Source organism: Lolium perenne, chromosome 2 (assembly GCF_019359855.2).
Source record: "Lolium perenne isolate Kyuss_39 chromosome 2, Kyuss_2.0, whole genome shotgun sequence".
NCBI lineage: Eukaryota > Viridiplantae > Streptophyta > Magnoliopsida > Poales > Poaceae > Lolium > Lolium perenne.
In genome coordinates this window covers 326939352-327010798 of record NC_067245.2, presented here as the reverse complement: position 1 = coordinate 327010798, position 71447 = coordinate 326939352, and the positions used below count along the sequence as shown (strand labels likewise).

The following is a 71447-nucleotide window of genomic DNA, read 5'->3' as shown; positions in this document are numbered from 1 at the left end:
TCACCCTGTAGTGGCAGATCATTTACACATTTTTGGGATGGACCGCACATATGTTAGGCGGGTTTAGCATGGTGAACCATATAATGATCCTTTAGCAGGAGAAGCAGATCTTGCTCACACTGTATGTGTGCTGGCATATGTAGTTAATTATTTATATTGATGCTGCCGCTGTTTCAATCAATAGTTTGCATTCTTTGTGCAAGGTTACGTACTCAAATTTAACTTGTTGCGAGATGGATGGACGGGAAGGAGAGAAAAAGCGCTTGCTTCGGGGAAACGGGTTTCAGCTCTGGGACATGTCTTTGTGCCGGATGAGAAGGTAAATATGTAAAACGGCATTTGTTCAAAGTTGCATCCCTTAGATGTTTGTCTAATCGGTTGATGTACTAATTGCAGAAGCATAGAGTTGAAGAGGTCTCTCAGTTTGATGGGAGATTTGAAGATGAATCTCAGTTTGATGCACCTGTGGATGGTACTAATGACGAGCCTTTCATAGACGAAGGTCCTGCACCTGAGATTATCCAGCCTATAGAAGGAGGCCATGGACCGAGTACACAGCTTTGCGTTGAAGTGGATGCACGCCGGAGATCATCGAGGCGTCCGGTAGTCTCAAGACCACCCAGCCCTGATGCACACGTGGATGGTGCGATGACGAGCCTCTCATAGACGAAGGTCCTGAACCTGAGATTATCCAGCCTACGAAGGAGGCCGTGGACCAAGTACACAGCTTTGCGTTGAAGAGGATGCACACCGGAGATCATCGGGGCGTCCCGGTAGTCTCGTGGACCACCCAGCCACGATGCAAAATGTTGAGCTACTTTATGATTCGTACTCTTATGTGCTGGTGCGGTAGTATGTTATGATTTGTACGCCTTTGGCGCTCGATTAAGCATTCAGTGGCTGATCGCGGTGCAAAATTGGACACCCACACAATCAGTTCTTCGTATGAGCAGTAGCACAATGTCTTCTACGGCGATTCTGCCACGCATTAGTTGGTAGCATGAAACACTTTCAGTACTCCCCTCGATTCATATTAATTGACTCAATTCTGTCTAGATATGGATGTATCTAGATGCATTTGTTAACTAGACTAACAAACTTGAGTCGCTTAATATGAATCCGTGTAAACCGCCCGATCCTCGAGCAGCTAGTTTATTGACTCTGGACTCCAAGCCTCTCGCGGCAAGCCATCGACGAAGCTTTGACCAGATCTTGGCCCGCAATTTTTTGTGTGTGGCGAATAGCAAAGCTTTGACCAGTTCCTCTCGGGATGCAGCACGCCGGTGAGCTTGCACGGTTGCCATGAGCACTTTCTGGCGGAACTTCCTCTTCAGCGCCCTCAAGCCGCTGCTGCGAGACAGCACGCAGTGCCTCGAGGTGGACGGAATTCTGGATCTCAGGGCGGGGGGTCCGCATCGTCCGGGAACGATCTCCAGCGGGTTAACGAGGACATGCATGGCGGCCAGGGGATTTTTTTTTTTTGGTTTGAGCTTGGGATTTGGTGTTTTTCGGATAGGGGAGGAGGAACCGAGGAAGAGGAAGGAACAGCCGGGTGCTTGGCGCGTGGCGGTGTGCTTGAATTTCGAATTTTTGTGAAATGTTTCATTTCCCCGCTACAATTCGGGGGTTTCTTGACGCGCCAATGCGTCCCGCCGGGCAGCTTCAAGTGAATTTGGGGTGCCACGCTATGGGCCCTAGTTTCAGTGAGACATGTAATGACTAGTCACATCAGTAAGTTCATTGTGTAATAAAATATGATACCCCTCCCCTTTATGTAGCACCCCTTCTCTCTCGATCGAGTGCCGATTGCCGACGGATGCAAGCCGCTAGCTCGATCCCCTCCTTTCGCCTCCACCGTCCAGGCATCCAGCTTGGAGGGGCAAGCTGCATCTAGACCAAGCGGATTAGGTAGGACTAGTAATGTTCTTTCCTTTCTCGAGATCGGTTCTTTTTTCCTCTCCTCGATATCTTGCGCATCTCTTTCCTATTCTGGGTGAAGGGGTGTCTTTCTGGTCACCCTCGAGCTGGGAGTGATTGATGGGGGTGGGGGGCGGGGGCTACCTTTGCTTGGATTGGGGTGTTCTTCCTTTATTTGTCGACATTTGCAACCTTTGTAGTTTCTGCTGATCCTCACTGTATCTTTTGTCAGCTTGTACAGGAAAGGTAAGACCTCGGCGGTGGGGGCAATGGAGCGTAAGGCCACCACGCATGTGGGCAGTTGGCTGAGCTCGAGCCGTGTCCCCAGCCCCTTGAAGCGAGTACTCCGTTTGCTTATCCACTCTTTACCTTTTAAGTGTCTCTCTGCATCCTCAATCTGTTCCTGTTCGGAATATGCTTAAAGTAGCACATGTCTTCGTGTGTTTGTGCGTAAAGCCTCTGTGACACCATGCTCTATATTCTCTGTATCAGGTTGGTACCTCCGAGGTTCCGTCTTTGAGGCTATGGGGAACGAGAATAGCGCCCCCCACTGCTGCAGGAGCATGGCCCGATCTGCGCAGCACAAGAAGCGAAATGCCATCGCCGAGCTGGGCAGTGGACCGCCCGAGGGTAATTTTTTTTAACCAACTTACCATGATGTAGTCTGAATCTGATACTCCCTCGCATCCAAATTAATTGACTCAACTATCTGTAGATACGGATATATCTAGATGTGTTTTAGCTCTAGATACTATCTGCCTCCATCCCAAAGCTTTGGGCTTATATTATTTTTAGAAAGTCGAACTATACCATGTTTGACTAAGCTTTTACCAAAAATCATTAACATGCAAAATACAAAATTAATATCATTAAATAGATAATAAAATATATTTTCCTACGGTATCTACACAGTATTATATTTGTTGATAGAATGTTCTAAAATTTTGGTCAAACTTTGCTTGTTTTGATTTCTCAAAAATAAATAAGGCTTAAGCTTTTGGATGGTGGTAGTACATTCATATCTAGACAAAGCTGAGTTAACTAGTTTTTTGTCTGTCCATAGCTAGTGTTCACGCTGCAAAAGGCTAAGAGCATCCACTATATGCATCCGTCTATCTCATACGGTAATTCAATATCACCTTTGAGGTCTGCCTTTTGTTTTGCTATTCATATGCAGATCAAACTTTAGGGCCTTTACTCAAAAGGAAGATCAAAAGCTGCGGCTGATCAGGCTGCCGGTATGTTGATGCCGCCCCATCTTCTAAATGCCTCTACAAGCACAAGGCCACGCGCCAGTGGGTGGTGATCTTTTAATGAATATGGTATATTTTCTTAATCCACAAAACATGCCTTGATTTTTCTCTGTTTATTGTCGGTTTTTTATGCTTGCCAAAAGTTTACAACAACAACAACAACAACCAAGCCTTTCAGTCCCAAACAAGTTGGGGTAGGCTAGAGTTGAAACCCATAAGATCTCGAAGCCAAAAGTTTAGAAACACCAAATTCGTTTGCTTACAATCATCATACAAGAATGTTCATCTACTCCAGTTCCCCTAACCCAACAAAAAATGATGTTAATTACGATTTTTAGATTAAAAGAGCACCATTAGGCGCTGTTAATTACGACTTTGAGATTAAAATGTCATTTGCAATTGTTAATTACAATTTTGAGACAAATGGTTAGTTTAACCTCGATCTCTTCTGCTCTCCATTTATCCCAACCGAACAAAAATTTAACCATTCCATTCCTCAGAAATGGAACAATTCCATTCCATTCCACGCATTTCAGAACCGAACACACCCTTGCATTGTTGTGAACTGTTGTCCATACACGGCCATACCCTTCCACTTACATCCGGCACTATATGCATCGATGCATCTCGTAGTCATTCAATATCACTCTTGAGATCTGTTCCCATTCTTATGCGGCTGAAAGCTGCTGCGCCTTTACTCAAGTGGATGCAAAATGAGGCTAATGAGGCTGCTGTGAGGACGATGGTGCCGGCACCATCTTCCGAAAACCTCTACAAGCACGAGGCCATGGGCCATTTGGGTGGTGACCTTTTAAGAATCTGGTATATTTTCTTAATCCACATACATGATTTCATTATTATCTGTTTAATTCTTGTTGGCTTTGTCTAATGCTTACCAAAAGTTCAGAAACACTGCGTTTGCTTACAATCATCATACACTAATTTTTCACTTTTCAGTCTGTCTCATCCAGTATATAAACTGTTGATTTCCATTGGCTTCTTTTGTAATCATTTGCATTGTTGTCGACTGTTCTCTATGCACAACCCTATTCTTCCACTTACACCCGCACTATTTGCATCAGTCTATCTCATAGATTTATTAAATATCAATGATGAGTTTTGTTGCTATTCATATGCAGGATGAAACTTCTGTGCCTCTACTCAAATGGATAAAAAATGATCCTGATGAGGCTGCTGTGAAGACGATGGTGCCGCCACCATCTTCTGAAAACGTCCTCAAGCACAAGGCCACGGGCCATTTGGGTGGTACCCTTTTCGATGGCAGGTATATTTTCTTAATCCTCATACATGATTTGATTTTTGTCTGTTTATTGCCAGCTTTGTCTAATGCTTACCAATAGTTCAGAAACACACACACCTATTCTTACACTTACATCCAGCACTATATGCATCAGTGTCTCATAGATTCATTTTATATATCACTGCTGATGTTTGTTGCTCTTCAATTTTCATATGCAGACTGAAACTGCTAACCCTTCATTGGTCAAAAGGATTGCAACTGCTGCTGATGAGGCATCTGCAGAGGCTGCCACCAAGTTACTGTCAGCCCCACCTTCTGGATGCTTATATAAGCTCAAGTCCAAGGACCAGCCGGGCCGTAACCATCCAAGGGTTCGGGTATATTTTCTTAAGCCACATATACATGCCATGATTTATGTCTGATATTATCACCAGCTCTGTCTAATGCTTTTTGGAATTCGGAAACACCAAATTAGCATGCTTATATTCATCATACACTAATTTTTCACTGTTCAGTTTGTAACATAGTGTTATGCACTCGCTTGTCAACATTTGCATTGCTCTGAACTATGCACTTTACACAACCTAATTCTTCCACTTACATTCAGCGCTACGCACCAGTAGTACCTCCCATGTTTCCTTCACCATCCCGATGCCGAGCTTGCGGGAATATGGCGGGCCCATGTACATACCCCGCATATAACACCTCCTATGGCTCTATCTACCTTTCTAGTAGCTCCTTCACAGAGTTACAGGTATGTATTCTCAGTGGTTTAGCATGAATTGGCATATAGTAAAGTCTTGTTTTTAGTCTTCCCACTCTCCTGCATCAGCACCGGTTCCTGTACCAGCTCCGTTTACTGCATCTACCCAGCAGTCCCCTACATCAGCATTGGTTCCTGTAGAGGCCCCATATACTACACCTGCCCAGCAGCTCTGCATCGGCCTTTGGTTCCTCTAGCTGCACCGTTCTTCGCACCTGCCCAACAGTCTCTGCATCAGCACCGGTTCCTCTAGAGGCACCGTTTCTTGCACCTGCCCGGTAGTCTCCTGCATCGGCACCGGCTCGTGTACCAGCCCAGGCTCTGCACCTGCCCCAGCCGGATCACCGAGGTCTCGGCTCATTCTGTGGCCACCCGTGTGGTGACCAGGACGCATCTGAAGGCTATGTTCGTGAGTATATGACAGCATAACTGCTCTTATCTTGATGTCTTCTCTGCTCAAAGTCTCACATGGTTCAGTGCATTGGTGCCATTGACTAATTTTTGGTGGTATCTCTTGCTTTGAATCAGAAATTGCCTAAAAGTATCTCCAAGGATCTCAATGCTGGCCGAAGGGGCAAGATATCCCTCGTCATGGAGTGTGAAGGTCTCACCGTGGAGGGACGGTACTCCGTCAGTCCCACAGATGGTCGCTTGGCTGTTACTTCCAGGTGGAAAAAGTTCATTGACGGTGCCAAACTTCGCATTGGATCAAAGTTGAAGGTCAAGATCTTTCGATGCCGCTGTGACATGCTGGTCATAAAGTTCGCGGTTGTCTAGTTCTGTTGCCCCATGAGACCTTAGCAAATGCATTTGTAGTTATACTTATATAAGGTTATCTTATCTGAACTGCTAATTAATTGTACGGGTGGTAAAACTCTGGCAAGCTTTTGCTCTTAGCAAGTATGTATGTATGATCAGCTATTATGATAACTAATGTTTGTGTTCATCTTAATTTGCATTTCCGTTTTAGAAAAAAACTTAATTTCTATTTTGGCTGACCTGTTAGAGAACTATCAGATTGAACCCACAACATGATTCAAATAGATTCATTACACCGAGCCACATGTCTTGACCTTGCTATACACTACTTCCATTAATCGGTGCAAGAAGGCTTACACTGAGCTGCACTGAACCATGGCAGATTCGAATCCACCTTATCTATCTAGAAATACAACCTTTGCGAAAGAGGATTTGCGGTATGGGGAGGTGACATTGGGGACCCATGAGCCAGACGTCGTCCAACGTTTTAAAGGTGGCGGGAGATCGAAAGAAAAAATAAGCCAAAAATCAGTTGGTAAACAAATTCAAGAAAAGAAACATTTACCTTTACGAGAGGATGACATGCGGGACCCATGAGGCAGCAGCATCCTCAACTATTTCAAGGCGGCGAGGGGATCAAAAGAAAAAAGGAAATAGCCGTAAATTAATTAGGGTCAAAAATAAATCCATCAAAGGAAACTTTTATTGTTCATAGAGGATGACATGTGGGACCGACTTGCCAGCTGCGTCGTCATCGTTTCAAAGGGGGCGAGGATCAAAAGAAAAAGGCAAATAGCCAGAAATTAGGGAAAAAAATAAATCAAACAAATGAAACTTTTATTGTTCATAGAGGATGACATGCGGGACCCATGAGCCAGCAGCTTCCTCAACGTTTCAAAGTCGGCATGAGATTGAAAGAAAAAGGCAAGTGACATAAGATCGGAGCCAAAAATAATCCAAGAAAAGAAACTTTATTGTACATAGAGGATGACATGCGGGTCCCATTTTGTAGCAGCGGTCTCAACGCTTCCAAGGCGGCACGGGACCGAAAGAAAAATGAAGTAGCCAGAAATCAGGGTGTGAAAAAAATCCACGAAAAGAAAGATTTCAATTGGGCTGTATCTGGACATCTGGGCCTTCGAACTATCCTGCTGGGCCTTTTGACTCGTACAATTTCAGCCCACTCCAAAACATGAAAGGTCGGATTTTACTCAAAAAAAAAAACCAGAAAGTCCTATGCTTCGCAAAAACAAAAAACAAGGAGATTCAACATATAAGTTTGTTTATGTAGATATAAAGATTTAATTTATCCGTTTGCAATAGCTCAGGCGAAATACAACGTTTATTGTACGCAAAATAAAATATCACATGTTTCTTGTACGGGGAGGGCCGACATCGGGGACCCATGAGCCGGCAGCGTCGTCAACGTTTCAAAGGCGGCGGGGGACCGAAAATAAAAAAAGCCAAAAATCAGTTGGTAAAAAAATACAAGAAAAGAAAACATTTATCGTTACGAGAGGATGACATGCGGGACCCATGAGGCAGCGACATCCTCAACGTTTCAAAGTCGGCATGAGATCGAAAGAAAAAGCCAAGTGACATAATATCGAGCCAAAAATAATCCAAGAAAAGAAACTTTATTGTACATAGAGGATGACATGCGGGTCCCATTTTGTAGCAATGTCTCAACGTTTCCAAGGCGGCACAGGACCAAAAGAAAAATGAGGCAGCAGCATTCTCAACAATTCCAAGGCGGCAGGGGATCAAAAGAAAAAAAAAGGAAATAGCCAGAAATTAATTAGGGGTCAAAAATAAATCCACCAAAGGAAACTTTTATTGTTCATAGAGGATGACATGTGGGACCGACCTGCCAACATCGTCCTCATCGTTTCAAAGGGGCGAGGATCAAAAGAAAAAGGCAAATAGCCAGAAATTAGGGGTCAAAAATAACTCCAAGAAAGGAAACTTTTATTGTTCGTAGAGGATGACATGCGGGACCCATGAGCCAGCAGCTTACTCAACGTTTCAAAGGTGGCATGAGATCGAAAGAAAAAGGCAAGTGACCAAATATCAGGAGCCAAAAATAATCCAAGATTTATTGTACATAGAGGATGACATGTGGGTCCCATTTTGCAGCAGCGGTCTCAATGTTTGTAATGCGGCTTGAGATCAAAAGAAAAAGAAAGTAGCTAGTAATTAGGGGGTGAAACAAAATCCAAGAAAAGAAAGTTGATGGACATAGAGGATGACATGCGGGTCCCTTGAGCCAACAGCTTACTCAACGTTTCAAAGGGGGCAGGGGATCAAAATAAAAAGGCAAGCCAAAAATCAGAGGGTGAAAAAAAATCCAACAAAGGAAACTTTTATAGCACATAGAGGATGACATGCGGGTCCCATGAGCCAGCAGGTTCCTCAACGTTTCAAACGTGGCATGAGATCGAAAGAAAAAGGCAAGTGACCAAATATGAGGTGCCAAAAAAAACTCCAAGAAAAGAAAGTTGATTGCCCATAGAGGATGACATGCGGGTCCCATTTAGCTGCAGCGGTCTCACAGTTTGAGAGGCGGCAGGGGATCGAAAGAAAAAGGCAAGTGACCAAATATCGGGAGCCAAAAATAATTCAAGAAAAGAAAGTTTTATAGTCCATAGAGGATGACATGCGGGTCCCATTTAGCAGCAGCGGTATCACCGTTTGAGAGGCGGCGGGGATCGAAAGAAAAAGGCAAGTGACCAAATATGAGGTGCCAAAAAATCCAAGAAAATAAACTTTTATATCACATAGAGGATGACATGCGGGTCCCATTTAGCAGCAGCGGTATCACCGTTTGAGAGGCGGCAGGGGATCAAAAGAAAAAGGCAAGTGACCAAATATGAGGTGCCAAAAAAAATCCAAGAAAAGAAAGTTTTATAGTACATAGAGGATGACATGCGGGTCCCATTTAGCAGCAGCGGTATCACCGTTTGAGAGGCGGCAGGGGATCGAAAAAAAGGCAAGTGACCAAATATGAGGTGCCAAAAAAAACTCCAAGAAAAGAAAGTTGATTGCACATAGAGGATGACATGCGGGTCCCATTTAGCAGCAGCGGTCTCAACGTTTCCAAGGCGGCAAGAGATCGAAAGAAAAAGGAAGTAGCCAGAAATCAGGGGGTCAAAAAAAATCCAAGAATAGAAAGAATTTTGGTTCAAAGAGGATGACATGCGGGACCCATGATCCTGCATCGTAAACGGCTCGATCGGAGAACGTTGAACGAGATGGCGCGATCGAGAAAAAAAACAATGCCAGAGAGGCTGCCATCTGGGCCCTACATCCCTCGGCGGTGCGGATTTGCATTGACTCGGCCGGCGAACCCGAGATTTCGAGATGCACCACATCCCGGGCCACCATACGCGACGTTTTGGCCGCTTTCGTCGGGCTAGGTGGCCTCAAAAACGAGAAAAAAAAAGTTTTGACATGCACCACGGAGGGACCCAAAATCGTCGGCCATGGTACACCAGCAACCACGGCGCGACTTCAACTTCGTCGGCCATGGCAACTTTTCTTGTAGTGTAGCGAGACCAATCAAACAACCCTTGCGGCGTTTTTCGGAACCAAACCGCAAGGCCATGCTATCAGAAATCGATCGACTACGAGAAGCTGGTTTTATCAAGGAGTTGCACACAGAAGCCACATGGGTAGCAAATCCTGTGTTGGTGCCGAAGAAAAACTCTAAGGTCCTTCGCATGTGCGTCGACTTTACGTGTCTCAATAAACATTGTCCAAAGGATCACTTTCCCCTCCCGAGGATCGATCAAATTATCGACTCCACGGCTGGATGTGAACGTCTTTCCTTCCTGGACGCATATTCTGGTTACAACCAGATCAGATTGAAAGAAGAAGATGAAGTAAAGACAGCGTTCATCACACCTTATGGCGTGTTTTGCTACAGAACAATGCCCTTTGGTCTAAAAAACGCGGGAGCAACATATCAGAGGATGATGCAGAAGTGTTTGGCGACACAGATTGGGAAAAACGTGCAAGTATACATCGACGATGTCGTCATAATGTCTAAAAAGGGGGCAACGCTAATCGAGGATCTCAAGGAAACCTTTGACAACCTCGACAAATTCTGCCTCAAGCTGAACCCGACGAAGTGTTCTTTTGGCGTTCCAGCAGGAGAACTTCTGAGGTTTCTAGTTTCAGCAAGAGGGATTGAAGCAAATCCCAACAAAATACAAGCTATCGTAACAATGAGGAAGCCAACAAAGTTGAAAGAAATACAACAGCTAACTGGGCGAGTCGCAGCTTTGAGCAGATTCGTCGCCAGGCTGGGAGAAAAAGCGTTACCATTTTACGCTCTGATAAAGCAAGGAGAGAAATTCCAGTGGAACGAAGAGGCCGACAGAGCTTCCGAGGATTTGAAGCGCACAATCTCGACACCACCAATCTTGGTGGCGCCGAAGGAAAAGGAACCTCTCCTGCTGTATATTGCAGCCACACCCCAAGTGGTTAGCACGGTGCTAGTTGTTGAAACAGAAGAAGAAGGAAAACTCCATGGAGTGCAAAGGCCAGTATATTTCATCAGTGAAGTTTTATCGCCTTCCAAACAGCGGTACCCGCAGTACCAGAAACTAGCATATGGAGTAATTGCAACGGCAAGGAAGTTGCGCCACTATTTTTCGGCACACCCGATAATAGTAGTCAACGAAGCACCTCTTTCAAATATACTAAACAATCCAGAAGCTACAGGGCGTGTCTCCCTTTGGGGAATAGAACTTTCCCCTCGGGACATCACGTATGAAAAAAGAAAGGCAATCAAGTCGCAAGTTCTGCCAGATTTCATTGTAGAGTGGATGGAGCTACAAAACACGGGACCCCCAGATTTGTCGAGAACTTGGACCATGAACTTCGATGGGTCCAAGAGAGCGGAAGGAGCTGGCGCAGGAGTAGTACTTATATCACCCGAAGGCGACAAATTGAAATACGTCCTTCGGATGACGTTCCCTAACGCATCCAACAATGAAGCAGAATATGAAGCCCTCATACACGGGATGAAGATGGCGAAAGCTTGCGGTGCAAATCGACTAAAAATCTTTGGCGACGTGGCTCAGCAGGTTATGAACCAATGTGACGCAGTCAACGATAGCATGATGGCATACAAGGAGGTGTACAATGAGCTAGAGAAGTTGTTTGATGGATGCGAGGTAAATCACATCAGTAGATTGAGCAATGATGAAGCCGACGTTCTCGCAAACATCGGGTCGCAGTGCCTCCCAATCCCACCAGGAGTATTTTGGGAAGAAATAGCGGAGAGATCCACGAAGCCGAAAAAGGTGCAGAAAAAAGCAAAGGAAGGAAAAACTTCGGCGCCCCTCAAAGAAACCACGGAGGATGAAGAGGACCAAGAACTTGTGATGATGGTAGAAGTTCCTTGGATGCAAGCGTATATATCATATATCCTCAGGAAAGAAATACCCGACGATCCAGTTGAGGCCAGGTGAATTATTCGACGATCCAAAGCTTTCACAGTGATCAAAGAGGAGTTATACAAGCGAAGTATTTCAGGCGTTCTGCAAAGGTGTGTCACACCCGAGGAAGGAAGAATAATTCTGAAGGATGTACACGAAGGAATATGTGGCCACCACGCAAGTAGTCGAGCTATTGCAGCCAAAGTTTTTCGGGCAGGATTCTATTGGTTGACAGCAATCGAGGATGCCAAGGAAATAGTAAGAACTTGCGACGCGTGTCAAAGATTTGCCGCAAAACCTCACTCTCCAGCGGCGGAATTAACACCAATACCATTGTCGTGGCCCTTTGCCCAATGGGGACTTGATATGGTGGGCAAGTTGCACAAAGCTTCGCCAGGAGGATATGAGTACTTGCTGGTCATTGACAAATTCAACAAGTGGGTAGAAGCGAAGCCAATAAATTCACCAGATGCAGCGTCGGCAATAAAGTTTGTGAAAGGCCTCGTTTTTTGGTTTGGGGTGCCTCATAGCATTGTTACAGATAATGGTTTAAACTTCACATCCAAGGAATTCAAGGAATACTGCGCAGAAGTAGGCATTAAATTGCACTTTGCGTCAGTTGGGCACCCGCAAACTAACGGACAAGTCGAGAAAGCCAATGGTATCATCTGCAACGGCCTCAAAAAGCGCCTGCTAGGACCGCTTGAAAAAGCTCTACATACTTGGCCAGAGGAATTGCCAAGTGTTTTGTGGAGCATCCGAACAACACCAAATTCGGCGACACAAGAAACTCCGTTTTTTCTCGTCCACGGAGTCGAAGCAGTACTACCAATTGAAATAGAGCATGATTCTCCAAGGGTAACAGAGTATGACGAAGAAACATCACAAAAAGCTCGGGAGGATGATATGGACGCACTCGACGAAGCTCGCGATGAAGTACTTTCACGAGTCACCAAATACCAGCAAGACCTCAAAAACTACCACAGTCGACGGTTAAGACCAAGATCTTTTCAAGTTGGGGATTTGGTCTTGCGGTTAAATCAAAAAAGTACTGAGAAGCTCGAATCACCATGGTTGGGGCCTTACGTTGTCACGGAAGTCATCGACGGAGGCGCATACAGGATCAAGGACAAGAAGACAGGGGCTCCCGAGAAAAACCCCTGGAACGTAGCGCAGCTCAGGCGGTTCTACGCCTATAGCTGAAATATAGTCCTTCTCTGTAAAAATACAATGTACTGAAACGCCCGCGAGTTTTCAGACGCACTCTTTTCCTTTTCGGGGCACCGAGTGGGGCCGGAAAGGTTTTTAATGAGGCGGGCTCGCGGTGCTGCAAATATAATAAAGATAGTGGAGATATACTTCTTATTATTCGACACGCTCGGGGGCTCAACGCCTTCAAGTCTCAAAATACGTACAATATAGACAAACTAGACTTACCGAAATATTTCGCCTTGGTACACTTATACCTCGCCAAATATAAAAATCGGAAGCTAACAATTATAAATATAGTGTACACGTCAAAAATCTTACTGCTTTGGTCTAAGAACCTCGCAACAAAAATATAGAACTTCGACATTAAGATACTCGGAGGCTTGCAACCTATTTGGTGAAAAAATAAAGATATCTTCTTACGGCAAGAGGAAAAATCTTCGAGATGAAAAAAACAGTACAAACTCTAGCCAGAAGGCTCGGGGGCTCCAACAATATAGAGCACTTTACAATATACAACAAATTTCTTCGGAAATAAAAAAGAAATCAAAAAAGATACAGACACAATGTTTTCCAATATGGTACAAATCAGTCAAAGCCTAAAATACTATCTATGGACAAGCCTCTGGTTGTTTTATGTTCAGCATAGGACCCCTTGACGAAGAATTCTGAGTCCATCCGAATAAGCTCATCTATCATCGACTCGGCCACAGGAGTTACCATCTCATTGATTGTGTCAATATCATTTTTTCGCCGCGATTTCTTGGCCAGGCAATCAGCAACAATCTTCGTCAGGTCTAATTTTGGATGGCAAATATTTATCATAATCATGGCGAACCTTGCTCCAGCAGTCAATTGAGCTCGCACAAAATTAAGAATGCGGGGAGCATCTCTGAATATCTCCAGCAATTCAGGAAGAGTTTTGGGAACTTCATTTCGAGGAAACAAAGTCTTGTAAACAAGGGTTAATGTTGTCGTGCAAAAATTGAGAAATTCGCGCACTTGGCAAGCACGATCTTGGAACCTGACAATTTGCTGGGTTCGTTCAGGGGTGGCCCAGAATAAACAGCCATGGTTAAGGGAAAGATTGACAAGAAGATTTGTTCTCTCGTTTACTCTTCGATCTTCGGCGGCAGCATCAAGAACCGAGCCTATTAAGCGACAAGGCAAGAAATTTGAAAGGGGGGCACAGCAAAATAAAGAGGAGGCATTGTGAGGTTGGAAAAACATACCTAACATATCTGTGCTAGCTTCCAACATTAGCTCGAGCATGCTATTTTCTCGGGTAGTGGCTACCTTTGCTTCCAATACAGCAGTATCCTTGGCAGCCATAGCCTCTTTGGCTTGTTGGAGAGCAAGTTTTTCTTGTTCGGATGCTTTCCGAGATTGTTCCATCATTGCCAGAGTTTGTTTCTTCATGGATTGAAGTTGTTGTCGAAGTTCTTGCAAATCTTCCGACAAATGTTTGCTCGAAGAACCTTCAAGGGGGTCGTCATCAACTAGCATTTTCTTCGAGAAGGAAGAAGCAGGTGAAGCATCGGCAGAGCAAGGATTGGTCGAATAGTTATCAAATATTAACTGGAAAAGAAAGTGCCAGGATCAATGATAGTGCCAGAAGGAATTTCATTAATTTGTAGAAAAATTTACATAGACATTACAAAAGAAGTTTCTCCAAAAGGACTACCAGGATAATTGTCGCCACAGCTAAATTGGCGACAAGGGCAAAAGAGATAGAGAAAGCAAAAAACAAAGAGGCATGCAACTAGACCTCCGGCCTCGATGAGCTAGGAGTTGAAGATGGCTTGATCCCGAGATAGGCCAGAATTTTCTTCGTATTGGGCTTGGCTGCCTTGATCAAAGACCGCCATTGTGTTTGCTCTATCTACTCGGTGTCGCCAACCTTCATCCAGTCAACAGTTTGTTGGCTGTCAGCGACCAAGGCAACAGTGCTCTCGACAGCAATCTTCATGTTCTCCTGGCGCATTTTCAGCCCAAGGTCCTCTGATGGATTGAAGCTCTGGGCAAGGGCAAGGAAAGTCTTGGGCTCCTCTTTCTTCGGGAAGAAGTAGGGGAATAGCTTCGACAATCCTGCGTCAGCATTCACCACGCCTTCACGAATTTCGGATCCATGAAACTCCAAATAAGAAAGTGCGTCAAGGAGAGGATCATTGTCGGGATTCTCCAGATCAAACTCTTGGTTTGTTTGGCCTGCAATAGGAAATAAACGTTGGTCAAAAGCAAGAAAAAGCAGGTCCTATAAAAATAGAAGGGATCGATAAAATTACCTTGGAAGCGCCGATTTTGCGAATTCAGGCGCTTGAGGATCCCCTTTTCATGAGTAGCCTGTGCGGCTTTGTGCTCGTCTAAAGCAGTTTCAGTATCTTCAAGTCTCTTCTGCAGTTCCTCGACACTAGCAGCTTTTTCCTTGGCTTCATTAGCCTCTGTTTTGGCTTCGCTAGCAACAAGTTCGGCTTTCTTGCGGGCCGCTTCACTTTGCTCCAGTTTTTGAGCAAGAGTGTCGGCAAGCTTGTTGGCATCTGCAAGTTTCTCTGTCGAAATAGAAAAGAAAGGTCAAAATTGCGACAAAAAACAGGAGCAAGAAGTCAGAAACAACGACAGCAAAAAAAAGTTATTACCTTCAGTTCTGCTGGCATACTCACGGTACCCAATGAATTGGGATCCGATGCGAATAAGCTCTTTGATCATGGGCTGTCAAAGAAGAACAAAGAAAGAGAAACATCGGTATGGAAAAAGAATGAAGGCGTAAAAAAGCAAATAGAGGAAATATAGATATTGGCAAGAAAATTAAAAAACTTACATCATCCAAGAGCGGAGTAGAAGAGCTACCCAATTGAGGGGCAGGCTCAATGATCGTTTCAATCCTTGTCCTTTTTGGTGAAGGAGCAAGGGGGCTTGATGGCGGAGTAGTGGTGACGACGTTTTGTTGAGGAGGCGAGGATTCTTCTCCTTCAACTGGCGTATCCGAGACAAGTAAAGTATGTGACGTGCTCGTCCGAGGATCCACGTCAAAAGTTGGTACTTCTTCCTCATCATCGCTGTGATTAAAAATCGACAGCATAAAAAGCAAGATAAGACAAAAATTTCGAGTACAGAAATAAGGAGAAATAAAAATGACTTACGAGCTGACGAGGGATCCAAGATAAGGATCATAAGTTGCCTTCTGATGTGAAGGATCAACTTCTTCGGCTTTGGAAGTGCCGGAATCTTCGACGTCATTCCTCTTCCTTTTGCCTTTTGGAGAAACAGTGGGAGGAGGAGATAGTGCCGACGCAGTGCCATCGGAAGATCCCGCAGATTTTCGAGAATCCACGGGTTCATTCACAAAAGACGGAGCTTCTTGATTGTCATCAGTGACAATGGCCCTTTCTTCGACTTCTCCACCTTCAGGAAGAGGAGGAAGCGAGACAAGGTCTGGATGATTCTGTGCAAAATAAAACAGGGAGAGACGTCAGAAAAGAAGTTACAAAAAAGATAGCAAAGCAACAACAAGACAATAGACAAAGATTACCTTGGGGAGTGGATTGGCGGCGCTGAATGGTTTTACACGACAAGAAGCAGGGACAGGATCTTTTTTGCTGAGAGACGAGATTTTTCGGACAAGCTTTTCCAAGTCTTTGACCTCCAAATCCACCGACAGCCGATCTTCATCCTTCTCGCCAGCATATTTCCAGAGAGGATACTTGCGAGCTTGAAGTGGCTGCACTCTAGTCCTAAGAAAGTATGCAGTGATTTGGATACCCGATAATTCTTTGCCGCGAGTATTTTGTAACTCGTGGATGCGAGCCATCAAGGCTTCTGTCGACGCTTTTTCTTCATCGGTAGCCTCTGCATCCCTGGAGTGGCGGCGAAAGATTTTCTCGGCACCATCAAAAGGAGGGATGTTGTCCTCAGCACATCCGTGGTTTTCCTCCTGAATGTACAACCACTTCTTGCGCCATCCTTGAACTGAGTCGGGGAGTTTAACATCGAAGTAGTCGACAGTGGACCGAACAGAAATTACAACGCCGCCTATATTATAGGCAACATTGGGAGAGCCATTACGGCGACAGAAGAAAATGCGCTTCCATAGCGCCCAGTTAGGCTGGACGCCAAGGAAGGCCTCGCAAAGAGTGATGAAAATGGAGATGTGAAGAATGGAGTTTCGCGTGAGGTGGTGGAGTTGCAGACCGTAGATAAAAAGCAGTCCACGGAGAAAAGGATGAATGGGGGCGGACAGACCGCGGACGAGGTGATCGATAAAACTTACCCGGTACCCCATTGGAGGGGTTGGGTAGCTCTCCTCACTGGGGAAGCACAATGCCTTGGGTTTCTTGCTGATCCCCAGCTTCTTCAGCATGTTGATGTCTTGAGTGGAAATTTTCGATCTTCCCCACTCCGCAGCCCCAAGATCCACGGTGGCCATGGAGGATTCCGGCGTGCTGTGCCTTGTCAATCGACGCGGTGGCATCAACAATGGCGCAGGGTTTGCAGCTTGGAGGTGAGGAGCTTAGGAGGTTAAGGATCGCAGGAGGAAATTTGCAGATGAGAGAAGGAGGACGGCGCGAGCGGAAGTGCTCGAGGAGGAAGAAGACGATCTTATATAGGGGTGCGGTGAACCGGCGGACCGTTGGATAAGGAAAGTGTGTGGCAGATGATAGCCACGTGGCAACAAGGGTAAAAAAGTAATTCAATGTTGGGGAAGTTACGGTACGTGCGCCAGAAAAAGCGGAGGACGTGTGTCCCCCACTTGCACGACGTGTCAAGATAGTGGATCAATTGGGCCCGCAAGGCAGTGGGAGAAGGCTTCTCGCGATTTTTGGATCGCAATCGTGGCTATCGTCAGCAATAACGTCACCTTGGCAGAGGAAGAAATTCGACTCTCCAAGTTCATAAAAGGTGACATGGAAAAATAATGCTGAGCCTTTGATCAAATACAAGTTTTTGATCAAATGCTCGGGGGCTACTTTGGAAAAAAGAAAAAAGATCCAGAAAGACAAAATAGAAATGGCGTGAGCCTATGATCAAATACAAAATATTTGCTCATAGCCTCGGGGGCTACTCCCATCGGGAGCGCTGTTCGCGCACCCGAGGAATTATAAAACTTCGGGAGATAAAAAGAAAATATAGCGGCATAAGGCGTGGAGCCTACAACCAAGTACAAGTCCTTGGCTGTAGCCTCGGGGGCTACTCCCATCGGGAACGCTGCTCGCGTGCCCGATGAAATCATAAAAAAAAAGAGAGAAGAAAGAAGACGAGAAAAGAATGAAAGAGCAAAAAGAAAGATAGCAGAGCAAAAGAGTATATTTCGAGTTATAAATAACTCTGCATATACTCCCATCGGGAGAGCAATATAAGTCATCTTTGACTCGATAAAATGTGCCATTCCAACAGCCGAAAAAGCACTCGACAATATATTCTCAGAACGCCAAAGTTGCGATCAATTTTTGAATGCCGCAAATTTGCGAAGGTAAGACCCCAGATCCGTTCTGCTGGGCGTAGCATCGCCGAAGACTGCGCTCTGCTACTTTTATCCGTATCAACAGATACGAAGAAAAATCCTAACGGACGCGTTAGGTACCCGATAAATTTTACTGGGACTCGACAGAATGGTAAGACCTTGAGCGGCACCTGTCGAAGTTTACACCAGTATCCCGAGGTCATGTCCAGGGACGTGATCTTGAAGTAGGTTTTTGCGGATTACCACAAGAGCAGTTAACTAGTACCTGATCCATCAGATGAACTAGCCCCAACTACCATTATCCCTGTATAATATAGAAGTTTATGAGAAGAAATATAGAGAAGTTGAAGTTGTCGAATAAAAATAAACAGTGGAGATTTTCCTTAACTCTGCGATTCAAGCAAAATCTCGGGGGCTACTGACATAGGCATCCCAAATGGGCCTGCCGAAGATAGTACCCGGGGTTTACTGAAGGCCCACTACCCGAAGAATAAGAAGATTCGGAAGCCCAAGATATTATTAAGGAAAGCTAGAGTTGTAATAGAAAGTCTTATTTGTAATCTTGCGGGATGAGTTAGAAACCTTCCCGGACTCTGTAACTTGTACGGCACGAATCCCTCGGCTCCGCCTCCTATATAAGGGGGAGTCGAGGGACGCAGAAATGATCGAATCATTGTCTACAAACCCTAGTTTTCATAATCGTCGAGTACTTTTCGGCTGAAACCTTCGAGATCTACTTGCCCTCTACTTCCAACTAAACCCTAGCCTACAATCCATAGGCATTGACAAGTTAATACCTTGTCACCCGGTGACGTTGCAGGTGAAACTCTGGCCAGTTGTGACTCTGTCTGCCTACAGGTCAAGGGTGAAGTTAGCTCGTCAGAGAATCGACCTACGCCATGCCCAGCTTCCGCTGAAAGCCGATATTGCAGACAAATGTCAGCGGCTTAATGAGAAAAAGGCAGCCTTGGACGTCAAAACTGACACCTCTGTCAGCACTGCTGAACTTGAGACCTTGCGAAAGGAGTTGGAGGACCTTGAAGAGAGGGTCCGGGCAACCAAACAGCTCATCCATGATAAGGAAGCCCTTATTGCATGCTCCCAAGAGGGAGCAGAAGGCCTCAAAGCTGAACTGAAGACTGATCTGGCCAAAATACGTGCCCTGAACAAACAGCTGGTGATAGGCAAGGACGAAGATGACGAGGCCGAGATCGCCGAGGTGGATCGTGTCCGTGCTGACGCCCTCCATGCCCTCGAGGCATTCCTTTAGTAGAGCCTCTCTATGTAATCTGATAACTGCTAGCATGAGCTTGTACCTCTAGAGTCGATGTCTGTGCATCGGCTTTTTAGTCTGAAGTCGATGTCTGTGCATCGGTTGTACTTTGTATGTATATATTATATTTTTTTACTGGCCGATTTCATGCATCGGCCCCCATATTTCACTGTCCGTCATCCCACATGCTTGGGAAATATTTCCTGAGATGCTGACCATTGACGGCTACTGGAAATTTCACACCGTTCAGCTCCTCGAGCATGTATGCGTTACCCTTTAAAACTTGGCCGACTCTGTACGGGCCGTGCCAGTTTGGAGACCATTTACCATACACTGCATCCTTAGTCCCCAATGGCAGTACAGCTTCCCATACCAGATCACCAACTTGGAACTCCTTTGGTCTCACCTTCTTATTGTATGCGCGAGCTACCTTGGCTTTGTTCTCTTTAATCTTCTCAAGCGACCAAAGTCTGTGTTCCGTTAGATCCTCAATGCTATCACTCATCAGGGCTGCATATTCTTCAGTTGTTAAATCATTCTGAAACGTAACACGTCTCGAGCCAGCCGTAATTTCCCAGGGCAATACGGCTTCTTGTCCGTAGACCAAATTGTATGGTGAGGTTTTTATTGCTCCATGACATGACATGCGATAAGCCCACAAAGCCTCTGACAATACCTCATGCCAACGTCTAGGGTGCTCGTCAACCTTTCTATTAATCAGCTTGATAAGGCTCTGGATGGACGCTTCAGCTTGTCCATTTGCTTGAGCATAGTATGGAGACGATCGGATCAACTTGATTCCCATGTCCTCGCAGAACTTTCTAAACTCTTTGGAAATGAAGACCGAACCTCCATCGGTCGTGATGGTCTGGGGAATCCCGAATCTACGAATGACATGTTCTTTCACAAAATTGATAACATCTTGTGATTTTACTGACTTCATAGGGACGGCCTCCACCCATTTAGTGAAGTAATCTATAATGGCCAAGATCCATACGTGGCCTTTGCTTGATGGAGGATTGATTTTGCCGATCATATCCATGCCCCAACCTCAAAATGGCCAAGGCTTGATGATGGGGTTCATTGCTGATGCGGGTACCGTCTGAATTTTCCCGAACATTTGGCATGCTTGACACCCTTTATAGTACCTAAAGCAATCCTCAAGCATGGTGGGCCAGTAAAACCCTGATCGCATGATCAGCCACTTCATCTTATGAGCCGACTGGTGAGTTCCACAGGCGCCTTTGTGTACCTCGTGCAAGAGCCGATTCGACTCGGCTGGTCCCAGGCATTTGAGAAGTAACCCTTCCAAAGTCCTGTAGAACATGTCATCTCCTATAAGGACATATTTCATAGCCTTGTATCTTATCCGTTTAGGTGCCCCCCGATCCGGATCTTTTAAGTAATTGAAGATATCGGCTCTCTAGTCATCCAGTTCCAGGAACTGTACCTGAACATCGGCTCCTTCTGCTACGTCCTTGTAGCCCGACGCCATCTGTGCGAGATCGTTTGCTTCGGTATTTTGCGACCTCGGGATCCAATTGAAGTTTATGTACCTAAATTGTGCCATCATATCACGGCATTGCATCCACAATGGGTAGAGCGACTCGCTCTCACATTTGTATTCCTCCATGAGCTGAGAAATCACCAATTTTGAGTCTCCAAAAAGTTCCACCGCCTCTGCCCCGGTGACAAGGTATCAACTTGTCAATGCCTATGTATTGTAGGCTAGGGTTTAGTTGGAAGTAGAGGGCAAGTAGATCTCGAAGGTTTCAGCCGAAAAGTACTCGACGATTATGAAAACTAGGGTTTGTAAACAATGATTCGATGATCTCTGTGTCCCTCGACTCCCCCTTATATAGGAGGTGGAGCCGAGGGATTCGTATAGTACAAGTTACATAGTCCGGGAAAGTTTCCAACTCATCCCGCAAGATTACAAATAACACTTCCTATTACAACTCTATCTTTCCTTAAATATATCTTGGGCTCCCGAATCTTCTTATTCTTCGGGTAGTGGGCCTTCAGTAAACCCCGGGTACTATCTTCGGCAGGCCCATTTGGGATGCCTATGTCAGTAGCCCCCGAGATTTTGCTTGAATCGTAGAGTCAGGGAAAATCTCCACTGTTTATTTTTATTCGACAGCTTCGACTTTCCTATATTTCTTCTCATAAAATTCTATATTGTACAGGGATAATGGTAGTTGGGGCTAGTTCATCTGACGGATCAGGTACTAGTTAACTGCTCTCGTGGCAATCCGCAAAAACCTACTTCGAGATCACGTCCCTGGACATGACCTCGGGATACTGGTGCAAACTTCGACAGGCGCCGCTTAAGGTCTTACCATTCTGTCGAGTCCCAGTAAAATTTATCGGGTACCTAACGCGTCCGTTAGGATTTTTCTTCGTATCTGTTGATACGGATAAAAATGTGAGCGCAGTCTTCGGCGATGCCATGCCCAGCAGAACGGATCTGGGGTCTTACCTTCGCAAATTTGCGGCATTCAGAAATTGATCGCAACTTTGGCGTTCTGAGAATATATTGTCGAGTGCTTTTCCGGCTGTTGGAATGGCACATTTTATCGAGTCAAAGATGACTTATATTGCTCTCCCGATGGGAGTATCTGTAGAGTTAGTTATAACTCGAAATATACTCTTTTGCTCTTCTATCTTTCTTTTTTCTCTTTCTTTCTTTCTTTTATAATTTCATCGGGCACGCGAACAGCGTTCCCGATGGGTGTAGGCCCCGAGGCTACAGCCAAGGACTTGTTCTTGGTTGTAGGCTCCACGCCTCATGCCGCTATATTCTCCTTTTATCTCCCGAAGTTTTTCAATTTCTCGGGTGCGCGAACAGCGCTCCCGATGGGAGTAGCCCCCGAGGCTATGAACAAATATTTGTATTTGGTCATAGGCTCATGTCACTTCTATTTTGTCTTTCTAGATCTTTTTCTTTTTTCCAAAGTAGCCCCCGAGCATTTGATCAAAAACTTGTATTTGATCAAAGGCTCAATCATTATTTTTCCGTGTCGCCTTTTATGAAACTGTTGAGTCAAATTTTACCTTCTGTCAAGATGACGTTGTTGCTGACGATAGCCACGATTGCCTGTCAAAAATTTTCGACAAGCCTTTTCTCGCCGCCATGTGGGCCCAATTAATCCACTATCTTGACACGTCGTGCAAGTGGGGGACACACGTCCTCCGCTTTTTCTGGCGCACGCACCGTAACTTCCGCGACGTTGAATTACTTTTTTACCCTTGATGCCACGTGGCTATCATCTATCACACATTTTCCTTATCCAACGGTTCGTCGTTTCACCGCACCCCTATATAAATTCATCTTCTTCCTCCTTGGACACTTCCACCCGCGCCGTCTTCCTTCTCTCAGCTGCAAATTTCTCCTGCAATCCACAGCTTCCTAAGCTCTTTGCCTCCCTGCTGTGAATCCTGCGCCATTGTTGATGCCACCTCGTCGCTTGACAAGGCACAGCACGCCGGAATCCTCCATGGCCGCCGTGGATCTCGGAACGGCGGAGTGGGAAAGATCCAAAATTTCCACTCAAGACGTCAACATGCTGAAGAAGCTGGGGATCAGCAAGAAACCCCAGGCATTGCGCTTCCCCAGCGAGGAAAGCTACCCAACCCCTCCAATGGGGTACCGGGTAAGTTTTGTCGACCACCTCATCCGCGGTCTTTCCGCCCCCATTCATCCTTTTCTCCGTGGACTTCTTTTTATCTACGGTCTTCAACTCCACCACCTCACACCGAATTCAATCCTCCACATCTCCATTTTCATTACTTTGTGCGAGGCCTTCCTTGGCGTCCAGCCTAACTGGGCGCTATGGAAGCGCATTTTCTTCTGCCGCCGCAATGGCTCGCCCAATGTCGCCTATAATATAGGTGGCGTTGTAATTTCTGTTCGACCCACAGTCGACTACTTCGACGTCAAGCTTCCTGACTCAGTTCAAGGATGGCGCAAGAAGTGGTTGTACATTCAGGAGGAGAACCACGGATGCGCAGAAGACAACATCCCTCCTTTTGATGGCGCCGAAAAAATCTTTCGCCGCCGCTCATGGGACGCGGAGGCCACCGAAGAAGAAAGGGCGTCGACAGAAACCTTGATGGCTCGTATCCACGAGTTACAAAATACTCGCGGCAAGGAGTTATCAGGTGTCCAAATCACTGCATACTTTCTTAGGACTAGGGTGCAGCCGCTTCAGGCTCGCAAGCATCCTCTCTGGAAATATGCCGGCGACAAGGACGTAGATCGGCTGTCGGTGAATTTGGAGGTCAAGGACTTAGAAAGACTTGTCCGAAAAATTTCATCTCTCAGCAAAAAAGATGCTGCTCCTTCTTCTTGTCGAGTGACGCCATTCAGCGCCGCCAATCCACTTCCCGAGGTAATCTTTGACTAATTGTCTTGTTGTTGCTTTGCTATCTTTTTTGTAACTTTATTTCTCATATTGCTCCCTGTTTTGTTTTGCACAGAATCATCCAGACCTTGTCTCGCTTCCTCCTCTCCCTGAAGGTGGAGAAGTCGAAGAAAGGCCATTGTCACTGATGACAATCAGGAAACTCCATCTTTTGTGAATGAACCCGTGGATTCTCGAAAATCTGCGGGTTCTTCCGAAGGTACTGCGTCGACACAATCTCCTCCTCCTGCTGTCTCCCCGAAAGGCAAAAGGAAGAGGAACGATGTCGAAGATTCCGGCACTTCTAAAGCCGAAGAAGTTGACCCTTCTCATCAGAAGGCAGCTTATGATCCTTATCTTGAATCCCTCGTCAGCTCGTAAGTCATTTTTATTTCTCCTTATTTCTGTACTTGAAATGTTTATCTTGTCTTGCTTTTTATGCTGTCAATTTTTAATCGCAGCGATGACGAGGAAGAAGTACCAACTGTTGATGTGGCTCCTCGGACGAGCACGTCACATACTTTACTTACCTCAGACACGCTAGTTGAAGGAGAAGAATCCTCGCCTCCTCAACGAAACGTCGTCACCACTACTCCGCCATCAAGCCCCCTTGCTCCTTCACCAAAAAGGACAAGGATTGAAACGATTATTGAGCCTGCCCGTCAATTGGGCAGCTCTTCTACTCTGCTCTTGGATGATGTAAGTTTTTTCATTTTCTTGCCGATATCTATATTTCCTCTATTTTGCTTTTTCACGCCTTCACTCTTTTTTCATACCGATATTTCTCTTTCTTTGTTCTTCTTTGACAGCCCATGATCAAAGAGCTTATCCGCATCGGATCCCAATTCATTGGGTACCGTGAGTATGCCAACAGAGCTGAAGGTAATAACTTTTTTGCTGTCGTTGTTTTTGACTTCTTGCTCCTGTCATTTGTCGCAACCTTTTTGACCTTTCTTTTTTTCTTTTTTATTTCGACAGAGAAACTTGCAGAGGCCAACAAACGTGCCGACGCACTTGCTCAAAAAGTGGAGCAAAGTGAAGCGGCCCGCAAGAAAGCCGAACTTGTTGCTAGCGAAGCCAAAGCAAAGGCTGACGAAGCCAAAGCAAAAGCTGCTGGTGTCGAGGATCTGCAGAAGAGACTTAAGGATGCTGAAACTGCTTTAAACGAGCACAAAGCCGCACAGGCTGCTCGTGAGCAGGGGATTCTCAAGCGCCTTAAATCGCAAAGTCGACGCATTCAAGGTAATATTATTGATCCCTTCTATTTTTTAGTGGACCTGCTGTTTCTTGTTTTTGACCAACGTTTATTTCCTGTGGCAGGCCAAACAAACCAAGAGTTTGATCTGGAGAATCCCGACAATGATCCTCTCCTTGACGCACTTTCTTACTTGGAGCTTCATGGATCCGAAATTCGTGAAGGCGTGGCGAATGCTAATGCGGGACTGTCGACGCTGTTCCCCTACTTCTTCCCGAAGAAAGAGGAGACCCCGACTTTCCTTGCCCTTGCCCAGAGCTTCAATTCGTCAGAGGACCTTGGACTGAAGATGCGCCAGGAAAACATGAAGATTGCTGTCGAGAGTACTGTTGCCCTGGTCGCTGACAGCCAACAAACTGTTGATTGGATGAAGGTTGGCGACACCGATCAGATAGAGCAGTCAAGATGGAGGTCGTTGATTAAGGCAGCCAAGCCCAACACGAAGAAAATCTTGGCCTATCTCGGGATCAAACCAGCTTCAACTCCTAGCTCATCAAGGCCGGAGGTCTAGTTGCATGCCTCTTTGTTTTTTCTTTCTCTGTTTCTTTTGCCCTTGTCGCCAATTTAGCTATGGCGACAATTATCCTGGTAACCCTTTAGGAGACACTTCTTTTGTAATGCCTATGTAAATATTTCTAGAAATTAATGAAATTCCCTCTGGCACTATCATTGATCCTGGCGCTTTCTTTTCCAGTTAATATTTGACAACTATTCGACCAATCCTTGCTCTGCCGATGCTTCTCCTGCTTCTTCCTTCTCGAAGAAAATGATAGTTGATACCGACCCCCTTGAAGGTTCTTCGAGCAAACATTTCTCGGAGGATTTGCAAGAACTTCGACAACAACTTCAGTCCATGAAGAAGCAAACTCTGGCAATGATGGAACAGTCTCGAAAGGCATCTGAACAAGAAAAACTTGCTCTCCAACAAGCCAAAGAAGCTGTGGCTGCCAAGGATACTGCTGTATTGGAAGCAAAGGGAGCCACTACCCGAGAAAATAGCATGCTCGAGCTAATGTTGGAGGCTAGCACAGATATGTTAGGTATGTTTTTCTAACCTCGCAATGCCTCCTCTTTACTTTGTTGTGCCCCCCTTCAGATTTCTTGTCGTGTCGCTTAATAGGCTTGGTTCTTGATGCTGCCGCCGAAGATCGAAGGGTGAACGAGAGAACAAATCTTCTCGTCAATCTTTCCCTTAACCATGGCTGTTTATTCTGGGCCTCCCCTGAACGAACCCAGCAAATTGTCAGGTTTCAAGATCGTGCTTGCCAAGTGCGCGAATTTCTCAACTTTTGCACGACAACATTAACCCTTGTTTACAGGACTTTGTTTCCTCGAAATGAAGTTCCCAAAACTCTTCCTGAATTATTGGAGGTATTCAGAGATGCTCCTCGCATTCATAATTTTGTGCGAGCTCAATTGACAGCTGGAGCGAGGTTCGCCATGATTATGATAAATATTTGCCATCCAAAATTAGACCTGACGAAGATTGTTGCTGATTGCCTGGCCAAAAAATCGCGGCGAAAGAATGATATCGACTCAATCAATGAGATGGTAACTCCTGTGGCTGAATCGATGATAGATGAGCTTCTTCGGATGGACTCAGAATTCTTCGTCAAGGGGTCCTATGCTGAACATAAGACAACCAGAGGCTTGTCCATAGATAGTATTTTAGGTTTTGACTGATTTGTACTATATTGAACAACATTATGTCTGTATCTTTTTTTGATTTCCAAAGAAATTTGTTGTATATTGTAAACTGCTCTATATTGCTGGAGCCCCCGAGCCTTCTGGCTAGAGTTGTACTGTTTTTCCATCTCGAAGACTTTTCCTCCTGTCATAATAAGATACCTCTGTTTTTTCATTGATGGGTTGAAAGCCCCCGAGTCTTGTGGTGTCAAAGTTCTATATTTTTGTTGCAAGGTTCTTAGACCAAAGCAGTAAGTTTTTTGGGCGGTACACTATATTTGTAATTTTATTAGCTTCCGATATTTGGCGAGGTATTTAGTGTACCAAGGCGAAATATTTTGGTAAGTCTAATTTGTCTATATTGTACGTATTTTGAGACTTGAAGGCGTTGAGCCCCCGAGCGTGTCGAAGAATAAGAAATATATCTCCACTATCTTTATTATATTGCAGCGCCGCGAGCCCGCCTCATTAAAAACCTTTCCGGCCCCACTCGGTGCCCCGAAAAGGAAAAGAGTGCGTCTGAAAACTCGCTGGCGTTTCAGTACATTGTATTTTTACAGAGAAGGACTATATTTCGACTCTAGGCGTAGAACCGCCTGAGCTGTGCTATGTTCCAAGGGTTTTTCTCGGGAACCTCCGTCTTCTTGTCCTTGATCCTGTATGCGCCTCCGTTGATGACTTCTGTGACAACGTAAGGTCCCAACCATGGCGACTCGAGTTTTTCAGTGCGTTCTTGATTGAGTCGCAAAACTAAGTCTCCGACTTGAAAAGATCTTGGTCTCAAACGTCGACTGTGGTAATTTTTCAGGTCCTGCTGATATTTGGTTACCCTTGATAATACTTCGTCTCGAGCTTCGTCGAGTGCGTCGACGTCGTCTTCCAATGCTTTCCTGGAAGCTTCTTCATTATACTCTGTGACTCTAGGGGAGTCGTGCTCTATTTCTATTGGCAGTACTGCCTCTGCTCCATGGACGAGGAAAAACGGGGTCTCCTGTGTCGCTGTATTTGGTGTTGTTCGGATGCTCCATAACACACTTGGTAGTTCTTCTGGCCAGGTATGTCGTGCTTTTTCCAGTGGTCCTAATAGGCGTTTCTTGATGCCATTGCAGATGATGCCATTGGCTTTCTCGACTTGACCATTGGTTTGAGGATGTGCAACTGACGCGAAGTGCAATTTGATGCCTACCTCTGCACAGTATGCCTTGAACTCCTTTGATGTAAAGTTGCTGCCATTGTCTGTGACAATGCTATGAGGTACTCCAAATCGAAAAACTATGCCCTTCACGAATTTTATTGCTGATGCTGCATCTGGTGAATTTATCGGCTTTGCTTCTATCCACTTGGTGAATTTGTCGACAGCAACCAGCAAGTACTCATATCCTCCTGGCGAAGCTTTGTGCAACTTGCCCACCATATCAAGTCCCCATTGGGCAAAGGGCCACGACAATGGTATTGGTGTTAATTCCGCCGCTGGAGAGTGAGGTTTGGCGGCGAATCTTTGACATGCGTCGCAAGTTCTTACTATTTCCTTGGCATCCTCGATTGCTGTCAGCCAATAGAATCCTGCTCGAAAAACCTTGGCTGCAATAGCTCGACTACTTGCGTGGTGGCCACATATTTCCTTCGTATACATCCTTCAGAATTATTCTTCCTTCTTCAGGTGTGACACACCTTTGCAGGACGCCTGATATACTTCGCTTGTATAATTCCCCTTTGATCACTGTAAAAGCTTTAGATCGTCGAATAACTCGCCTTGCCTCAACTGGATCGTCGGGTATTTCTTTCCTGAGGATGTATGATATATATGCTTGCATCCAAGGAATTTGTACCATCATCACAAGCTCTTGGTCCTCTTCATCCTCCGTGGTTTCTTTGAGGGGTGCCGAAGTTTTCTCTTCTTTTGTTTTTTTCTGCACCTTTTTTGGCTTCGTGGATCTCTCCGCTATTTCTTCCCAAAATACTCCTGGCGGGATTGGGAGGCACTGCGACCCGATGTTTGCGAGAACGTCGGCTTCATCATTGCTCAATCTACTGATGTGGTTTACCTCGCATCCATCAAACAGCTTCTCGAGCTCATTGTACACCTCCTTGTATGCCATCATGCTATCATTGACTGCATCACATTGGTTCATAACTTGCTGAGCCACCAATTCTGAGTCGCCAAAGATTTTTAGTCGAGTTGCACCACAAGCTTTCGCCATCTTCATCCCGTGTATGAGGGCTTCATATTCTGCTTCATTGTTAGATGCGTTAGGGAACGTCATCCGAAGGACGTACTTCAACTTGTCGCCTTCAGGTGATATAAGTACTACTCCTGCGCCAGCTCCTTCTACTCTCTTGGACCCATCGAAGTTCATGGTCCAGGTTCTCGACAAATCTGGGGGTCCCGTGTTTTGTAGCTCCATCCACTCTGCAATGAAATCTGGCAGAACTTGCGACTTGATTGCCTTTCTTTTTTCATACGTGATGTCCCGAGGGGAAAGTTCTATTCCCCAAAAGGAGACACGCCCTGTAGCTTCTGGATTGTTCAGTATATTTGAGAGAGGTGCTTCATTGACTACTATTATCGGGTGTGCCGAAAAATAGTGGCGCAACTTCCTTGCCGTTGCAATTACTCCATATGCTAGTTTTTGGTACTGCGGGTACCGCTGTTTGGAAGGCGACAGAACTTCGCTGATGAAATATACTGGCCTTTGCACTCCATGGAGTTTTCCTTCTTCTTCTCTTTCGACAACTAGCACCGTGCTCACCACTTGGGGCGTGGCTGCAATATACAGCAGGAGAGGTTCCTTTTCCTTCGGCGCCACCAAAATTGGTGGTGTCGAGATTGTGCGCTTCAAATCCTCGAAAGCTCTGTCGGCCTCTTCGTTCCACTGGAATTTATCTCCTTGCTTTATTAGAGCGTAAAATGGTAACGCTTTTTCTCCCGATCAGCGACGAATCTGCTCAAAGCTGCGACTCGCTTGATTAGTCGCTGTATTTCTTTCAACTTTGTTGGCTTCCTCATTGTTACGATAGCTTGTATTTTATCGGGATTTGCTTCAATCCCTCTTGTTGAAACTAGAAACCCAAGAAGTTCTCCTGCTGGGACGCCAAAAGAACACTTCGTCGGGTTCAATTTGAGGCAGAATTTGTCAAGGTTGTCAAAGGTTTCCTTGAGATCCTCGATCAGCGTTGCCCCCTTTTTTGATGTTATGACGACATCGTCGATGTATACTTGCACGTTTTTCCCAATCTGTGTCGCCAAACACTTCTGCATCATCCTCTGATATGTTGCTCCCGCATTTTTTTAGACCAAAGGGCATTGTTCTGTAGCAAAACACGCCGTAAGGTGTAATAAACGCTGTCTTTACTTCATCTTCTTCTTTCAATCTGATCTGGTTATAACCAGAATATGCGTCCAGGAAGGAAATACGTTCACATCCAGCCGTGGAGTCGATAATTTGATCGATCCTCGGGAGGGGAAAGTGATCCTTTGGACAATGTTTATTGAGACACGTAAAGTCGACGCACATGCGAAGGACCTTAGTGTTTTTCTTCGGCACCAACACAGGATTTGCTACCCATGTGGCTTCTGTGAATATTTCTTTGATAAAACCAGCTTCTCGTAGTCGATTGATTTCTGACAGCATGGCTTTACGGTTTGGTTCCGAAAAACGCCGTAAAGGTTGTTTGATTGGTCTCGCTAATGGATCCAAGTTTAGGTGGTGCTCGGCAAGTTCCCTGGGTACTCCTGGCATGTCAGCTGGACACCATGCGAAGATTTTCCAGTTCTCACGGAGGAACTCGACGAGCGCGCTTTCCTATGCGAGGTCCATGTCGTTTGCGATGGATGTCGTCTTTTTCGGGTCTGTCGGGTGAATCTGCACCTCCTTAGAATTTTTCTCGGTGTTGAAAGTTGATTCTTTGTTTGGCCTTCCAACGTCTGGCAGCACGTCGTAGTCAGTCATACTCCTTGACGCCAGGTACTCAGCTTGCATCCCGAAAGTTTCTGATAGCCGGTGAAAATCCTTATCGCACTTTTCGGCTAAGGCAAAGCTTCCTTTGACTGTGATTGGTCCCTTTGGTCCAGGTAACCTCCACAACAGGTATGTGTAATGTGGCACCGCCATAAATCTAGCATATGCTGGTCGTCCCAACAAAGCGTGGTATTGCGACGGAAAATCCACGACTTCAAATTCCAGCCTCTCGATTCTATAATTCTCTCGGGTTCCAAACTAAACGTCGAGATTGATCTTCCCCAATGGATAACTTGGTTTCTCCGGTGTGATACCGTGGAACCTTGTGTCTGTTGGCTTCAAGTTTGCTAAGGATATGTTCATCTTCCTCAATGTATCTGCATACATAAGGTTTAAGCTGCTGCCGCCGTCTATGAACACTCTAGAGACATCGAATCCCGCAATAACTGCTGGCAAAATAAGTGCTGACTGCCCTGGTCGAGGAACTTGCTGCGGATGATCTGCTATGGTGAAGCCAATATCTTGCCCTGACCAATTAAGATACTCGACTGTTGGTGGAGGCATTTTTTCTGCCATAAACACCTGTCGTGAGATTACTTTCTGTGCTCTATTGGATGGCCTTCCCTTCTGAATCATCGACACCACTCCGTTGGAGTTAGGATCAACATAAGGTGGTGGTGGAGGTGCTGCCGCTATTCTGAGCTGATGTCGATTGTCGTCTGTAATCGCGGGAGGAGGTGGCAAGTGAATCTCGCTCCTGGGTTCTCGAGGATTTCTCTGTGCTGCCTGAGCGTTAGCGTGCTCTGCATACCTTAGCATTGCCTGGAAATTACGACAGTCTTTCTGCAGGTGCCCTGACTGTCTTTTCCCGTTGCTGTCGAGGAAAAAGTGCATCTGACACGGCCCATTCATCATTTCTTCGGGGGAAACGAAAGGCCTCGGGAACCTAGGCCCGCTATTTTGCCTGTTGTTGCGAGAATCGTCCCTGTTATCGCCTCGTGCTCACTGCTTCTCTGATAATCATCTCTGTTGTTTCCTCCTGTGTTTGCCCGAAAACCTGCCGAAATTTGTCCTGGAGCGTCATAGTTCGGGTACTGCCGAGGAAATCGTCGCCTCGGTTGATAATTTCGACCACGGTCTTCCTCTGGCGACCTGTGCCGTTTGTTGTGGACAGCATCTTCTCCATCTGCCCATCTGTTTGCTATTTCCATTAACGCGGATACTGTCTTTGGGTTGGTCCTTCCCAAGTCTTCGACGAAATCTCCACGCCTGATTCCTGCGACAAACGCATCTATCGCTCTCTCGTCAGATATATTTTCTGCCGAGTTTTTGATGATGTTCCACCTTTGGATGTATTTTCTCATTGGCTCGTCCGGCTTTTGTCGACATGCTCTCAACTCCTCTAACGACGCAGGTTTCTTGCATGTGGACCGGAAGTTCTTGACGAACACATCTTCGAAGCTTTCCCAGCTGTCGATGGATCCTGGGGTAAGTTTCTTTATCCAAGATCGTGCGGCTCCACTCAGATGCACCTGGATGCTTTGCATAGCTGTTGCTCTGGTTCCTCCTGTGAGCTTTACTGTCTCGAGATAATCAACTAGCCAATCCTCTGGATCTTGGAGGCCGTCGAATTTCTTGAAATTGTCGGGTAACTTGAATCCTGAAGGGACTCGAGTTTTTCGGACTCTCCTCGTGAAGCATGGCAAGCCGCACATATCTTCGTCGTTAAGCTCCGGGGATTGCCGATGTTCCCTTCTGCTTTGCCGCGCTCTATCGACCCTTGCTTGTGCTGCCGTGTCTCTTGCTCCGCTTGGTCCTTCAGGGGCTGCCGCTGTTGCTGCTGCAGGTCGTGGACTATTTTGCCTTGCCGCTCCTTCGGGAGGCGTTGATACAAACGCTGTCCCCATAGCTCCAACCCCTGCTATCGCCATATTGTATAGTGTTTCCCTTGGATCTCCTAGAGGTGGTTTAGATGCGAGGATAAAAGCTTGTGTCGCCATATACCCAGCCTCTGGTGTCTTAGGGATGATGTTCCCTCTTGTATCTATCGACATAAAGGACATGTCGAGGTTTTGGACCAAGTGCTCTCTTTCTGCTTCGGGTATGTGTTGTAACCTTGATCTTCCTCTGTTCCGAGCCTCCCTGTGGCTATCACCCGAAGTTCTAGATTGTCGACTTAAATCTGCCCTTCTCCTGCTGGATGCAGAAGCTGCCTCCTTTCTCCTGTTTAACTCAGCTGTCTGTTTTTCCAATTCTCTGGCAGCTCGTGCGAGCCTATATTGATATGCTTGTAATTCCTCTGGTGTGGCCGTGGTAGCCATTGGTTCTGAACCGTTCATAGCTCGCGCGGCTCTATCCCACGCTGCTTGCGAAAGTTGAACTCTGTCTCGCGGCTGTGGCCCGACGTATTTATTGCCCAGGCCTCGTCGCAAATCGGAGGGATCGACGTATGGATTTCCCAGATCGTCGAAAGCCTCAGATGTTTCCTCTTGATCTTCAATGGCATAAATCTGATGATATTTTGTATTCAGATCTATGTTGGGTTTGGTGACACCATCGTTGAGATTGATGAAGACCTTTCCCACTGTAATAGATTTGTCGATGAAGTCGTAACTGTCGACATCGCTTGAGTCATCGCTTATATATGAGTCCGCAGATGACTCAAACGACATGTCGCTGAAGATCTTGGCGAGTTTCTCTCTTGCTCTGGTGCTGACGTAGCGTGTCGACGAAGTTTCTTCTTCCCCTGATTCGGTTGACGATGTATAGCTTGAAAAATCGGAATTGACCGCCGACGATCCCGACGAAATCGGAATTTCGACACGATACGATCCTTCCTTCTCGACGCGAAAGCGAAACCTTCCGAACGTCATCTCCATAGGCTCCGCCAGATACGCATATGCATCCAAACGGGAGGGTGGGTGAGGAACAAAATCGACAGGACCAGCAGCGATCTGTTTACCTCGATCCATTGCGTTGCTTGCGGTTGATGATGTCGAGGATCTTGAACGTGCCATCGAGATCAGATCCTTACGCCTCTAGTCCCCACGGTCGGTGCCAATTAACAAGGTATCAACTTGTCAATGCCTATGGATTGTAGGCTAGGGTTTAGTTGGAAGTAGAGGGCAAGTAGATCTCGAAGGTTTCAGCCGAAAAGTACTCGACAATTATGAAAACTAGGGTTTGTAAACAATGATTCGATGATCTCTGTGTCCCTCGACTCCCCCTTATATAGGAGGCGGAGCCGAGGGATTCGTATAGTACAAGTTACATAGTCCGGGAAGGTTTCCAACTCATCCCGCAAGATTACAAATAACACTTCCTATTACAACTCTATCTTTCCTTAAATATATCTTGGGCTCCCGAATCTTCTTATTCTTCGGGTAGTGGGCCTTCAGTAAACCCCGGGTACTATCTTCGGCAGACCCATTTGGGATGCCTATGTCACCCGGCTTCTATAAGCAACTCCATTCCCTTGCGTATTGCTTCATACTCAGCGACATTGTTGGTGCAAGGGGTAGATAGCCTGACGGAGAAGGAATATGTTGCCCCCCGAGGCGACACGAGTAGAATGCTGATGCCGCAACCATCGTCACAAAACGATCCATCGAAAAACATGGCCCATGCACGTACCGACAGGGCTGCTATATCAGTGTTAATCCGTTCGGCAATAAGATCGGCCAACGCTTGTCCCTTGACTGCCTTTGCAGGTTGATACCGGAGATCAAATTCCGATAATGCAAACATCAACTTACCGAGTCGGCCTTTCAGCACAGGAGCCGACAGCATATGTTTGACGATGTCTGACTTGAATATGATGACGATTTCTGCTGACAGCAAGACGTGACGAAGCTTGGTGCAGGTAAAAAATAGGCAGAGGCACAACTTCTCAATCTCAGGGTACCTCGTCTCTGCATCCAACATCCTTCTGCTGAGGTAGAAAGCGACTCTCTCTAGACCATCATAAACTTGCACCACCACTGAGGCGATGGAAGTGTCAGCTACTGATAAGTAAATATAGAATGGTCTGTCTTGCTGAGGCGGAACCAACACAGGTGGCTTCGTTAGATACTCTTTAATCTCGTCAAACGCTTGCTGTTGCTCTGCCCCCCAGTGAAACTCCTCAGCAGATTTGATTTTTACCAGTCCCATGAACGTCTCAATTCGCCCTGACAGATTAGAGATGAATCTTCTGACGAAGTTGATTTTTACGATGAGAGACTGGAGTTCCTTCTTCGTGGTAGGTGGCTGCATTGTTTGCACTGCCTCCTGACTTTTCAAGCCGATCTCAATTCCGCGTTCATGAACCAAGAAACCCAAGAATTGACCGGCTGTCACTCCAAAAGCACACTTCTTTGGATTCATTCTTAGTCCGAATTTTCTAGTTCGGTCTAGGATGCGTCGCAAGTCTTCCAAGTGTCCTTCTAGTGAAACAGACTTGACTACCACGTCATCGATGTATATCTCCACCAACTTGCCGATCAGATCATGAAAGATGTAATTCATGGCTCTTTGGTACGTCGCGCCGGCATTTTTCAGTCCAAATGTCATGACTACATATTCGAACAAGCCAACCGACCCTGGCACTCTGAATGCAATCTTATGTATATCTTCTGGAGCCATGAAAATTTGGTTGTAACCGGCATTGCCATCCATGAAACTTAAAACCTTGTGACCAGCAACTGCATTGATCAATGTCTCTGCTACCGGCATGGGATATTCATCCTTTGGAGTGGCTCTATTGAGATCCCAAAAATCTATGGCGACTCGCCATCGGCCGTCCTTTTTCTGAACAGGTACGATACTAGAAATCCACTCAGCGTACCTGCATGGCCTGATGAACCCGGCGGTCAACATTTTCTCGATCTCTTTCTTGACTTCTTCTAAAATGTCGGCCTTCATCTGTCGTGCTCGCTGCTGGAACGGCCGAAATCCTTTCTTGAGAGGGAGCCGATGTTCAATGATGCTCCTGTCTAACCCAGGCATCTCTGTATAATCCCATGCAAAGCAATCTGGGTATTCTTTCAACAGAGCTATCATCAACCCCCTCAGATGGGGATCTAACTTTTTGCTGATAAAAGTTGGTCGTGGCTTACCCCCAGGACCAATGTCAATCTCTTCTAGCTCATCAGCCGATGTAAACCCATATCCTAGCTTTCCGTCGCCTACTAGATCAATGCTGAACACAGGCAAAACGTATGGAGAGGATAATTTGGGCCGATTGCTGGAATCGGCCCCCACTTTGATTGCACTGCTCGATGAAGGTTTACACCCTATTATTGCTCTACTACAGGAGGGAATCTCCCTACTATAACTACGTGACATGCTTGAGGTAGGATCATTGCTTTTTATTTTTTGGGGCCGATCGCAGGGATCGGCCTTGCCACGTACGTCCATAGACGTTGCTCTTGCTACTCGGTCAGGCCGGTGGATAAGACCAGCCTCACCCCGTTTTTTGTAGCTTCGATGCGCTCACAGACATCCAAACTGACTCCAGAGAGCGGCCCTTGGTCTTCCGCGTCCCAAATATTCATGCCAGCTATTGAGATCTCGATAGAGTCATCTGCATGAACGACCTCCACTTCATCTCCATCCCATTGTATCAGGCATTGGTGCATTGTGGATGGAATGCAGCAGTTGGCGTGAATCTAATCCCTCCCTAGCAGGACAGCGTAGGTGCTTTTGCTGTCGACGATGAAGAACGATGTAGGGATGGTTTTTCGGCCTACGGTTAAATCCACGTTCAGGACGCCTTGCGTCTCTGATGCTTGGCCGTTGAAGTCGCTTAGTGTGACGTTGGTTTTGATCAGATCCTCCGTAGAGCGTCCCAAACGTCGTAGCATGGAGTACGGCATTATATTGACTGCCGCTCCGGTGTCAACCAACATCTTGCTGACAGGCTGCCCATTGATGTAACCTTTTAGGTATAGGGCCTTCAGATGTTTGTAGCCCTTCTCCTGTGGCTTTTCAAAGATAACTGGCCGTGGACCACAGTCGAACTGTGCTACCGACGCTTCTTCTGTTCTTGCAGCACAAAACTCCGCCAGAAGGATGAACACCATATTTGTGCCAGCCGATGTCTTCTCATCGGCTTTCATTTGCTTGGGGCGCCATTCTTTCTTCTGTGGACGACTTTCTGCGTCCAAAGTTTGCTGAATTTTCACGGCCAGATCGGGTCGCGCTTTCCTTAACGTGTGCAGGTATTGCCTCTCGGCTTCCTCCAAGCTACGTAGCCGCTGCACCCTACGCTTTTGTGAGTGACTGAGTCCATCAGGGCACCACCTTGGCCGGTGGTATCTATCTTCTTCTTCTTCTGATTCATCTTCATCTTCTAACTCCTCTAGATCTTCCACCCGAGATGACTCAGCTTGCTTGTTCCGAGATGGGAGAGGCCCTAGACGTTTGAACACTGACACGTCTACATCCTTCTTCTTCTGTCTACATTCCGGGCAGTTGTCGATCGTAGGCAATCGGCTCATTCCTGAATCCCAGCAATGCTTAAAGAAAGGACAATCCCAGTATCTATCCATGTCTTCTTGCTCCCTTGACCTTCCCTTAGCGCGGCGCTCATATCCTTCATCGTCTCTATCATACCGACGATATTTTCTGTTGTCTACCCTAGACCGACGATCTCTTTCGTCGTCTACGTCGTATCGCCGGCGCCGGTCGTACTGACGCTCATATTTGTTAAGGAGATGCTCGGAGAGTGGTCGTTGGTACCGCACGTTTCTCACTTGTTCCTCTGTGATGTACCGTCTATCATCATATCGGGGCCGGTCGCGTGGGCCGGCCTCCTCCTTTTCCTTGCCACGAGAACGACTGCTCTCTTCTTTATCCTTGCCAGGGTGGTATACAGGCCCTGCCATGTTAATATCGAACGAGAAATCTGGCTGACGCCTCGTAGAGTGACTGCACTCCACCATGTTGACGGCAGGAAACGGTTGCGTGTCTACTTTCATGGCATACTGACCAAAAATCAGACGCCCTTGTTCTATCGCCATTTGGATTTGCTGACGCAACACTTTGCAGTCGTTGGTAATATGGGTGAACGAATGATGTCACTTGCAGTACGGCCTTCCGTTCAGCTCTTGCACCGTAGGGATTTTATGGCATTCGGGTAACTTCAACTGCTTTTCCTTCAGCAATAAATCGAATATCTGCTCAGCTTTGCTTATATCAAAGTCAAACCCTTTTGCAGGCCCTTGTTGCTTCACCCATTTGCAGGACACGGGGTTTGCCCCCCGAGCCCATTCAGCCACAGCTACCTCCTGGTCTTCTGTAGAGTTTTCAACTTCTTCTGTATCGACCAGGCCTATAGGGCGTTTGAACTTATCTTGGTATAATTCTGGGTGGCGCTGCTCATACAATGATAATTTCTGAACCATATGCGCCAGTGAAGTGTACTCCGCTTGGAATGCCTGATCCTTGATCGGCGCCGCGAGGCCCAACACTGCCAGATCGACTGCTTCTTTCTCATTCAAACGAGCCGAATAACATCGGTTCCTAACAGTCCTAAAACGCTGAATGTATTCTGACACCGTTTCCCCACGCTTCTGTCGCACTTGTGCTAGATCGGCAATGCCAGCATCGGTAGCTTCTGAGTGATATTGCATGTGAAACTGCTCTTCCAACTGCTTCCACGTTCGGACTGAATCTGGTGGCACCGAGGTGTACCACCCAAAAGCTGGCCCTGTGAGAGACTGCACAAAAAACCTTACACGTAACGGGTCTGATGCTGAAATCATTCCCAACTGTGCCAAATATCGGCTCACATGCTCAATTGAACTAGACCCTTCTGTGCCACTAAACTTTGAGAATTCAGGGAGCCGATACTTGGGCGGCAGTGGAATCAAATCATACTCGTTGGGGTACGGCTTGGAATAGCCGATTGCCCTCCTTTTTGGCACCATGCCGAACTGGTCTCTCAAGATTGCACTGATTTGGTCCACTGTATGAGCTGCAGGGGCCAAGCTTTGATGACTCGTTCCGGTGGCGTATTTAGCCAGCCACGCCTGTTTATCGGCGTCTACTCCAGAAATCCCTCCTGCTGTCCCAGAAATCCCTCCTGCTGTAATCTGGTTCGTGCGCGCCAAGTTATTGCAGTCCGGCACGTACGTGCACATGTATCCATGCGGGATTTCTTTAGGCGGTTCATGCAGGAACTGGTAATCACTAGGATCGCCTCCAATCTTGTAGACGACGTACGCCGGTGAACCCGGCGGCTCTGGAGCTGCAAGCGAGAATGGCAGCTGCGGTGCAGTGCAGGCAGTATCTCTCCCTGGTGAGTCCCTAGGGCAGGCCCTGACGGAGAGTACTGATGCTTCATGGTCTCCTGAACCACGCGAACCGCAACGCGCTCGAAAGCGTTCACCAGGCTCTCAGAATGACGGTGTAGAGAATGAGCCACCATGTAATTAACCTCCTGGCGCAGAGCTCTGGTGCGATCCTCCGAAGGGAGAGACAGATCTACTTCATCGAGAGCGCCTTCGGGTGAGAACCCTTTCCACCTAATGCCATGTGTACGGGTCCTCTCGAAGGAGCCGATGAGATCGGCTTCGTAGAGAGCTTTAAGCTCATCATACTTCTTCTTGTGCTCCTCAGACAGCTCTTCGTATGTGACTGGTGTTTTCTCCGCCATCTCAGCTGCAGATGATGTTGACGCAGTTGATGTAGAAGGTCCCACCGGGCGTGCCAGAATGTGTTGCCTGCCAAAACCCACCGGCGAGCAGCGGCGAGCAACACGAAGAGCCGGGAGGCTCCCAGGACTGCTGGTGGGTCCTGGTCCCTCGGGCGACGGCCCGCAATGCTCCGGCACACGTCCTAGATGGTGCAAGGGCGTGCCACCTGACCTATACCTGGTCAGGAAGGTGATGAGTTGCTTCGATTAATTTCCTGCATGGCAGACACGTAAACATTAAATACGAGCCTCGATCGGCTCTCAGGTTATCCTGTGAATCGGCTCAAGGAGCCGGTACACCCATGATTCGTATTGGATCTATGATAACATGGTGGTCATGCTTGATCAACACTAAGTTGACACGATCTACGACGATCTAGGGTTTTCACCATATAACCGGAACGTCCTACACGTAGTTGAGCCTAGCAGATACGAAAGATAACAGAAAACCAGCCCTAGCAGAGGCCTAAAAACCAACATGGAGTTGATTTCCGGAACATCTCCTCTAAGATCAGCAAACCGTACCCTACGCTCTACTGGATCATTCAACCCATTTGCAAGGCCTAACCATATGGATATCAAACTAATCCTTGGAGAACAAGGAACAACCGTAACAGATCGAATCTACTAAATAAAGACTAAGCAAGATGCTGCCCTTACACCTAAGATAGGTGCAAAGGCAGCTAGATATCTAGGGGCAGCATAACTAAGCAAATACATCAAGAAAGTACCAATGCTAGCCCTAACATATCTATGATAACAACGTTGCTCGCCATCAACAAGGCTTCAGTACGAGCAACACATAAACAATGAATAAACTTGATGCTGCTTAGATCGCAAGATGCGATCTAGGTAGCATGGCGCTTACCCGGAAGAAACCCTCGAAACAAGGGGTGGCGATGCGCCTAGATTGGTTTGTTGCGAACGTGATCGTCCTCCTTTCTCAATAACCCTAGGTACATATTTATAGTCCGTGGACTTTCTACTTTTGGAATAAACCTAACTTCGTACGAGCTAAACTCTATCTCTTAATTCTAAATCTACCATAATGTACAGATACACGGGCCATCTAGCCCAAATTCTCATAAAAGGCCGATTCAGAAATATTTCATGTGCATATCCTCTAAGCCCATCTCCATCGCGGCCCATCTCTGACTTGGTTAAAATCTGGCGATAACAGCACTACAGCCTCGCGGAAGATGCTCTTGGCCGCGGCACCTTGGCGGACTGCGTTGTTGGCAAATTTTGGGTACGTGACTTTTGACTTCTTACCATTCATACACTCTCCTTGGTTGACAATAATTGCACTAATGCCCCTTGTTTTACCTATGTGCATGGTTGCAGAAATACTTCAAGAAGGCCGAGGGCAAGGAAAGTGCGTGCGATGATGTCCTTCACCAGCTTGCAAGGAAGAGGGTGACTGGCATGCACTACGAGGCACGAGTTCAGTGCGTCCACGACTGGCACGCCGACCGCTTCGTCCACATGACTAAGGAGGACGCTCGCGACACGCTCATGCAGCCGTGCCAGTACAAGCATGTATTTGCATTTGTGTGTTATTGATTTCTTTATCGCCATGTAGTTTATTTTACCATAATGGGTTTATCTTGTGCATGTAGAACCCTCCTCAGTACGTCGGCGCAGACGACAGGTGCTTTCTTGCGATGGTCATGTGGTGGACATGCCCCCAGTACCTCAAGAAGCACGAGGAGGGCAAGAAGAAGCGGGCAGAGATGCGAGGTGTATCACATATCCAAGGCAGCATCCCCATCTCTCTTCACCTGCAGAACGAGGTGAGCAAATTAATGGTTCCTTCATTCTTTGAATTCATGTTATATATTTGCTAACTCTGCAAGGGTGTGCCACTTCACTTTATTACATGTTCTCTTTTGCAGGAAGTGAGGACAGGAGCGAAGCCTAACGTCTTTGCCGTGCTAAAGAAGATGAAGCAAATGAAGACGCCGCATCCTGAGACGGGGTCCATGTGGGTTAACCCGCAATCCGAGACCCAGTGCACGTCGTATGTCTCCAAGTTCAAGCAGAAGTACGGCGAGGACGCCAACCCAGAGGCCGAGGACTTTGACCCTGAGGTTGCGGTGCTTGCGGGAGAAGGCTTGAAGCATGGCCGCCTATGGCTTGGTCACGGGGTTGTCAACCCAGCGAAGGTTCCCTCTCTCCGCCAGATCCGTCGTGGTCGTAAGAGCGGCCAGCCTGAGGTAGAGTCCCGGACATGGGCTTCGGATCTAGCTGTCGAGCGGTTACGGGTATGTTCTTCCTCCGGCCTCTACCTTTCCTTTACATGCTTTCCATTGAAATGTTAATGACATCGCGACAACACATCGTAGGCGGAGATGGCAGCAAAGGAGCAGGCGGCCCAGGAGCACGCACGGAACATGGAGCGTCAGATTCTGGAGTATCAGCAGCAGCAGACACAGATGCTGCTGCAGATGCAACAGCAGCAGCAGATGATGCAGCAGCAGCAGGCACAGATGAGCTGGCTGATGAGCCAGACGGCTCTGTCTTCTCCACCGGGGAGTATTCCTGCTCCTCCACCTTACTCCATGCCGTGGATACCACCACCGCCCACTCAGAGCCCGGGGACACCTGTCACCGTGAACAACTTGAACATCATCCAGAGCATGAACCGTGGTGAGTCCTCTTGTGCCCAACCCGCTACTTGAACATCATCCGGAGCATGAACCCCGGTGAGTCCATCAACCTTATAGATTATATGTCACAAGGAAATGACGATGAGGCCGGCGGAAGCGGAGGAGGACAAGGTTGATGGCATGGTCTTCGTGCACTCGTCGTCGTTGTAATGGATTTGTTCGCACTTGTTATGGATTATAATAATGGACATTGCACTTGTTATGCATAAACTATGTGTGTTGATGTATTTGTGGTGTTGTTGATGTGTTTGGTGATGCTATGGTGAATATATATGTTGTATATGTTATATATATGTGAAATGCAATTTTGAAATGCAGGGATTAGTGAAAAACTGAAAAAAAAATCCAGGGGCCTTTCCGTGTGTATGCACACGGCAAAGGACTTTTGGTCACTTTGCCGTGTGCATACACACGGCAAAGGCGCCACGTGGAGCCCACCTGTGCTCCTGGCACGCTGCTGGGTGTGCCTGGAGGAGGCTTTGCCGTGCGGGCTGGGGTGTTGCCGCACGGCAAAGGCAGCACGGCCGGCAGAGTCAGGCGCACGGCAACGAGGATGGCGCACGGCAAAGAGGACGCCGCACGGCAGCGATCGGCCGCACGGCAAAGATCCCGCGCACGGTAAAGGAGCTGCCGCACGGCAACGTTGCGCGCGCACGGCAAAGGCCTTTGCCGTGCAGTTTGGTCAGGCGCACGGCAATGTCTTCTTTACCGTCGATGTCGTTGCCGTGCAGACGTTGCCGTGCGTGGGCGCGCGGCAACGCCTTTGCCGGACAAAATAGGCTCTTTGCCGTGCGATATGTCGCACGGCAACGATGACTTCTCCCGTAGTGTATGAACCATGCAAACAAATACAATAAATATTTCGGACTGTTTCTGGATGAAATGTTGCATTTTGGGTTGATGGTATAGTAATTGGGGATACATCTTCTAGCATTGTTCTGCTGGTACTTCAGGTTGGTGCAGGGTAAAAAAGATTCCAATATTTACAAAAAAACATACACTGATTTAAACTAAACATCTGCAAGATTTTCTTAACACGTATAATTGAATAATATTTATCATCTGCGATATTAAGAAAACATGAGTGAGCAAAAAAATCATTTGTGAAGGACCAGCTGTTCGCAAATGATTTTACGAAGCCAAATGTGTGTGAAGTCTTACCCTTTCACACACAATTTATTTAAATGTGTGCGACGGGTAGGCACACATTGCACACCCGCGTGTAGTGACTGTTCAGAAAATCGTGTGGGATTGGTCATTTTAGCCTTGTGTTAAGGCATGTTCTATACGCGGTTCTTTGAAGATAGGATTGGAGCGGATGATAACACAGGGTGACTAACATTCATAGACTGAACTTATGCATTTGTATGGTTCTGTTAAATTGTAGTGCAACCTAATAACATTTTGGCAACTTACTATTTCATTTACTATGCTGAATAGCTGATCCTACATTCCTTAACGAACCTACCATTCATCATTTCTGCACTACTTTTCAACACATAGTTTTGCCAAAAAAAATGTCGGTAAAAAATATTTGTAGGCTGACATGACTCATGAGTAATGAAATAACAATCGATGATCAATGCACCGGGGATATGATAGATAGATCACGTCAATGATGAGCTAGCAAAAAAAAAATGATGAGCTAGCAAAACGTACCGGAATGCTTTGACAAGCTTGTGTGGCCGTGATACATTGATATTTTCATCATATTAAGAATGACTAGCTTGCATGGATGGTCGTATAATGTGAGTCCATAGTGTCTATACACTATATAGGAAGGGTCTAATGAGAGCAACGGAGGGGTCTACCGGGACCCTAGATTATATAAGGAGGGTTAAAAGGAGAGAAACAAGGTCTGAGACCCTACATTGTATATGTAGGGTGGAAAGAGAAAGAGCCCAACTAGTAGTGGAGATAAGTATTTACTAGTTGGAATACCAATTCTACGAGCATGCAAATAAGATCCAACCACGTGACGTCACATAATTGAAAGAGGGCAATTAGGGCATTACTTAGAATTTCCGCTTTGGGCAGGTAGGTGGGAGTAGCAAGAACAATGAAGCGGTGGTAGCATCGTTGACAACAATTAGTAGAAGAGTCAAATGAAGGTCGATGGCATTGGCGTGACACAACGAGGCTGTCTTGTTGAGCATGAATCACACTCATCGCATGCGAGGAAAAAGAGGGTCAGCGGTTTTCTTTGAGAAAGCAAAGTGGAGCTGGGTGATAACGCGGAATGGATAACTAGGCATTGCATTTTCCTCCGATATAAACAAAATATCATCCATGCCTAACCTTTTGGCAACTTTTTCTTTCTCGTGAACAACCAAATTAATATTCCTTCACGGTCTCATTATTATTCCTCATTTTGGCAAAACAAAAGAACATATATATCCTGGCATGAGTTGTTAGAACATGTATCTGGGAAATAAAAACAAGATTGGCTTGTCAAGCTGGGGAACATGAGGAGCTCATTGGCTGCGACGAAGAAGGGCCAATCATCAGTTGTCTTTGAGATAACCTAGAATGAATAACTTGTGGACCTAAGCTTAGGTATTTGTATTTTTCTCCGATAAAAAATGTATGTACCATCCACGTCTAACCTTTTGGCAACTTTTTATTTCTTTTTCATGAACAATCAAATTAACATTCGTTCACAATCTCACTAATCCTCATTTTTTGACACAAGAAAACAACATAGACAGCCTGACATGAGAGTTGGTACATGCATTTCGGAAATAGCAATGCCACTGGCTGTTGGGAGGGGAGCATGTGAGGAGCTCATCCGCTGTGAGGAACAAGGTATCAATTAACGTATCAATTAACAGTAGTTTTTGTGAAAATGGAGTGTCGCAGGGAGGTAACACAGAATAACTAACTTATGGACATTTTTTCGATAAAGACCATATATTAATATCACAGAGATAGCAATTACACCCAGCCTCTGCTACAACGTCATGCCCTAATGGCATAAAGGGTGCACACAGCAAAAAAAAAAAGAAGAGAAAAAACTGACACCACCAAGACAACACCACAAGATCAACTTCTCCATAAGAGATGCCTCCAAGAAGGAAACAGAGCACAAACACTGTCGTTGCCCGATCATAGATCTTAGGTTTTCACCCTGAAGAAAGTCCTCCCTCTCAAAACAATGCCTTCAACAAGAACATTGCTAGGCACAACCAATTAAGGTCAGACCTTGGATTTTCACCCTGAAAGATAGAACTCTGAACTTCTCATGTGCAGTCGCCCCCACATACAAGCCGCTGTTTGAAGTCACGAAGCACCAAGCTAATTCAACCTCACCACCAAAGTCTGACCACCATTGCTCTTCCACCGATCTCGGCTTTCATGACCTTCTCCGCTAGCACCATGGAAAAAAAACGAGCTCCATTAACACCCAGCAGAGCTTCGAAGCGCCCCCTCTGAAACCAAACAGTCAGATAAAAAACATGGGTGCGCACGACCGAAAACACCCAATCCAGCAATTTTCAGGCATTGATCGCACAATGAATTTCGCCGGCAGGGCCTTCTGGAACACGACAATCCAGCCAGCCCGGTGGGAAGAAGCTTCCGATAGATCTTCACTTGGCACGAGAGGAATCCGAGGACCACCATCATTATTCGCAAGACTAGTAGCCCCCTCGCCGTCGGTCAACTACCAACCAGATCGGAAGACATGGAGAGGGAAGTCCAGCACAACACGTCGGCTTGGCAAGACCAACACCAGGACCGCACCTGCCTAGGACCACCCGGTCGAGATCTTGGTCCAAGACCTAGATCGGATCGAGGCGGCCTAGGGCACCACCGTGCGGACAAGTGCCCGGCGGCACACCATCCCCTCCTCGTCTCCGCTCCGGTGGAGGCGCTCAAGCTCCAGCCAATACCAATTGCACCGCCCGAAGTCCTCCGCCGAATTAACATTTCTTCATGATCTCACTATTCATTATTTTGGCAGCGCAAAACATCATAGACATCCTGGCATGAGCTATTGGTACATATGCATCTGGGAAATAAGTCGATCATCATCAGGCCATGCACAGATGGAGTTGATAGATCGACACGAGTGGGCAGAACATACCTGGAATGCTTTGACAAGCTCGTGTGAACCGTGACCCGGAGATATTTGTGATCGTAAATGACTAGCTCGTGTGAATTGTGACTCAGAGATATTTATGATCGTACCATCTGGACTGAGATTCACCTGTCAGTCCTCAACTGCTGATAGTGTTTTCATCTTCATGGGAATCGATTGATCTTCACTCCAGGCACACACAAGCTTGGAGCAGGGGCGGAGCTAGCTATATGGCGAGGTTTGGCGGCCGCCATACCTAAATTTTGACTCTAATACTATGTACATATGTGCAGATATGCCTCAGGTTTGTCTTCAGCTAAGTACTGACTTCCATCGATGGGAATCAATGCATCGGCTGTTTGGCGAGCCGGAAAAGATTGACCGGTAAGTAGTTTCCCCCGTGTTGGGCCTGGGGATCAGTTGGGCCTGATCGGTAGATCACTTGGGCTGTGCCTGTACGCTCATTGGCATCAAGAGTCAGAAACCGATCGACGCACGATGGCACAAGACCGAAAACCGAAACACGATCCTACCGCCGATTCACAAACCAATGGCGTTTGTGCGGAGCGGAAGAAATCAAAACCGCGGCCGCCGGCCAACGAGACGAGGCCGTGACCGGCGACTGGGCGAAGAAGGATATGGCGCGGAAGAAAAACAACAAATACGTAATGCAAGGTACTGTATTTGATTTCGGATCTAAATTTGGACTTCGAATTCTGAAACCAATCTGACTGAAATAAGCTCCAGTACAAAATCTGCTATAGTGCTCTTAATGATTAGTTGATTGATTTTACCCTGGCTGTCTCCCGTGATTTTCTTATACATATATAAAAAGTCTTTTTGGCAAAGTATGTGACGCTAGCAGCTCAAACCTAGCTCCTCATCCTAAGGCAGAGAGTAAAGAGGAAAAACATGTTCATGATCTGATAGTTGGTCAAGGGAAAGAGGATCTCAATGAAGAGTGAAACTCAGATAACATTTAGTGAGGTATTTTCAGTACAACAATTTATTTTAACATTGCGAAATTATATTCTACATGGTGAATAAAGTAATATTTATCTAGTGGAGTCTTGCATTTTCTCATTTATCGACTCCGCCACACCTAAAATATTTTCCTGCCTCCGCCACTGGCTTGGAGAGTTGAAGTGGCGTTTTCCCACGGTTCAACACATGATCGTACAAAGATGGTTCCAGTGCAACTTATGCTTGCACTCAACCACAGTGGTATACAGGAGTATTCCACCCACACACCAACGCACACACACACATGCTCGCATAGGCACGTAGCTGTTTTAGCTAATCCATTCCTGTAGCAGCTGCTACTACTAGTATCAGGCTACCAGCTGCTAGCGCACCTAGATCATGTCGACTCCGGTGCGATAAACATTCGCTTTTTTTTTCTCCGTAGTCTAACCTGATGCCTTCGCCGCTTACCGTGAACGCCACCCAACCCAGCAACGACAAACCAGCTGAGCTGAGCCGACAGCCGAGGGAGTGGGGATAACGGCACACCGGAGGCACGCCACTCTTGGCGGGGAGAGATGTCTCCCTCACACGTGTGTGTTACTTCCGACGCTAGCTACTTGTAGCTGGTCGTGTGTGTCGAGCGTCGACCCTGGACGCGCTCATTCTGCGTGACTCGGGCTCCCTGGTTGGAGCGGGCAAACGCAAAGCGCAAAACGTCGGCGCGTTTTCGTGACCATGGATGGATGAACCAACCAGGTGCGGAGCTACAGTTCGCCACAACGCCATCGTGCTGCAATTAGGCGGCACGCTTGGCAGAGAAATGTGGGTGCGTCGGAGCGTTCATTCCGTCGACTTTGACCTGGGAGCTGGTCGGGAGGATAGTAGCTTGAGCTGCACACAATGGTTAATTTTTTTAGCGTCATCTCCAACAATGATTGGTTCATGCTCCATGAATTGTAAAATCATTAGAAATACAATATACAACATGTGACTAATATCACAATAAAAGACCAGTGCTCATTTGGTTAAGCTAGTCTGAATCCCAACAAAGGCCGCAACTTGGTGCCCGGAATGGTCAAGGTCAACTCGAATTGTAACTCAACGTACTGGGGGCCATACATGGTCCCATAGGTCTTGAACAAAGAAGAAAGACCTAAATTTACTCAAAATAAAGTTGCAATTTGTTAAACAAGTGGGAGCTCTTGCATATAAATAGACAATGCCCTACGAGTCGAATAATCAAATCATATAGGTGCATAGTTAGTTGAATTATAATCAAATACATTTTTTTATTATCCTTATACCTACATTAACACCAAGTACAGAGGAAACACGTACATGTTCTTAGCTGATCAGTGCACCCACATGAACACGTGAGACACATTCCTTATCACAAACAAAATGGCAGGAATATTTACCAAGAAAAAATCCGTAGTCAAATAGCATGCCGAGGTTTGATGATATCTTTTTCATAAACAACTTAAACACTCTAGAATTCTCTATTTGGCTATACATAAACAAATACTACTAAATGTTGGTAAACCTTGTGTTTTGAAACCTTGTACAAATATAATGAGGATATATGCAACACACACAACAATGTGGTTGTCATGAATTCGTCAGCGGATGCATGCATTTTAATTTTAACATCTTAGTCTTATAACATACTATATAATTACTTGGTTTAAAGATATATTTAAGGGACTACTTCTGTGAAAGCAACGGAACTAACATGACTTTGTTTGGAAAAACTGTTTGAACCTAACACAATACAAGTGTACTCTCAGCATTAGAGTTGTATAACAATATGAATGACAATAATATCCACCATGAGAGTATGTGGTTAATTTTTGGAAGTAAGTAATAGATAAGATTGCAATTTGAAGAATTATTTATGAACAAATATAAAATTATAGTGTAAATTCAATTTATTTTAACGTAGCGTGTAAACTTTAAGTGAAAATGTGAGGCAACTGAAAATTAGCAATATTTTGTTGTCAATGTAATAGTTTGACCTTGTGCATGCAGTCGGAGGCCAAGCTGACAACAAAGGATTGTTCGATGTTTGTGTCGGTGCCTGAACTACAGGAAGGTGACCCTAGATGTGTGCAAAGACCTCGCAAAAAATATGCGGATCCTGATGGGCTTCATGGTGAAAGCAATGTCTCGCTGTGTATCCCCAAGCCCAAAGCTATGTCTTCCTTGCCGATGGTGAGGCAGGTTGTGGTGGAGGAGAAAGAGATACTGAGGCTGGACCTGCAGAGGATCCAGGGCCGCGTGGAGCTGGAGATGCCGTGAAAGGAGGCCAAAGACGTTAAGTAGCTCGGCGGCAGAGGCTCTCGTAAGAGGCTAGGATGTGGTAGCTAGATGCCTAGATGGAGAAATGGGGTGATTGATCCTCTTGTGAAGTTTACTTATTTTGTGTTGTGTTATTCTGTTCATATGTGCGGTGTTGGGTTCACTGGTTTCGAGTGAGATGGATGAGAAAGATTGGCAGGGATGTGAAGTTGTAGGCATTGCTCCTGGTTGCTTATGGCTTCAGAATTAAGTTGTTGCAATTGTCTCTGGTTGGCTGATAGTGAGCTTTTGGTCATGCACTGTTTACTTTAACCTCACTTCTTTATGTGACATTCTATGTCAAAATTTTACTCTGAGTAGATGTTCTACGTTCTTCTAGAGCTTTTTTAAAAAAAAAACAGGAGAGCCACGAAGGGCCTGAAAGCTTTAAATTAAAACACAAACAATAGAGATGTACAATATAATGGAGGACCCCCAAAGAAGAAGAAAACAACACATATGTCCCCATTTTATGTGGAGAAGACCCCTCTGAAAGATTTGAGAAGCAATCAAGTCCCTCCCTATCTCCGTTGCCGAGCCGAAGGTCCTGCACAGCCGCCAAGCACCCCCGCGGGGATGGAACCACTTGCTTCAGTGCCAACATTGGACACGGCCGCTGACCTAAAAGAAGGCCTTCGATGGAGGTTGAAAAGATGCCTAAGCTCATCGGCTTTGACGGACGGCACACGACCATCAAGATGATGTGTGCCGATGTCGCTTCCCAGCTCTGAAATCCCCGACGCAAGAATCCTCGCTAGCTCCGTCGATGTCGAGCGACCCACACTCCAGCACATCACTCCTGCAACGGGTGGGTGAAGGCGGGCAGAGGTGGTCGGAGAAGCGAGGAAAAATCCGGCGAAAGGGGAAAATCCGAAACTCCCTTGAGCGCCCTGGCCTCGCCTTCCGTTCGCTGTCACCCACTTCCTCTCCCTTGCCGCCACGGCCGACCAAGAGGAACATGGGAGAGCAGCGGGCGTCGAAGCTGGCCCGAGCACTAAACTAAACGAGCAGATATCCCAAGCCACGAACGCCGCCCTGCAGGGAGCTTCGCTGCGACCTCCCAGCGCTGCTCCAGTGCGCTGAGGAGTAGCTCGGTGTAAATTGGCCGCACGTGCTGAGACTATCGTCGCCGTCTTCATCTCCCTTCTGGATTACACTGCCTTATTTTTAATTTTGCCTTACATTTACTAGCCGCTCTCTAGAACAATAAGAAGAGAAGAACTTTTGAAGCCCTGCTAAGGCAATGCTAGACACAATATAATATGTTTCATACTACTTCCATAAAACACTGATGAATGCCAAGCAGGGAAAAAAAACTGAAGAACTTACAAAACGAGCAGAAAAAGGAAACATCTACGGTAATCACTAACCCCCCCCCCCCCCCCCCCCATCTCAGTTTCTTCTATCTGTTCCATATATGAAATATCGAGTTCAAAAGTACATGGACACCATAATGCTTAACAGATATTTTCTTCTAAAAAGAGTAAATTAGGTACTGTACACTACATAATGCTTTTTTTTCGATAAAACACTACATAATGCTAAGAGGAACAGATGTAGCTAGCTAAATACGATACTTGCAGTATAATCCAGCAGGTATACATTTCTTGCCGGGTGAACCGTTTAATCTGATCTCAGGAGTGCAAATTCCAGTATAAACTATGATGAACTATTGACACTGACAAGCTTCTCTCTTAGTTTCTCCAGGCGGGCCTGGACAAGGGAGTGTCAGAACTGTCGCAGCACTAAACCAAAGAACTGTAGTTGGAACCATATATAATGTAGGCTCAGCACAAACCTTGAAAGATTTGGACCGACGAATAGATGGATCAAGGACCAAGGCATCTGCATAAGCATCCTCTGCGGAATAATACTCCCCCGTTGCAAATAGTGCATCTCCTCGCGACAAGTGAGACTGCATAGACATGACATATAAGAGCTGATGAACATGTCATGCCGACAAGACTTGATGCTTTAGAAACAGCAAGGTTACGTGAATCACTATTAAGAAAAAGCCAAGAACCAAACTGCACTATTAAGAATAAGGAGAAGAGAAAGAAGAGAAGATGCTCAAGTAGGCAGTATGATAAAAGCAATATAATCTGTGATGTTCAAAGCTTCAATGGTTATTGGTTTACGCTGTCAGAACCACATTTATCAGGACATAGTACAGACTGCGTACATGTATGTATGAAATTACAGCATTTCATTCAGTCTGGCATCGGAAAGCTCCTCCCTTATACAAGTGAACATCATTTCACATGATGTGCACAGATAAGTTACTCACCCAATCCATCAGCACCATTGGTATTGTACAAGTGAAAACCGTTTCACATTAGTGAACACAAACTAATTATCACATGCATAGAGTGAGTTATTCTAATCAGCGTATGAAGCCACCTGTGCCAAAGCTAAACACCGGAATTTCTTGCAGTCAAAAATTTGTACCCGCTCTCGATTTTGCAAGTTATGGACTCATGGCCAGGCATACTATGTGGTTTTCCGATTCAGTTCAACTGTTATAAGTAACCATCCTGGCTTTCCCCAACCTGAACTTACTAGTTAACGAAGGGACATTTGCACTAGTTTGCCACAGAAAATGCCCAAACTGAGGTATCATGGACAAAACAAGGAACCCAATTTAGAAGTACCTGAGGAAATTTGGGAGCTATCCTTATCGCTTCCTCCGCATCCGCAAGGGCACCGGTGGTATCCCCAATTGCCAATCTCGCTTTACACCTGCAGAATTGTCACAGCCCAAGCTCATGAGAGTGCATATCTACACTCCCAAACACAAGTTGTGCAACAAATTCACCAGAACGAACCTGCTCCCGTACACCATATGCAGACCACCGGGAGCATTCAGTCCAATACTCTAGAGCAGGTACAACAAATAATCAGAGCACAGTACATAGAAACTGCAGCTTTTGTTCACGGAGAAATGAATCGCAGAGACAGAGCAAGCACACTCGCCAGTCAGAGACGGCGTCCTTGCACGCACGCACGCCCGCACGCACCTCGGTGAAGAGGGCTTCGGCCTCGGCGGCGTTCCCCTCGGCGAGGGCGGCCTCCGCCTTCTCCCTTACCGCGAGCGCGGCGAGCCCCGCGTCCGCGTCGAACTCGGCCGCGCCGAGGAGGTGCTCCAGGAGCCGCGCGGCGCGCGCGGGCGTGCCCACGTGGGCGAACACGGCGGTGCCGCGGCCGGGGACGGAGGCGGCGACGTTGGGCCCCGCGCCGCAGCGGCCGAGGCACCCGCAGGAGGCCACGTCGACGCGCGGCGGGGGCGGCGCGAGGGCCCCCAGCGCCGCCAGCACCTCCCGCCCGCCCTGCCGCGCGCACGTGCGGTTCGTGCAGACGCGTACCTCTATCGCCGCCTCCGCCGCAGCGTGCGGCGGAGCGGGGCCTCGCCGGCGCGGCGCTGGTGGCCGGGGAGCGCAGGCGAGGGAGTAGCAGCGGGAGCGGGAGGCCGCGGCTGCTCCCGGTACCGCCGTCGCCATGTAGATGGCTCTGGACTTGGACGAGGCTCACCCAGAATACCTGAAAAAAAAATTGGTAACCCATCCAAAAAAGCCCAATTAGCCCTCGTCATCACGCCTCACGGCTCAGGGCTCACGCGAGCGATTCGCCGATTCCGGGCGACCCTGCTGCGGCGCCGCCCCGACCGCCGCCGCCCGACGGCTCAAGTCCGTCCGTCTCTCCGCGACCCCGGCGCACGCCCGCGGCCCGCCGTCGTCGCTCTCTCCGCCTCACCGCGTCTGCGGCTCTGCGCCCCGCCGCCCTGGTCCCCGGCTCCCCATCTCGCCGGCTCTGCAGCCGGCCGCCTCTCGCCCCTGGACCCCTGCTCTTGAGCTCTTCCACGCCGACCAGCACACGGCAGTGAGCGCGGTGAGCCCCTATTCTCTCTTCTCTCTGTAGACTGTAGCGTGTATCTGTTCTCTGTTAAGTGTTAAGTGTGTAAATTGCCTAATTGCTAAAGATGGAGGTCCCGGAGGAGAGACCTCCGTTAAATATGGTTTTAGAAATTGGAATACACCCGAATCATTTTAAAAGTATGTTGTTTATGATTTAGTTTACATGCTTCTCAAACTGATATTGCTCCTATAGGTTGGTTGCGACGGCGAAAGATGAAAAAGTCTTTTCCACAATTAGTCTAGTGAAAAACAAGTTGAGAAATAGTACGGGTAATGATGAGCTCTTGAACCATTGCTTAGTTGCTGAAACTTTCATGGCAATGCGAAACCGTATGTAATTTTCTAATTATGCTATATTCTATCATGTAAGATTTTTCATGTTTTGAACTAATTGTATTGTAAACGTGCACATTTGATGTATGTACTTCAATGTTGACAATGGATTTGCCTCATATATTGTTTGTTACTTCATTAGACAAAGGTTTTTCACATTTTAGGGGACGCAAAAAAAAATTGCAGTGTCATGTTGGCGGCACGCGTTAACCTCAAGGGCTGGCAGCAGGCGGCGGTTGCAGTTGGCTCTGCATTTGGGGCCTTGCTTGATCCTAAGAGAGCTGATCTGATAGCTGCGCTTGGGGAGACTACTGGGAAGCCAGCGTTTGAGCGTGTGCTCCAGCGCATGAGGAACAGTCATGAAGGCAGGGTAAACCCATACTATATCCTCTCTTGTTCTGAATCAGACGTGCCATTATGTTTGGAGATTTCTCGTTGTCTAGACCATTGTTTTAGAGCCTTTTCTACACGCATAATACATAGGTTGAGTATAAACTTGCAATTTTCGAAACGCCACAATTTCTCATGTGAAAACAAAGAATAATTGCCAGTTGATGATTTACCCATGCTAGAATTGTTTTAGGGTCGGTTTGCTTGTTTCATGTGGTTTGTTTCCAGGTGTCAATGTAGTTTACAGGGTATACAGGATTACAGGGTTTATATGAAGCAATGTATTTCCTTTTATTGCTGTTCACTGGATCAAATTTCCAAATTACTGCTCCTTAGTCCTTATCCGCTGGAGTTAACTTATTAATACCTGACCAATTTAAATATATGCCACTATTATCGTTATGTGATGCAGTTGCTCACTTTTGAATGCCAGTCCACTGAAATTTGTGTATACATTAAGACATGGCTAGACATGGAAAACTGAGGATACAATTATTTACATTTGTTTGTGGACTTCATTCCCAATGTAATTAAAATAGTTTGTTCCTACAGGAAATTCTTTTGGAGCGTCCTCGGGTTATATCCACACAGGTTTCCCGTGCCTGGGACATGCCTGAGAACACATTCGGTGCTGCCTACGCTCAGTTCATGGGATCAAGGAACTTCTCACCAGACGACCGCCCGCCAGTTCGCTTCATGGACACCGACGACCTTGCCTTTGTCGCGACCCGTGCCCGTGAGGTGCATGACTTTTGGCACGTGCTGTTTGGCCTTCCGACCAATCTGATTGGCGAGACTGCTCTCAAGGTGATCGAGTTTGAGCAGATGTTCCTCCCAATGTGTATGCTCTCTGTTGCCGGTGGGTCTGTGAAGTTCAGCGATAAACAGAGGAATCTGTTTTTCCAGCATTATTTCCCATGGGCGACCAAGGCAGGTCTCAACGCTACGGACCTGATGTCTGTGTACTATGAGAAGCACTTCCATGAAGATCTGGAAGAGGTGAGGAGAAACTGGGGAATTGTGCCGTGCCCAGATCCCAAAAAGAGCAGCGTTGTTTAGACTTCAGAGCAAAACGTTTTGTATCAAAACCATCTGCACTCGGCTTTCGGCTTTTGGCCTTCTCGTTATGTCAGCTTCTCTGTTTTCTATAGTAACGCTATTGATATATATTAGAAGTAAATAGGGCATGGTAGCGTTTTCCGTTGTAAGAAAGCACACCATGTTGAACATCAGGTACTTTTGTCTGATGTATATTTATGGTTTACTCAAATGTCTTCTATTATAGGTTTGAATTAGTACCAAGGATGTGTAAGTGGGCCAAATGGATAAGTGGGATCCCCTTCCGCTTCACTCTAGACTATATACATTTCTTTTTATTTTTAGTAAATTTGAATTTTATTATCCCACTTATTTAACGAAAATAAGTCTACTCCCTCCGTTCCATATTTCTAATATATATAAGGTTTGGTCAAAGTCAAGGTTTGTAATCTTTAACCAATTATCTATGATAAAATATCAATATAGACAAAATATAACATAAATGATATGATACTAATAATAATATTTTTTTAAATATGATTGGTCAAACTTGGCAAATTTTGATTTCAACTGAATAATATGAAACGGAGTGAGTAGTCTAAGGCAAAGATGTAGAGTGGGGGTCCCACTTATACACATCTCTATTTAGTACCTTTGCTATGTCAGTTTCTCTACTTTCAGGAGTATATTAGCAAATACATAGGGTAAGATAGAGTTTTCGCTGATAGAGTTTTCGCTGTAAAAAAGCACACAATGCTGAACAAGAGCTACTTTTATGTAGTTTGTATTCACGGGTTATTCAAATGTCGTCTAATATAGTTTGAAATGGTACCTTTAAATCGGAGTGTTGCACATCTGATGTCTATGAAAGAAACTGAGTACCGTCTCAGAAAGAAACATAGAACTTGACTGCTTCGCTCAGGTAAAAGGGCTATACGTTAGAACAAGAGTGAACGCAAGTTTGAAGAACACAATGCTCTGCTCCAGTTTTGCAGTGAGAGGAGACAATTACATTTTACACATGATAAAGCAAAAAAAAAATACAGTCTGAATTGCTTATCTCATTCTCTTCCAAACAACTTCAGATGATCTGGCAAGCGTGGCACTAGGAAAAAAAATGCCGTACAACTTTGCTCGAGTCATCCTGGGCGTCAAATTTACAGAAAACTCAAAGAATCAACCTATTGTTACATTTGTAACACCCCGAAAAAGCATACTAATTACAAGGCTCAAAACTTACAACACAACACATCAGAACATGGACTGCTCAGTAAGCAATAACTTATGCGGCAGCTGTGGTACACAATACACAGCGCATCTTAGACTCGGCCGAGGGGGAGCCATCATCGTCCTCCGAGTCTTCATCGCTATCCCGAGCTGTTGACTTCATCGAATCTAACCCACCTTCGAGGCAAGACTGGTGGTACGCGTGGCAGCAGTAGAACACGATGATAGAGATGTCCTGGATAGATAGAGGATCGAAGCACAGGCAACATCGAGCACCGCACCTCGTTCTGGATTTGATCTCTAAGCTACGTAAACTCGTCGACGATCTCTCGCCTATCCGTGAAGAACCTTCGTCGGCTCTGGTTGTTCCTTGTGCCTCCTCGTCCATGGTTGCCATGCAGACTCCGCGCCGAGCCTCTTGGTAGTATTTAACCAGAAGATTAACACAATCCGTCTATAAAAGGAAGAGGGTCAGCACATGTTTAAGATGGATGACATATTGACCAGGGTAGTGAAATGGAGACAGTGGACCTTTAATATATCGTTGCATCCATTCCTCAGTGAAGTTTCTGTTCGATAGTCTGTCACAATTTTTACAAGGCGATCCCGCAATCTACCAATCAAAGCATGAGTTGTCAGTACATACTTGAACTAGGAATGGAAATGGTTGTCGAATAAAATTGAGGTGCATTGTCAGTTATTTCTAGGAGAAGCTATCTATCAGCTGGATTCTGCAATCATATAATGGTCAGCGGTAATACTCCCTCCGTCCCAAAGTAAGTGACTCAACTTTGTCTAGATACGGTTGTATCCAGACACGTTTAGTGTGTAGATACCTAGAAAAAGTTGAGTCACTTATTTTAGGACAGAAGGAGTACTACTTCTCTTTCACAAACTGTTGGTAAGTTGTGATGTAAGAATTGATTTAATAAGGTTTCTGTCATGTATAATATTTCATAGGATCAACCTTGTGATCATTGGACGAAATAGAGTTTCATGCGAACACACTTACTTAGGTATTTCTAGCCCATCTGGAACCAAATTGACAATGTACAGAGGATCGAGATTGCCGACAGTATGTTCCAACAGCATCCCGACCTGCTCAAGTCACAACAAATAACATAAGATACATAATGGTATCACTCTCATCTCATGAAGATTAAGCAAAAATAACATTTGGTTACCATTTCAGGCTTTTGGAGGCACTGTTTTATCAGTTCCTCCCATAGTTCATCATCATGTTGCTCCGTAACGAATTCAACAGCCTGCATACAGTTCAAACTTTATGTTACTGTAATCCAGTCCAGCAGATACAACTTTATTAACACAGCATAAGATATCACAAGAAAATGAGGCTGGTTGGGTTGGGACCTCCTGTATGTCTTCCAGTTTGTTTATAATCGTAGAAAGAGCTTCCTTAGCATTTCCCATACGACCAAGAACAAAAACTTGCTCTCTGACAAGTTCCCTTCGTGAAAATATTTCATATGCCTACAATAACCAAACGTCATTGTTATTGTAAAGATGGAAAAACAAATTTGTTAAGAAATTAGTATTAGGAGTAGGACCTTGTCAAGCCTGTAATGCTGGCTGGTACGAAGGAAGGGTATTAACATCCTTGGCTCATAATCTGCATACAACTCCAGCTGACACAGATAGTTTGAAGTTACTAGTTCATGTCATATCACAAGCTAGAAGTACAAAAATAGGCGAAACGGGCAGAATGAGCAAGTCAGGAATATGTAAAAGATAGTATGGTCAATGAGAATTCAAATACCTGCATATCATGATAATCTTTTCCAGCATGAATGTCTGTCTCAAACAGAGCATGTAAATACTGATGCAACAAATATTTCTTGTCGCAATTTTTACTAGTATGCAACAATTGCTCCACGACTTCAAATGGTGGAATGATATCACGATGTTGGATCAACAGGTGAATTGCTCTTTTACTATCCAGTATCATAAGATTAACAACCTGCATATTGCATGTAAGAACAATAGTTGAGTGGAGGATGGGTAAGACTTTGTCATTCTACGCTATGCCTCAGGAGAATGTATATATATAAGGAGCTCAAATTAGGCAACAGACTAGGCTTATGGTCAAATTAAATTCCACAAATTTCAGCCACAAATACAAACTAAATATTGTGCTTGTGCTAATTTATTAGCATCCGGTTGGAAATCCTAACACCATACCTTATCATGAATTGCATCATGTAGGTTATGCTTCTCGATAAACTCAAATACTTCAGGCTTCAGGAGCTGGACAAAATGAGGCTTTAGCAATACAGACATGTGCTGAAAACGAAACTACAGCAAAAGCTCTTTTATAACATAAATGTAGAATGACGATGTTGACTACAATTTAGGATGTACTTACTTCAGCATAGAGAGAAAGGGCCTTTTCATATTGACTATTGATCACATACAGTTCAGCTAAAGCCTACAATGCAGACACAAACCAGGATATCAATCTGCAGCTCAAGTAAATAATGTACAGTCTCACAACATCCAATAAAAAAAATTCTGACCCACCTCTTTTAATGGGTCAGTCATCGATGAGGAACTGAGCTGTGGCTCAATGGCAGATATGACTGGTGAAGCAGAGTATAATGCAGGTGGCCAGCTTTTTATCGTAGTCAAGAGAAGCTCATGGAAAGTAGCGTTGGTAGTTAGAGCTACAAGGGCAACCTACATAAACCAAATCAGAATAGTATTAGGAATAGATAGGTTTGGAAAGAGCAAACAAAAAATTATTACAAGCACCTCATAAGCGGTATCACTCAGTTGTGGATTGTCAATGGGAATGTAAGGGATCAACACAGAAAGCTGGCGGAGATGTGCAAAGTGAAAGACCCACCTGTGGTAAGGAAGTTCTGGTTACTACATATAAACATGTACAATTAACACAGATAATGCCCATGCTAGGTGAAAATGTGTATCTATATATTTTTCTCACCTCTCCCATGCTGAAGGAGATCCTCGCAGTATCTTTGGACAGAGTTGTGCTGCTTCAGCGTATTTTCTTTCAATTATCAGGTGATCAAGGTATCTTGAACCCACCTAATACAAAATTTTAAAAATAAAACGAGAAAAAATTAATAATTCAACTATATCCTCGCGTATTTTTTGGTTCAAAATATCCCTTGTGTGGTTGGGTCTCGTTTTCATAGTTGGAGCCGCCCTTCCTAAAACTAATCCCAAGTATGATAGACAAGCAGCTATTTCTGCTGTACATATATATCAATTACATTACTATGGTCACCATAGCATATGACACTCAAAGGTCTAAAGATCTCGTAAAAGAATTCCTAATGTGGGCCATTTGAATAAAAGCACTACTGCTTGGTGACAGAGGTCTCATTATTGTCAGATGAGATGGCTAGTCTGTATATGAAGTCAGCAATACAGTAAACCCCAATCAACATAATGGCATGAAGGCATCCTCATTAACAGAAAGATAATGATGACGTATACCATACTCCAGAATAATCAAATCTAACATTGCTACTTTACCTCATTAAGAAGCTCAGTCCTCCCTTGTCCTTCCTCAACTGCAGCCAATGCCTTTTCATGCCAGCCATGTTGAAGAAGCCACGCAATATGGTCTTCAGTATCTCTAATTAGAAGGCACATACAATCAGAGAAAATTTTCTAATGAAATTCACCACAATTTTAGAAATAATAACGCTGTATAAATCATTGCCTTGTTTAGTTAGAAACTGCAAAACAAGGGGCTAATATAAGTTCCAGTTTTGCAATATTTTAACAAACCTTGGCTTTGCTACCACAATATCCTTAGGAGAGACGATGTAATAAAGAGGTTCATCGCCAGCAGCCCACTGTCCACCTGCATTGCTACTTCCTGGATCACAAAACAAGTAAGGGTTCCTTCGTTACAAAAGTTCCAGCAAAAATGAAGAAATCTCCATTCGCAGTTGAGCAATCCACCAAACCTGAGAAAGGCGCATGAGCAAGAGTGTAATCCTTTGCCTTATAGTGCTCATAACCATGAATGGGCAGAGCATCAGTAGTAACCACATCATTTTTCCATGATACAAGATGTATTTCTGGACGCTGCGCTGTTCCCTACAGAATTTTCCAAACATAATGGAAACATCAATGAGTGAAAGGGTAATATGAGGACAAGTAGTGATGGTTGTACCCATATGAGGACAAGCAGTGATGGTTACCTGCCGTAAAGGAGCAGAAGTGCTAATTTTTTTATCTTTGTCATCCTCTTCAGGGATATATGCAAGCATAACCAAAAGATCCCCAAAGGGAGCAATCCCAGATATGTGGTAGCCTGTTTGGAAAGAGCCCACTATATCAACATACTTATCAGAACTTACTGCAGAAATACTCCTTTGCATTCCATTGAGTCCTTGAGATTCTGTTCGAATGGCAGCAATCTTGACACTTGTTCCCCACCCAATAACTAAAACTGTATCGTCCTACAAATGGAAAGATCAATCAGTATGCAGCATGTACACGTTCCATTTAGTCTATCCTACAAGTCATAAGATATGTTGTAAGGTGCATATATCCTTATTCCTCGTAAAACAGAGCATGCATGATGCTCCTAAACATAACAGATAATATGTTCCACCCATATGGTACCATTAGTATTGTTATGGTTAACATACTTTGTCTTACACTATTTGCGCAGACTACAGATGAAGGAACCCTTGTTGCAAACATCAGCAAAAGCATTCAATTCTATGTGATTTTTTTTCTTCTTTTCCACCTTACAGTACTCTTTGTCTGCTGACTAGGTTAAGATGTTCCAACTTAGCCGTAGTCACATACTTGGTTGAAATAAACTAGTATATAAATTCAATCAAAACATTATTCACCTGCCAGACCAAGTGAGGAAGCAAAACTTCTGGTCGAGGAATTCCTTTTGGTCTTTCTATGAATGCAATTCCTCTGTCCGTTTTCATATCATGCACTTTCACCCCTGCATCATTAGCCCAGGCAAGAAGATCTGCCCTCCACTTCATAGAATGGATCGGTCCTTCGCCCTCACGCAGAACCTATAAGATAAGGACAGGAGGCAACATCCATTAGAGCTCACTGGACCATCAGATCATACAGTATCCCAAGAATGCAAAGCATACCTTTTTGTTATAGCCTCCTCCCCAAGTCTTCTTTGTCAGCACAAGCACTTGACCGGCTAAACCGCCTGTAGCAAATCTTTTGTAGTTTCGGGAGTAGTCAGGGTCTAACGCAATTGCTTTCATGGGCCGATGGTACTCAAACTTGAGCTTATCATCGGTGAAGAGGTTGCTTATTACTACTGTGCCATCGTCTGAGCAGCTTCCTATGTATTCACCGTCTTCAAAACTGATGTCATTTATGGTTGCTGTGTGAGCGGCAATTTGCTTCGACTACAAAACACATAGAAACGAATGGATGAAGATAGATTAGTACCAACAACATAAAGGATACTTATGACATTTGTAGAGGCAGAATCTATGTGGGGTTACGAAGGCATCAGAATACAGGCTTCACTTCACATATCGCATACCATCATTTTCCTACATAGTTTCCATGAACCCTTTCTTTCAATGAAAAGCGTGAAGCTAAGTTTTCTAATTCAGAGTTGCGGCAACATGATCATCACAACCAATGCTATCTAGCATGGGTTCAAGCCGTAATGTTTTGTCGGATAATAAGCCATAATGAAGCTAGCAGCAGCAGCCTCGAAGATTTTGACCCACACAGTTACCTCAGCTATTGCCTTTGCACATTTACTTGGACTCGGTTTCAGAGTTTAGCATGACAGAGAAGCGAATTTCAGCATATGTATCACAAGCAAAATCATCCCTCAAATTTTAATTGCTGATATTCGTCGCACTAACGCTATCCCTATCCTTAAATCTCAGCGGCAAAAGCCTACACGCGCCCCCCCAAAATTCCACTCCTCTCGTCCACAATTGGCTGGTAGTTAGTTATAGAGAACCAATCAGTTTGACAACAATGCTACGGGTGGGGAGAAGCTAAGGGGAAAGCTCTCAGGGGCGATCCAATGGCGAGCCACGGCAGGAACCCCGCGATTCCGCGCGCGCGCGAGGAGGAGTTTTCCCCGTACCGGTACCTCGTTGCCCTGGAAGTCGAGGATGTGGAGGGTGCCGTCGTGGGTGCCGAGCAGCACGGCGCGGTCGGTGACGGCGATGGCGGCGGCGGCGTCGGTGGAGAGGATCGCCGGCACGCTGCCGCCGAGGCGCTGGTACTTGAGCCGCGGCTCCTCCTCCGGCTCCGCCTCCGCCTCCTCCCCGTACCCCTCCTCATCCTCCTCCTCCCGGTCGTATCCCCCGTCCCCGTTCACCAGCGCCGGGTGCCCGCGCCGCGCGGTGGACGACATCCTCGCCGCCGGCAGGCAGGACCCGCGGGGAGATCACGGCGAGATCCTTGTGCGGAGGTCAATTTCGGGAAAGGTGGGGGTTGAAGCCGTAAAAACGACCGGCTCGTGTTTGGATTGGCGTTCGTTCGTCTGTGGATTTGTCGTTGGAGCCTTGACTTGGATGGTACAAATTGATTTGGTAGACGGTTGAGTCGGGCGCGGGTCGGACTGAAGCAGTCGAGCTGGATGTCGTGCTCGGGCCGTGTCCACGTGGCCCTCTGATGCTGCCGTTGCGTTAGATTAGGCAATTACTCTATTTTTTTTTTGAAATCTCAATATATATTAACCCGAGTGAGTAAACCGCCTCATTAAAAATCTTTCAGTCCCCGAAGGTATCCTGGTAAGGAAAAGAGTGCGTCAGAAACTTGCTGCTCCAAATCATAGTATGGTTACATCATTCAGGAGGGCCGAGAGAATAAAGCTAGCGGTTCATCGACCCAATTACAAGAAGTTCTAGTACTATGACTATTCCTAGCAATCTCATGAGCTACCATATTAGAGCATCTCCAGTCGCGTCCCCCAAATGAGGTTTGGGGGACCGCGGACAAGAAATGGAGCAAAAAACTGTCTAGTCGCGTCCCCCAAAGCTAATTAGCGCCCCATTTTGTGTCCGGCGTCCCCGGTAGAGACTCTATGCATAGAGTCTCTACCGGGGACGTCCCCGGTAGAGACTCTACTACCGGGGACGCCGGACACAAAAACAGCGTCCACATGCATGCATGCAGCCCCTAGTCCCCACATGCTAGTCTCTTTCCCCACACTTTCTCTCACCTACTTTTCCCACATGGGGTGGTCCCCTCTATTAAAATGCATGCATCCGGACGCTGTTTGAGGGACGCGGCTGGGAAGGGTCTCTTTTTTGTGCAGATTTTTGGTCTCTTTTTGTCCGGCGCGGTCACAGACGTGCCCCAAATCATTTATGTCGGACGCTTTTTGAGGGACGCGACTGGAGATGCTCTTAGTCTCCCTCCTGCAATGAGAGAACTCCACATGTCCAATGCTTGCAACTTGCTCAAAAATATCAGCATATATGGTTGTTGCCTCGTTCCAAATCATTTCTTCGCCTGTGCAAAATTGGATAACTTCAATTGAATCCGACTCTATCTCAATAGAACTAAAACCAAGCCGGTTCACCATCCTCAGGCCATGCAAGACTGTCATTGCTTCGGCCATCATCGCCGAGCTCACATGTGATATAAAATTAGAAGTTGCCGCCACACAATTTCCTTCCTTGGCTGTCGCGTAGAATTGCACCTGTCGCACCCGTGTGGTCACCATCCAAGTAAGCCGCATCAACATTTAGTTTAAGATTTCTGGCTAGAGGTCTTGTCCATACATTTTTTGCCACAGGACTCTCTTGGAATAGAGATTTTCTAGCATTTGTTGTAATTGCTCGAATAGAATTGACACAATGCTGAATAGGAGGGACCTGCTCTCCATGAGTTTGCCTACGCCGCATCCACCAAATATACCAGCTCCCGACAGCCACTAGTTCCTGGATTTTCAGCTCATCCAAGCCCGGAGCTGACGTTGTAGCTAGTTTGGAAATTTCCTCCAAGCAGAGATAGCCCTATTGATCACATCTGTAATCCCCAATGCTTCCCATATCAGAGCTGAACGATCACATTTAAACACCATGTGAAGGATATCCTCTCGGTGTTGTCCACATACTGGGCATATATCCGTATTGTCAATGTATCTACTGAATAAAATCGCCTTTAGGGGAATAACACCATGCATAATACGCCAAAAGTAAATCTTTACTTTAACCGGTACTGCTAGCTTCTATAAGTTCTTCCAAGTAGGCTTTTTAGGTGATGTCCCAGAAATGAGGGATCGACAAGTGACTCCATTGAACTGATGTCTCCATTCAATATGGTAAGCAGACCTAACCGAAAACACCCCATTTTTTGTTCCATGCCATGTAATAAAATCATCAAAACCTCGCGTTTGTAGGGGAATCTTCATTATCCGGGAAGCATCAAGAGGGTTGAAAATACTTTCAATAAGGTCCCGGTCCCAATCCTCCAAAATAGGGTCAATAAGTTGCTCAACTCTAGAAAGAATACAATCACCGCGAGGAGTGAGGATTTTTCGGTTTGGGCTTGAAGGGATCCAGCAATCCCGCCAAATATCAATTTTGTCACCGTTTCCTACCCTCCATATACAGCCCCTCTTGAACGTCTGAATGCCAGCGACTATACTTTGCCACGTAAATGAGGAACCAGCTTTCGGCCCAGCCTTCAGTATATCCCCATCCGGATAATATTTAGCTCGCAGTACTTTAGCACATAGAGAATTTGGTTCATCCAGTAACCTCCAGACTTGTTTTGATAACATGGCAAGGTTGAAGGAATGAAGATCCCTAAAACCCATACCTCCCTCTTTCTTTGGAAAGCACATTTTCCACCAAGAATACCAATGCATTTTCTTACTTTGGTCGTCATCTCCCCACCAGAATTGTGATATTATATCCGTGATCAATTTGCACACCTTTTTGGGAATCAGGAAAACCGACATTGCATAAACTGATATAGATTGAGCCACATCTTTAATCAGGATTTCCTTACCCCCAATGGACAATTTCTTCCCTTTCCATCCTTTAATCAGTTGTATTACTCTCTCTACCAGGTGTAAGAAACAATCACTTCTGTCAATGCCGACTAGAGCAGGAAGACCAAGGTACTTGTCAGACAATGCCTCTGTATCAATATTTAGAGTATTGCACACTTGAATTCAGGCATCAACATGCGTATTAGGGCTGAAGAAGACACTCGATTTTGCCACACTAATGAGCTGGCCCGAATTTGCACAATAGGATTCAAGAACTTGCTGTAAGGAGATTGCATTGTTCAAATCTTCTTTCAAGAGGATCAAAGAGTCATCAGCAAAAAGTAAGTGTGATACTGATGGTGCACCCCTGCACACTTTTACCCCTTCAATGCCATCAATCTCTTCAACATGCAACAACAAACTTGATAATCCCTCCGCACAAAGAAGGAACAGATAAGGGGACAAAGGGTCTCCTTGCCTAATACCTCTGGTTGGGATAAAACTATCAGTCAAGTGGGAATTAAAACGCACAGCATAAGAAACAGAAGTTACACATGCCATGACCATATCAACCCAATCTTGATGGAATCCCAGTCTTAGCATCATTTTTCTCAGAAATTCCCATTCCACTCTGTCATATGCTTTGTGCATGTCCAATTTAACAGCACAAAGACCAGTTTTACCTTCTCTTTTATTCTTGATCTTGTGAACACATTCATATGCCACCAACACATTGTCGGTAATTAATCTTCCTGGAACAAAAGCGCTCTGTGTTGGGGAAATAATCTCAGGCAGAATTTTCTTCAATCTTAATGCCAGCATCTTCGATATAATTTTATACACAACATTGCATAAAGATATTGGCCTGAATTGAGAGACCTCTTCTGGATTGTCAATTTTCGGTATAAGAACCACCACTGTTTCATTCCATCCATCTGGTATAGATTTATCATTAATAGCTTTCAGAACAGCCACAGTAATATCATGACCTATGATACGTCTCCAACGTATCTATAATTTCTGATGTTCCATGCTTGTTTTATGACAATACCTACATATTTTGCTCACACTTTATAATGTTTTTATGCGTTTTCCGGAACTAACCTATTAACAAGATGCCACAGTGCCAGTTCCTGTTTTCTGTTGTTTTTGGTTCCAGAAAGGCTGTTCGGGCAATATTCTCGGAATTCAACGAAACGAAGACCCAACATCTTATTTTTCCCGGAAGACCCCAGAACACCGAAGGAGAGTCGGAGGCGGGCCAGAGGGCCACCACACCATAAGGCGGCGCGGCCCCAGGCCTGGCCACGCCAGCCTATGGTGAGGAGGCCCCAGGCACCTCCCTGCGCCACCTCTTCGCCTATAAGACCCCTTTCGACCTAAAAACGCGAGACCAATTGACGAAACTCCAGAAAGACTCCAGGGGCGCCGCCGCCATCGCGAAACTCCGTTTCGGGGACAGAATCTCTGTTCCGGCACGCCGCCGGGACGGGGAAGTGCCCCCGGAAGCCATCTCCATCGACGCCACCGCCTCCATCATGCTCCGTGAGTAGTTCCCCCATGGACTACGGGTTCTAGCTGTAGCTAGTTGGTACTCTCTCCCCCATGTACTTTGATACGTCTCCGACGTATCGATAATTTTTTATGTTCCATGCCACATTATTGATGATATCTACATGTTTTATGCATACTTTATGTCGTATTTATGCATTTTCCGGCACTAACCTATTAACGAGATGCCGAAGAGCCGATTCTTTGTTTTATCATTGTTTTGGTTTCAGAAATCCTACAAAGGAAATATTCTCGGAATTGGACGAAATCAACGCCCAGGGTCCTATTTTGCCACGAAGCTTCCAGAAGACCGGAGAGGAGACGAAGTGGGGCCACGAGGCGCCGCCACAACAGGGCGGCGCGGCCTGGGCCTTGGCCGCGCGGCCCTGGCGTGTGGGGCCCTCGTGTGGCCCCCTGACCTGCCCTTCCGCCTACTTAAAGCCTCCGTCGCGAAACCCCCAGTACCGAGAGCCACGATACGGAAAACCTTACTGAGCCGCCGCCGCCGCCAATCCCATCTCGGGGGATTCAGGAGATCGCCTCCGGCACCCTGCCGGAGAGGGGAATCATCTCCCGGAGGACTCTTCACCGCCATGGTCGCCTCCGGAGTGATGAGTGAGTAGTTCACCCCTGGACTATGGGTCCATAGGAGTAGCTAGATGGTCGTCTCCTCCTTATGTGCTTCATTGTTGGATCTTGTGAGCTACCTAACATGATCAAGATCATCTATCTGTAATGCTATATGTTGTGTTTGTCGGGATCCGATGGATAGAGAATACTATGTAATGTTAATTATCAATCTATTACCTATGTGTTGTTTATGATCTTGCATGCTCTCCGTTATTAGTAGAGGCTCGGCCAAGTTTTTACTCTTAACTCCAAGAGGGAGTATTTATGCTCGATAGTGGGTTCATGCCTCCATTAAATGCAGGACGATGTGACGAGAAAGTTCTAAGGTTGTGGATGTCTTTGTTGCCACAAGGGATAAAACATTGATGCTATGTCCGAGGATGTAATTATTGATTACATTACGCACCATACTTAATGCAATTGTCTGTTGTTTGCAACTTAATCTTTGGAAGGGGTTCGGATGATAACTTTGAAGGTGGACTTTTTAGGCATAGATGCATCTTTGGATAGCGGTCTATGTACTTTGTCGTAATGCCCAATTAAATCTCACTATACTTATCATATCATGTATGTGCATTGGCATGCCCTCTCTATTTGTCAATTGCCCGACTGTAATTTGTTCACCCAACATGCTATTTATCTTATGGGAGAGACACCTCTAGTGAACTGTGGACCCCGGTCCTATTCTTTACATCGAATACAATCTACTGCAATATTTGTTCTTTACTATTTTCTGCAAACAATCATCATCCACACTATACATCTAATCCTTTGTTACAGCAAGCCGGTGAGATTGACAACCTCACTGTTTCGTTGGGGCAAAGTACTTTGGTTGTGTTGTGCAGGTTCCATGTTGGCGCCGGAATCCCTGGTGTTGCGCCGCACTACATCCCGCCACCAACAACCTTCAACGTGCTTCTTGGCTCCTACTGGTTCGATAAACCTTGGTTTCTTACTGAGGGAAAACTTGCTGCTGTGCGCATCATACCTTCCTCTTGGGGTTCCCAACGAACGTGTGTATTACACGCCATCAAGCTCTTTTTCTAGCGCCGTTGCCGGGGACCTGAAGAAAAGTTACACCACAAAGATTTCTATCTCCCACGTCAGTCGCCAGCGACTCTCTTTTAAGCGCCGTTGCCGGGGAGATCAAGACACGCTGCAAGGGGAGTCTCCACAATCCAATCTCTTTACTTTGTTTTTGTCTTGCTTTACTTTATTTACTACTTTGTTCGCTGCATTATATCAAAACACAAAAAAAATTAGTTGCTAGCTTTACTTTATTTGCTGTCTTGTTCTCCATATCAAAAACACAAAAAAAATTAGTTACTTGCATTTACTTTATTTACTTTTTGTTTATTTCATCATGTTTCCTCCTAAGTACACTCTAAAAGACATACCGGTAGGACGTGGGTCTATCATTGGAAGAGATAATATAGAAGATTTTTTCACTCATGTTAGTACCACTGAAGATTTTGAAGATAGACACTTGGTAGAACTTGCTCCTACTTATGAAATTGCTGCTGCTTCTTTAGTTCGCATGTTGGAAACTAAATTTATTAATCTCAATCCTATAATCCAACACATGTTTCTCACACTTGGTGATATGGAGGAAGGGGAAAAGAAAGATTTTGTTTTAGGAACTCTTCTTAAAGAATTTGGTGGTGTAGCAAGAGAAGCTAGAAAGGTCTTTATTAAATACAATATGCTTGGCTCTTATACTAATTTTGTTAGTATCCTTGAAAAGATGGACATGGAGAGAGTAAGGTACGCTAATAATATTAATGATGGTGGGGAGATTAAGACAACAATACCTTGTAAGCTCCTAGGAATGAGCGATGCTCTAGAAACTAATTATGGTTGGCTTGTCCCTGAAAATTTGTTTGACGAGGATAGCAAACCTAAGAATAATGAAAAGGGAGCCTCTGAAACTCACATAAATAAGATAAAATGCATAGTTGAGAAAACTCCCAACACCTATGTTGATGCTTCATCTCTTGATAACACTTGATTCACACTTTCTGCGCCTAGCTGAAAGGCGTTAAAGAAAAGCGCTTATGGGAGACAACCCATGTTTTTTACTACAGTACTTTATTTTATATTTGAGTCTTGGAAGTTGTTTACTACTGTAGCAACCTCTCCTTATCTTAGTTTTGTGCATTGTTGTGCCAAGTAAAGTCATTGATAGTAAGGTTCATACTAGATTTGGATTACTGCGTAGAAACAGATTTCTTTGCTGTCACGAATCTGGGCCTAATTCTCTGTAGGTAACTCAGACAATTATGCCAATTTACGTGAGTGATCCTCAGATATGTATGCAACTTTCATTCAATTTGGGCATTTTCATTTGAGCAAGTCTGGTGCCACTTTAAAATTCGTCTTTACAAACTGTTCTGTTTTGACAGATTCTTCCTTTTATTTCGCATTGCCTCTTTTGCTATGTTGGATGAATTTCTTTGATCCATTAATGTCCAGTAGCTTTGTGCAATGTCCAGAAGTGTTAAGAATGATTATGTCACCTCTGAACATGTAAATTTTTATTGTGCACTAACCCTCTAATGAGTTGTTTTGAGTTTGGTGTGGAGGAAGTTTTCAAGGATCAAGAGAGGGAAATGATGCAATATGATCAAGAAGAGTGAAAGCTCTAAGCTTGGGGATGCCCCGGTGGTTCACCCCTGCATATTTTAAGAAGACTCAAGCGTCTAAGCTTGGGGATGCCCAAGGCATCCCCTTCTTCATCGACAACATTATCAGGTTCCTCCCCTGAAACTATATTTTTATTCCATCACATCTTATGTGCTTTACTTGGAGCGTCGGTTTGTTTTTGTTTTTGTTTGAATAAAATGGATCCTAACATTCATTGTGTGGGAGAGAGACATGCTCCGCTGTTGCATATGGACAAATATGTCCTTAGGCTTTACTCATAGTATTCATGGCGAAGGTTGAATCTTCTTCGTTAAATTGTTATATGGTTGGAATCGAGAAATGCTACATGTAGTAATTCTAAAATGTCTTGAATAATTTGATACTTGGCAATTGTTGTGCTCATGTTTAAGCTCTTGCATCATATACTTTGCACCCATTAATGAAGAAATACATAGAGCTTGCTAAAATTTGGTTTGCATATTTGGTTTCTCTAAAGTCTAGATAATTTCTAGTATTGAGTTTTGAACAACAAGGAAGACGGTGTAGAGTCTTATAATGTTTACAATATGTCTTTTATGTGAGTTTTACTGCACCGGTTCATCCTTGTGTTTGTTTCAAATAACCTTGCTAGCATAAACCTTGTATCGAGAGGGAATACTTCTCATGCATCCAAAATCCTTGAGCCAACCAATATGCCATTTGTGTCCACCATACCTACCTACTACATGGTATTTCTCCGCCATTCCAAAGTAAATTGCTTGAGTGCTACCTTTAAATTTCCATCATTCGCCTTTGCAATATATAGCTCATGGGACAAAATAGCCTTAAAAACTATTGTGGTATTGAATATGTACTTATGCACTTTATCTCTTATTAAGTTGCTTGTTGTGCGATAACCATGTTCCTGGGGACGCCATCAACTTTTTACCTTTGTTGAATATCATGTGAGTTGCTATGCATGTTCGTCTTGTCTGAAGTAAGGGCGGTTTTCACAATCAAATGGTTTGAGTATGCATACTGTTAGAGAAGAACATTGGGCCGCTAACTAAAGCCATGAATCATGGTGGAAGTTTCAGTTTGGACATAAAACCTCAATCTCTTATGAGAATATTATCTGTTGTTGAATGCTTAAGCATTAAAAGAGGAGTCCATTATCTGTTGTCTATGTTGTCCCGGTATAGGTGTCTAAGTTGAAGAATGATCAAAAGCGAGAAATCCAATGCGAACTTTCTCCTTAGACCCTTGTACAGGCGGCATAGAGGTACCCCTTTGTGACACTTGGTTGAAACATATGTTATGCAATGATAATCCGTGTTAATCCGAGCTAATTAGGACAAGGTGCGGGCACTACTAGTATACTATGCATGAGGCTTGCAACTTGTAAGATATAAT

General features: G+C 45.6%; 3 protein-coding genes across 5 annotated transcripts; 1 reads left to right on the top strand and 2 right to left on the bottom strand.

The window, feature by feature from the left end:
• Positions 1-50760: 50760 nt before the first annotated feature.
• On the bottom strand, positions 50761-52867 carry LOC127337193 (uncharacterized). The gene is made up of 5 exons (XM_051364138.1): positions 52388-52867; positions 52196-52245; positions 52022-52109; positions 51169-51285; positions 50761-51083 (listed from the first exon to the last, which is right to left on the bottom strand). The coding sequence occupies exons 1-5, from the start codon at positions 52865-52867 to the stop codon at positions 51030-51032; spliced, it is 789 nt and encodes a 262-aa protein (XP_051220098.1). The 3' UTR covers positions 50761-51029.
• A 248-nt stretch (positions 52868-53115) lies between these two features.
• On the top strand, positions 53116-55286 carry LOC127337194 (ubiquinone biosynthesis protein COQ4 homolog, mitochondrial). Of its 2 annotated transcripts, none has more exons than XM_051364139.2 (3): positions 53116-53255; positions 53779-53984; positions 54557-55286. In XM_051364139.2, exons 2-3 carry the CDS (start codon positions 53805-53807, stop codon positions 55061-55063), a joined length of 687 nt encoding a protein of 228 aa, XP_051220099.1. In that variant the 5' UTR covers positions 53116-53255; positions 53779-53804; the 3' UTR covers positions 55064-55286. The 2 variants fall into 2 exon arrangements, with proteins under 2 accessions (XP_051220099.1, XP_051220100.1); XM_051364140.2 differs by having other exon boundaries at positions 53118-53255; positions 53801-53984.
• A 781-nt stretch (positions 55287-56067) lies between these two features.
• LOC127337192 (vacuolar protein sorting-associated protein 41 homolog) lies at positions 56068-62781 on the bottom strand. Of its 2 annotated transcripts, none has more exons than XM_051364134.2 (19): positions 62367-62781; positions 61393-61662; positions 61129-61308; positions 60466-60726; positions 60229-60361; positions 60047-60137; positions 59789-59891; positions 59232-59335; positions 59039-59132; positions 58808-58963; positions 58653-58715; positions 58469-58534; positions 58047-58247; positions 57838-57915; positions 57641-57760; positions 57454-57534; positions 57282-57367; positions 56801-56882; positions 56068-56723 (listed from the first exon to the last, which is right to left on the bottom strand). In XM_051364134.2, exons 1-19 carry the CDS (start codon positions 62637-62639, stop codon positions 56325-56327), a joined length of 2841 nt encoding a protein of 946 aa, XP_051220094.1. In that variant the 5' UTR covers positions 62640-62781; the 3' UTR covers positions 56068-56324. The 2 variants fall into 2 exon arrangements, with proteins under 2 accessions (XP_051220094.1, XP_051220095.1); XM_051364135.2 differs by having other exon boundaries at positions 62373-62780.
• Between the last annotated feature and the right edge of the window lie 8666 nt (positions 62782-71447).

Coding starts and splice junctions, on each gene's coding strand:
- LOC127337192 (XM_051364134.2), bottom strand. CDS start 62,639: ATGTCGTCCACCGCGCGGCGCGGGCACCCGGCGCTGGTGAACGGGGAC. Junction 60,138..60,228: donor TGCTCATGCGCCTTTCTCAG/GTTTGGTGGATT, acceptor TTTGTGATCCAG/GAAGTAGCAATGCAGGTGGA. Junction 56,883..57,281: donor GATGGGCTAGAAATACCTAA/GTAAGTGTGTTC, acceptor TTTGATTGGTAG/ATTGCGGGATCGCCTTGTAA.
- LOC127337193 (XM_051364138.1), bottom strand. CDS start 52,867: ATGGCGACGGCGGTACCGGGAGCAGCCGCGGCCTCCCGCTCCCGCTGC. Junction 52,246..52,387: donor CCGAAGCCCTCTTCACCGAG/GTGCGTGCGGGC, acceptor TACCTGCTCTAG/AGTATTGGACTGAATGCTCC. Junction 52,110..52,195: donor CATATGGTGTACGGGAGCAG/GTTCGTTCTGGT, acceptor ACAATTCTGCAG/GTGTAAAGCGAGATTGGCAA.
- LOC127337194 (XM_051364139.2), top strand. CDS start 53,805: ATGTTGGCGGCACGCGTTAACCTCAAGGGCTGGCAGCAGGCGGCGGTT. Junction 53,985..54,556: donor GGAACAGTCATGAAGGCAGG/GTAAACCCATAC, acceptor TTGTTCCTACAG/GAAATTCTTTTGGAGCGTCC.